A 72089-nucleotide genomic window follows, 5' to 3' on the forward strand; every position below is an offset into this window, starting at 1 on the left:
TGGCCTTCTCACCAGTAAATCCTCCCTTGATGGACTTACTACCAGATGGAAACTTGAACTCAATAAATCCCCATTAGAACATTTAGGGCCAGATTAGTTGGTCGCTAACTGTTTAGCGCAAGCAATATCAGATTTATTGTGGCTGTTTGCGTGTCTTGGAAAGAGTGCTCGTATTACAGCTTGAAAGTAAATGCAAAACGCATGAGCGCAATCGCGATTTATGCTAGAATGATTACTGTGACCTCAGAGCTATGGTTTACATGTTATTCGGGGCAAAAATGTGTCACAAACCACATCAAAAGTACATTGAAAAGTACAGTTACATTCATAATAACACTATCGGATAAAAAATATTGCACAAAGAAGTTACAAGGGCTTAAATAAATGAGGTCTCAGGTATTAGAAAAAAGAGAACTGCAAAGGACTTTAACATAAAAATACATACATATATATATATATATATATATATATATATATATTATATATTACACACAGATATATATATATATATATATATATATATATATATAAAGATGTATATGTATCCGTATGTGTATATGCAGTGTGTATGTGTGTGTGTGTTTATATGTGTGTACATATGAATGTATTTATATGTGTATACATGTATTTACAGACATATATAGACATATAAACAAATAAATACATATATACACATTTATAGACTTATTTAAAAGTGCATTGGAGTCATTTGCAGTCAAGTAGATGAAAACATGTTAAAGCATATTTATGAAATATTCCTAAATGCGATCAGGTTTATTTTTTTTTTTTAAAAAATCCTTACTCCATTGACTTCTATGGGAGAATACGGAAACACTATTGCGATATTCTAACTTCGGCTTTTTGTACACGTTGATTTAGCGCATGTATGAAAACGTTTTACTTTCAACTACCCGATGAGCAAAAAGATTATTTTTAGGGCAGTTAAAGCACGCTCCACTTTTAATCTAGAATAAAATTAAAATTAAAATAACAATAAGAAGGAGATATTCTTAATTTAGGTTATTTTAATATGTCAAAATATTAGTTTAAAAATTCAAAACTTAATTATATGCTACATGCAATTAAAGCACAGATGATAGAACATAAAACATAAAGCATACAAATCTATATCTTCATATAGATTCCATAGGTATATAATACTATGTGACTGGCCAGTCAATATGTATATAAGTATTATACACTCTTATAACTTATAGCAGCTCAATAATTAAAACCTAAGGATATGCTGCCAAATTTTAAAGATCAAAACAAATGCAATAACCACTGAATAACAAATGAATGCAGTAATTCTTTTAAATGAAGTGATCCTTTTTTGGATTATTAAAATATCCACAAATAGAATTAGTAATTGACTATTAGAGTAAAGAAAACCATCAGCATTTTCTGAGTTTCTACAGTCGAGCATCTGGATTACCTTTCCCTAAACAGAACAGCTATCATCTTGGGCATTTTAATTCAACAAAACGAAAAATGGTCAGTTTTTTTGACCAATCACATATGTTGACATGGTACATAAGAAGAATCCAGAGGAGGTAGCACAGATCACTTTGAAAAAGGCTGTGGACACAGCTGAAACGCGTAGCGTATTTTCCAAGAATCAGCAGAGCCATTTTGGGGAAGCAGTTTCCAGCACACATACCAGAACGAATGCTGAAGGGAATTTTCCTGAAGTCAGAGTGAACTTCCGTTAGCGTTCTAAGGGACGCTGTACACACTAGCAGCGGAGGTATTGCAAGGAGACCATTGACAAGGCATTACAATTCACAGTAAGAGTATGTTAAAACAAAGAACTGACATTTACCGGTATTTTCCAACGATTATTATTTATTTTTTATATATCAAATGGAAAGACTCTTTTTATCCTAAAGATGTTATTGTAAACTTTTTATGTACCATATATACACAAACTGACATACTATATGATCATTCTAAGGTGAATACCCAAGACAATTGCATGAAGTTTGTGGTTTCACTAAGCTTGTGGATATTTTAATAATCCAAAAAAGGATCACTTCATTTAAAGAATTACTGCATTCAGTTGTCATTCAGTGATTATTGCATTTGTTTTGATCTTTAATATTAGGCAGAATATCCTTAGGTTTTAAATATTAAGCTGCTATACGTTATTAGAGTGTATAATACATATATACATATATACATATTGACTGGCCAGTCACATAGTATTGTATGCCTATTGCATCTATTTGAAGATATAGATTTTTATGCTATAGATTATTTTTAGGGCAGTTAAAGCACGCTCCACTTTTAATCTAGCCCTTAATTGTTTACCTTTCTGAAGACCATTTACCTTGATTTCACCTTTTTAAAATAGGACTTTTCTTGTTACAACAGAGTTTTCTTCTTACAACCCTGTATATAATAGATTTATTTGACACTTAGAGGTTTCAGTAGACATTAATAGTAACTAAATATCTTGTTTTAAGTTCTCAGACCAAAATCAAGTTATTGAGTTTAAGAACAATATTCTAGTGCTCATCTGCTTTATATCGAAAAGGGGGACAAAGTTAGTGTGGTTGCGCCTAAATTGTTAGCCAAAATAGCTATCAACAAGTCTTAAAATGGACAACACAAAATTCAATTAGATTACTATATGAACATTCTAAAGTGAATACCCAAGACAATTGCTTGAAGTTTGTGGTTTCACTAAGCTTGTGGATATTTTAATAATCCAAAAAGGATCACTTCATTTAAAAGAATTACTGCATTCATTTGTTATTCAGTGGATATTGCATTTGTTTTGATCTTTAAAATTAGGCAGCATATCCTTAGGTTTTAATTATTGAGCTGCTATAAGTTATTAGAGTGTATAATACTTATATACATATATACATATTAACTGGCCAGTCACATAGTATTATATGCCTATTGAATCTATTTGAAGATATAGATTTTTATGCTTTATGTTTTATGTTCTATCATCTGTGCTTTAATTGCATGTAGCATATAATTAAGTTTTGAATTTTTAAACTAATTTTTTGACATATTAAAATAACGTAAATTAAGAATATCTCATTTTTATTGTTATTTTTATTTTAATTTTATTCTAACTGGATTATGTGTTGTCCATTTTAAAACTTATTGATAGCTATTTTGGCTAACAATTTAGGCACAACCACACTAACTTTGTCTCCCAATTCTCACCCCAATTTTGCCAATTTTATTTAGGTTTTATTGGTACAGTATGGTTGTCTAGTGGATATACTCAAAAGGAAGAGTGCGCTTGAAAACCAAACTACACTTATGATAAGGACAATATCATTAGGCTTATTTTGATAAATACTAATTGATACTGATATATATGAATTAGTATATATTGGATAGAGGATATACTTCAATGTTCAAAAATCCACAGACCTTAAAACGAAACAAATATTTATTAACTAAATAATATTTTAATTATATTAAAACTTTCATAGTTCGTTCATAGTTCAAGTACATTGTGGTTGTATTTGATCTTTTGCTCGCTATTTTTTCTATAGTTTTCAGTATATAGATTGTGTATTCCTGTATATTTCGTATAGGTCACATAGTGTGTATTTTATATGAACATTACACAACTTGCTTTTTTATACATCCATAAATTCACTTATCCATCTACATATTAGAGGTTATAGCAAACCTGCTTTCTTATACATTTATAGACTAATTTATATATTAGAGTTTTAGATTCTTATTCATTAATTCTTCAAGATAAATTTTTGAACTTATTTATAATATAATCCCTATTCATTACTTACCCTGATCTATCATATTATAATATTATATATCTAGATATAATATCTCTCCAATTTTTTAAGACACTTGTCATTTGAATATAGACTGCCCCTAGCTTATCAGTGCCAGCACTCCCTACACCTTTCCTTACGAGGTTGCCAATAAATATGTTTGTTATTTTCATTCATTTTCAGTTAAGGTCCAGAGATCTTCAAGCAAAATTCTTACATAATCTAGCAGTTCAGTGATCTTTTCATCTAGTTTATATGTTTCCTCCAATTGTACTTCTTCCGAGAGTAAAGGATAGGATAAAACAGGAATGAATTTCTGCAATCTTCATAGCTCCTGCTTGGCCTCTGGTTCAGAGGTCAAGTTCTCCTCCATGAAGTCTCCCTCAACTCCCTGATCTATTATCTCAAGGTCCATTCTTTTACCAAACTCTTCAATCTCTCAATTTGACTATTTGGAGATTGAAATTTAGTTCTTTCCCAAAGACTTCTGGAATGGTTTATACGAGAGTCTGTCGGCCAACATTATAAAAGGTCGCAAATCTGTTCTTTCAATTTTATTGCATAGTAGGCTTGCTCATCATTCAGGCATTCAAGCATTTAAAGGGACATTAAACACTAAATAAATGCTAGAGATAATGATGCATTCAAAGAAAATATTAGGCTGAGAATAACATGTAGGTGCATTTTTTTTTTAAAGTTTCATTAGCTGTTTAAATATTGACAAATTAAGTGTAAAGTTTTAGTGTCTATATAACAATGGGAGCTGCCATTTTGTAACTTAGGCTACCTTCTCTGCTATGGCCAATTAGAGACAGTTATAACTAGGTCACTAGAGTGTGCAGCCAATGACTGTGTTGAATATAACCGTGTCCTGCACTTCTTTTTCTAACAGAAACTGAAAAGTTTACAATTTCAGAATGGAATTACAGGAAATGCGGACAAAATAAATAATGAAAGTATATTGCAGACTTTATATATAAATATATATATATATATATATATATATATATATATATATATATATATAGTTTATCATTTTATATTGCCATCTCAAAGTGTTTAATGTCCCTTTAAGCATTTGTTCAGTTTTTGATTAGAATCAAATTGGTTCTCAATGCCATTTCTCCTCCATGGAATTTAAATTTGGTCCTAAGGGTTTTGCAATATTCTCCCTTTGAACCTATGCATAAAATAGGCCAATTTGTTATCCTGGAAGGTTTTGTTATTTTAGCAATTTCATCAGCTAGGATAGTCTCTGCTCTTCTTTGTAAACCTCTGTATCTGGTGTTTTATCTGCAAACTTCGTACAATTTCTTACCTATATAGTGGTTCCTTCAGAGAATGTTAACCAGGAAATTGAAGTTCCTTCCTTAGGTCCCATTCAGAAATCTTAGAAAGAGATTATTACAAAATAAGGATGTTTTTAGGGTCTTGAAATTGTATCTACAAGCTACTAAAGACTTTTAGAAAACTTCTAGTTTATTTATTTTGTTCTCAGGAAAACACAAGGATCAGAAGGCAACTTCTGTTACTTTAGCTTCATGGTTGAAGAGTCTAACTTCAAGAGCCTACTTGGAGGTGGTACAGTCACTGCCTTTACATATTACAGCTCATTCAACTCTTCTGTGTCTACTTCTTGGGCGTTCAAGAATCAGGCATTAGTGGAACAACTTTGCAAGGCTGCAACATGGGCGTCTTTACATACTTTCACCAACTTTTATCATTTTTAAGTTTTGCCTCAGCTGAGGCATCTTTTGGTAGGGAGATTCTACAGGCTGTATGGCGTTGTAAATAGGTGTCTGCTTTTTCTTGTGGTGTCAGTCCTAGTTTGCACCTCTTTACCCTATTATATTTCTTACTTCTTCCTCCAATTATTGGCTATACATAATACTGGGAGGGTCAGGGATGTAGGAGGGATATTAAAGCTCAAACCACCAAGAAAAAAATAATTTACCAGGTAAGAATAAATTATGATTTTTAAAGTACTACTAATTACAGAAGAATTACATAATTTGCAATTTCATAATAAAAAGACAATGCAAATGCACTTACCTTGAATTTCAGAGATAGTAGATTTTTTTCTCATAGATTTAAACATTAATTCTATTTTCCCATGCCTAGTATTATGTGTCAACCATAAGCCAACCAAAAAACCTATATACTTATATACTGCACACTCGGTAGGTGTCATGCTCAGTAGGTGCTGGTGCCTCAGAAAGTATGCATATAAAAAGATTGGAAAGTTTTTAGTTTGTTATTTTAACCCCTTGAGTGCTAACGTCGGTTTGGAGCCGTCGTAAATTTTCCCAGTCAGGTGCTGATGACGGCTCAGAGCCGTCGCTATCACTCACCCACCTTGAGGGCAATCTGGGGGCTCCCATCGACTCCCACCTGGCGATCTGGCCTGTATAGTGACAGGCATTACCGGGGCTTCCCGTTTTGCATGGTGACATCACGCGCAATGACGCGATGACGTCACACGCAACTTTATTTAAAATTTACAATGCACAATATAGGGAAAGGGGGCATGCTGCTTAGAAGCCTGTATCTCAGGCATCTAAGAAGCTACAGACCCCCAAGACCCACCGTTGGAAAAGCAATCACCTAACCTTTCCAACGGTATAAGCCTTGGGGATCTGAAAAAAAAAAAGTTAAAAATATATATATTTATAAATAGTAAAAAAAAAAGCTTAATTCCAGCTTAGCACCCAGGTGGGAAATGGCTTAGCACTCACAGGGTTAAATTGCATGCTGTATCTGAATCATGAAAGCTTAGTTTTGACTTTAGTGTCCATTTAAAGAGACAAAAAGAGGCAAAAAGGCTTGCACATTTAAACCCTATTTAAAGTACAGTGTAGCTTTTAGCTCAAAATTTGAGCATAAAACTTCATTGAAAGAAGCAAAACTGTTTTCCCAGGAATTTTACAGTAAAAGCAAGCAAAATAAATAATTACCGTATATTGTAAATGTATTATATTTTTTATTAATTAAAGGGGTATGAAGTTACAAAAGGAACTTCTAGTATGTTAGACCATTTTATTATTGCACAATTGCATATAACTATGTGCTTAAAGCCTGCAAAACAACAATGCACTGGGACGCACCTTGTGAGCCAATGACAAGATGAATATGTACATATTCACCAATCACAATCTAGCATTGTTTCCATAGTATTAAGTCTAAACATAACTTAAATCCTTCTTTTTAAAATAGGATTTTCCATGTGTTTTGTTATACAGTGTTTCCCATTGTGCTCAAGTGCAACACTTAAATCACCACTAATAATAATATGAGAGTAATGAGTGCGCCAACAGCTCTTCCTGTGCTATACAAAAGTACAGGTGCTAAAGAATTATGGGCGCATTAAGATGATTTGGATAACATTTGAACTATATTCTAGTAATAGAAAGAGAAGAAAGAAAAATTGATAATAAGAGTAAATTAGAAAGTCGCTTAATATTGCATGCGCTATCTGAATCATTAAAGAAAACATTTGAGTTTCATAACCCTTTAAGCAAAGGAAGACTTTGTGTAAATAATAAGACAGATATTCTCTCCCTATAAGATCAGCCCACTGTGGGCTAGATTACAAGTGAAGGGCTGTTACGCGCAAGAAAAAAGAGTTTTTTTGCGGGTGCTTACGCTCATCGGGTTTTTCGCTCATATTAAAAGTTGAAAGTAAACCCAATAGCTTGAGTCCAATTGAAGTTAACGTGAGCCGGGTAAGCATGACCTCAGAGTTCTGGTTAACTTTTTCGGAAAACAAAAGGTATCGCAAAAATATCAAAAGTACAGTTACACTCATAATAACACCATCTAATACAAAATATATAAAAAAAAATATTGCACAAAAAAGTTATAAGGGCTCAAATATATGATGTCTCATGTGTTAGAATATATATATATATATATATATATATATATATATGTATATATGTATTTATATGTGTGTATATATATATATATATATATATATGTATTTACAAAGATATATGCGCATATAAACACATAAATACACATGTATACATATATAGATATATAAGCACATTGCAGTTAAGTAGATGAAAACATGAAACAGCATATTTATGCAATATTAATTATTAATAAAGTGTTAAACTGTGTATTTACTGCAAATATTTAACATTCCAATGTTCTGCACATAGCAGAATATGTTCTATGTATTTTTTAAATAGGTATTCCTATATATATCTGTATCTTTACATATATATAAAAATATGTATTTAGAAATAAATAAAACATTTTCTTCTATGTGAAGAACATTGAAATATGAAACATTCATAACGCACTTGAGAATGTGGGACCTGTTTGCGTGCAACTAGGGTCTTTTTTTGCTCCATTTAATTCTATGGGGAAATAGTTTATCATGCTTGCGATATTCTAATTTGGTCTTTTAACGCTCGCCGGGTTAGTGCACGAGTAAAAACTGTTTACTTTCAACTTGTAATACGAGTGCTACCCAATGCACACAAAAAAGCTTTCTTCTAGCGCAGTTAACGCTGAGAGGGAGCATTAAATAACACTCCACTTGTAATCGGGCCCCTGTATTGGGTTGTGGTTTCAGTTAGCAGAAACAGTTATTTCATATTCAAAATTATACTTAAAGAAAGATTTTTCCATACATTTTAATCTCTGCATCTGGTATAAAAAGTAATTGAAAACTATTTTACAATTAACTGTCCCTTTAAGCAAGCTGCAAGCTATTTTGCAACATTACCAATTGTTTGTATTTTTCGAAAGCAATTTATTTACATCTTAAATCCCTGGGGTCTATGGCATCAACTGTATGAGCGCTAACTTAATTTAAACATTATAATATCCTATCTAATGTATTTAATTAACCAGGGATAAATCTAAGCTGGTACTTAATGCGTGTGAATGAAGAGAAGATGATTAGCAATGAGTAGCTACTTGGTAAATATTGTGGTGTTTAACCACTAAGGACAATACACAAAATAAGTGTTTAAATGCAGTAAAAACAACGTAAAAGCTTGGCTATTTTGCCCTCATCTCGAGCGCTTATTACAGTCATTGTAACATTAACTGTGTGCTATGCTGGAAGGATGGACAGGGTCCAAAGCTACAGCTGTGCACTTGCACATAATGGTCAATTTTAATCGTATGAAATCTGTGGGATACAGCTTTTTCCAATTACAGTTGTTTTTCATTTGTGTAATAAATACTTTCAGCAGGCTCTGCATGTGATTCCCTGTTCGCAATATTTACAAGATTGTTTATGCTGCAAAATGAATGTCTTTACTTCTAAATGACTCTTCTGATGGATTCGAGTATTACTGCAAAAAGGCAGCAACGGTGTGCGCGCAGGAGTTTAAAAACGAAATACGTCTGAAAACTGCATCCACAAACAGACTTTTAAAATTATATTTACATAATATTTAAATTTCTAATTATTAAAAGTACAATTGCTATTCTTATATTGACACATTATGTTACATTTAATACTTACATTTAAAACAGTGTCTAAGGGATATTAAACTCAAAGTGTACATTAGCAATTAAGCCACGACTTGGAATTTAAAATTAATATTAAAATATTTTGAACATTACAATTTTTAATATTAATTTTGACAATTTTATCAACTCAATTTACAAGGTTTTGCATGAACTTTTTAAAAACCCTGGTGAAATGCATGTTCCTGGTCTCATTAGCGGTGGCCACAAATATACTAATGTAAATAAGTTTGTGTCCTGAGCAGTGTTCCCTCTAAGGCTAGTTTTGTGAGTGGCCCAGCAGCAACATTTTAAACCTATTTTTCCTATTGGTTTACTCATGAAATGTAATTTTCTTTTATGTGTCAAGGCCCAGGGAAATAGGTATTTGAATTTGATGGGTCCTAAAAGAATATTTGAATTTGATGGGTGCTAAAAGGAACTAATTTGGAGGTTAAGACCTAAAAATATCTTAATCTTCTTTTTTTTATTATTATTATTGGTTATTTGTAAAGCGCCAACAGATTCCGCAGATTTTTTTAACTTAAAAGAAACTCCCTATATGTTTCTAGTGGTCAGTGTTCCCTCTAAGGCCAGTTTTGTGTGTGGCCCAGCAGCAAAACAGTTAATTAGAGCAATTATCAAACACAACACAATGCAGACTGCAAGGTGTGGTTCCCTTATTATCTCAGGGCTGACAGAGGGGTGGTATATAAGAAGACCGTATTCTGGCTAATAGCGTTTTTAAAACAGTTTCACTGGGTTAATCAGCTAGATATCAGCTATTTGTCAAATAGTGTAAAGTTTATTCTAAAGAGGTTATAACAACATACATGATAAAATGTGCCACATCCACTGCACTCGCTATAACAATTACAAGACAATCTGTTATTCATACACGCATCCTTTCTAGTGTATAATATAGAATATCTAATGAAGTGCTAAGCAATTTGCTAGTGTGAAACGCGTAAGCTTGTTGATCATGCACTCATAGTGCTCAGCAATACTTTTAAATGGATTTATTAAAACTAATGTTTTATATTCAATAAAGAAAGATAGATTTTTTTTAACCTGCTTGGAGCTTCACATTTTTTTTTCTTTTTGTATATAATTCCATTTACAAATAGCTTCCTTTCCTAAGGTATGGTGAGTCCACGGGATCATCAATTACTGTTGGGAACATCACTCCTGGCCAGCAGGAGGAGGCAAAGAGCACCACAGCAAAGCTGTCAAGTATCACTCCCCCTCCCACAATCCCCATTCATGCTCTTTGCCTTCAGTGCAAGGAGGAGGTGAAGTTAGGTGTCTGTAAAAGATTTTTCTTCTATCAAGATTTTATTATTTTGATAGCCAGAGTGGGTTTGCTCTGATCTTTCCTATCAAGTTTTGGGTCTAGCTGTAATCCACGTTAGTCTCTTCAGTAGAGCAGTGGTAGCTTTCAGGCAGTTAGGAACTTGTGAGGTGGGCCTCACTGCATTTTCCTAACAGGTTGCTGCCCTTGTATACAAAGCCAGAGTAGGTTTACTCTGTTCTCTCTTGTTTTCACAGGTCTCTGTGAGGAGTGGCTTCCTCTCATGCCAGGTGAGCTGTCATCCTGCCGGGCAGCAAGAGGTGCAGGTAAATGCCATTTTCTGTTTTTTATGGGATAGAACACTGTCACTCATTGAACTAATTGCACTTTATTTGGAATTAGTTCCTGTATTAAGGATCAGGATAACGGCAGGGAACAGGCACTGTGTGGGAAAGAGGAGGTGATTCAGTACGAACAGTGTTTGGGTTGAATAAGTAGGGGTATGTTTTTTCTGGGGCCCTGCTTAGAGAAGCAATCTAAGAGGCAAACGGATGGGTACATTTCTTTCCCCTTGTGTAATCTCAGTCACTTTTTATCCGCCGTGATGCATACTTTGGTTAATGGCCACAGGGACCGCCTCTGACATACTTTAGGAGGCGGGTCCTTTTACTGAGGCGGTATTGCTGGCTAAGCGCACACTTTTGATCAGATTACAGTGCAGCTTTCAGTGCATCATCATTTTCCCTGCTGTGTTTTCTGGAGCTGCTGTGTGCAGAAAAGAGCCGTTTGATAGGCCGGAGTGCAGAGGGGGCAGGTAAGCACCTCAGTATTACGCTGAGGTGTAGAGGTGACAGTAGAGGTTTAACTTTAAGTAAAATCTGGGCACTTAATTTTATTTAATAGATTTGCTGACAAATGTTAAAGTCAGAGAAGTTTCTAAGAGTGTTATTTTGTTACGGAGGTCCTTAAAGAGTCAGTGTTAAAAATAAAGAATACATTTTTTTTATTTTTTGCATATATGGATCAAGAGACGGTGCCTTCTGCTGAATGCAGGCTTTGTTTAGATACCCAAGTAGAACCTCCTTTGCCCTTTTGTTCTTCATGTATTGAAGGAACGTTAATGTATAAAGACTTGTTGCTGAGCCACTACACTCTCAGGTTGATGCTGGACAGATGATGCCACAGCTTTCTCCTCAAATGTCCCAAGCTCTATCAATGTCACATGCAGTGCCCTGTGGTTCCTCACAATCTCCTGGAGGAGTATATTTGCATGCAGAAATTGCTGCCCAGGTATCCTCTGCTGTATCTGAGGTGCTAGCTGCCATCCCCATGCTTCAGGGGAGATGCAAGAGGAAAATGAGAGAATCAGATAGTAAGGTTTCTGATCCAGTACAGGCTAACCAAGTTGCTCTTTCACATAAGTCGGAAGAGGAGGATACTCCGTTAGGAGGATACTTCTTCTGATGCTGAAGTGGTTTCCTTCAGATTCAAGCTTGAACACCTTTGTGTTTTACTAAAGGAGGTTTTGGCTACTTTGGACAACTCTGATACTCCTGTTGTTGTCAACCCTAAAAAATCTAGCAAATTAAATAGATACTTTGATGTACCCTTCCCTGGGGAGGTGTTTCCAGTGCCAGACCGTGTTACAGAGATGGGAGAGACCTGGGATTCCTTTTTCTCCCTCTCCAGTCTTTTGGAAGATGTTCCTGGTGGCCGACTCCATTAAGGAGTCTTTGCAGACGGTCCCCAAGGTGGAAGGGGTGATCTCTACACTGGCCAAGAGGACTACTATTTCTATTGAGGATAGTTGCTTTTTCAAGGACCCTATGGACAAGAAACTGGAGGCTTTCTTAACCCCTTAACGACACGAGTCGTACAGGGTACGTCGCACACAACCTGGTCTTTAAAGACCAGCGACGTACCCTGTACGACTTTGGGGATTAAAGCGGCTGGAGGCGATCCTGATCGCTTCCAGCCGCTTTACAGTTATTATTACAATAAATATACCAAATATCACAAAGAAAAAAAAAAGTGAAATAAATGTGATAACAAAAATCATAAAAGGAAAACCAAATAAAGTTCTGAATAAAGGATATGTCTGTGTCCTCTGGATGAGTTTTTCAGCTTGTTAGCATTCCTCAGTGAGATCCCATAAAAAAGGAAACAGAAAATTGCAACATAGTGTGAATCTGTAATGGCACTTTGAGGAAGTAGTTGTTTTGTAACAAATGACTACTCACATTTGTTGGAGCTTTCCACTAAGCTCAAGGATATGCGCACTCCCACTTTATACTGATGGGAAAACAGTACACTAGGCAAAACTTGGATACAAATTTATTTTAAAATATATAAAAGCGTCACATAAGCCTTGATAACACCACAATGCAAGGGTACAAAAGCAGATATGCTGTAATAAATGCTTCAAATCGCCAAACTTGCAAAGAGGTAAATGGATCAGCAGGAGTGTGACCGCCGAAACCAAAACCTCTTTAGTAGCAAGACAGTAGCGCTAAGCCCCCAGGTGTCCTGGCTAGTGTAGAGACGTGATAAAACTCAATATAGAACAGTTCAGTTCCAACGTACGTTTCGCAGGTATGCTTTGTCAAGGAATCCTTGACAAAGCATACCTGCGAAACGTACGTCGGAACTGAACTGTTCTATATTGAGTTTTATCACGTCTCTACACTAGCCAGGACACCTGGGGGCTTAGCGCTACTGTCTTGCTACTAAAGAGGTTTTGGTTTCGGCGGTCACACTCCTGCTGATCCATTTACCTCTTTGCAAGTTTGGCGATTTGAAGCATTTATTACAGCATATCTGCTTTTGTACCCTTGCATTGTGGTGTTATCAAGGCTTATGTGACGCTTTTATATATTTTAAAATAAATTTGTATCCAAGTTTTGCCTAGTGTACTGTTTTCCCATCAGTATAAAGTGGGAGTGCGCATATCCTTGAGCTTAGTGGAAAGCTCCAACAAATGTGAGTAGTCATTTGTTACAAAACAACTACTTCCTCAAAGTGCCATTACAGATTCACACTATGTTGCAATTTTCTGTTTCCTTTTTTATGGGATCTCACTGAGGAATGCTAACAAGCTGAAAAACTCATCCAGAGGACACAGACATATCCTTTATTCAGAACTTTATTTGGTTTTCCTTTTATGATTTTTGTTATCGCTTTACAGTTATTGCAGTGATGCCTCGATGTCGAGGCATCCTGCAATAACATTTTTCCCCCATCCGATGCAGAGAGCCACTCTGTGGCCCTCTCTGCACCGGCATCGATGGCCGCAATCATTGGTGGGTGGGAGCTGACGTGGGAGGCGGTTGGGTGGCCATCGATGGAGCATTGAAGAGAGAGGGGGGCAGGATCGGGGGCGGGGATGTCGGGAGTGTGCACGGAGCGGCGGGCGGGCGTGTGCATGGGGAGGAACCGCTATACTACAGAAAAAGGTGATAAGTGGGAGACAGGGGGGATCAGCAGAAAAAAATTATTGTAAGGGATCTGGGAGGGGGTGGTGGTTTGTCTATGGGGGGTCAAGCTACACTACAGAAAAAAATAAAAATATAAAAAAAAAGGCATTTTTTTTCTAAACTGGGTACTGGCAGACAGCTGCCAGTACCCAAGATGGCTCCCAGTAAGGTAGAGGGGAAGGGTTAGAGAGCTGTTTGGGGGAGATCAGGGAGGTTGGGGGCTAAGGGGGGAATCCTACACAGCAGCATATGTAAATATGCTATACATTTTTTTTTTTAAATATACCTTTTATTTTAGTACTGGCAGACTTTCTGCCAGTACTTAAGATGGCGGGGACAATTGTGGGATGGGGGAGGGAAGAGAGCTGTTTGGGAGGGATCCTGGGGTGTGATGTGTCAGGTGGGAGGCTGATTTCTATGCTAAAGCTAAAATTAACCTTGCAAGCTCCCTACAAGCTACCTAATTAACCCCTGCACTGCTGGGCATAATACATGTGTGGTGCGCAGCAGCATTTAGCGGCCTTATAATTACCAAAAAGCAACGCCAAAGCCATATATGTCTGCTATTTCTAAACAAATGGGATCCCAGAGAAGCATTTACAACCATTTATGCCATAATTGCACAAGTTATTTGTAAATAATTTCAGTGAGAAACCTAAAATTGTGAAATATTTTACGTTTTTTTTTAATTTGATCGCATTTATCGGTGAAATGGTAGCATGAAATATACCAAGATGGGCCTAGATCAATACTTGCAGTTGTCTACTACACTACACTAAAGCTAAAATTAACCCTTGACGCTACCTACATCCTCCCTAATTAACCCCTTCACTGCTGGGCATAATACACGTGTGATGCGCAGTGGCATTTAGCAGCCTTCTAATTATCAAAAAGCAATGCCAAAGCCATATAAGTCTGCTATTTCTGAACAAAGGGGATCCCAGAGAAGCATTTACAACCATTTATGCAATAATTGCACAAGTTGTTTGTAAATAATTTCTGTGAGAAAAAAAGGTTTGTGAAAAAAATTGTGAAAAAGTGAACATTTTTTTTTTATTTGATCGCATTTGGCGGTGAAATGGTGGCATGAAATATACCAAAATGGGCCTAGATCAATACTTTGGGATGTCTTCTAAAAAAAATATATATATATATACATGTCAAGGGATATTCAGGTATTCCTGACAGATATCAGGGTTCCAATGTAACTAGCGCTCATTTTGAAAAAAAGTGGTTTTGAAATAGCAAAGTGCTACTTGTATTTATTGCCCTATAACTTGCAAAAAAAGCAAAGAACATGTAAACATTGGGTATTTCTAAACTCAGGACAAAATTTAGAAACTATTAAGCATGGTTGTTTTTTGGTGGTTGTAGATGTGTAACAGATTTTGGGGGTCAAAGTTAGAAAAAGTGTGTTTTTTTCCATTTTTTCCTCATATTTTATAATATTTTTAATAGTAAATTATAAGATATGATGAAAATAAATATATCTTTAGAAAGTCCATTTAGTGGCGAGAAAAACGGTATATAATATGTGGGGGTACAGTAAATGAGTAAGAGGAAAATTACAGCTAAACACAAATACCGCAGAAATGTAAAAATAGCCCTGGTCCTTAAGTGAAAGAAATTGAAAAATGGCCTTGGTCCTTAAGGGGTTAAACAAGATGTATATTCATCAGGGTTTACAGTGGCAACCAGTGTGTATTGCTACAGTGACAAGTGCAGCAGCATATTGGTTTGACGCTTTGTTTGAGTCCCTCCAAGCAGAGATTCATTTGGAAGAGATACAGGATAGGATAAAGGCTCTTAAGTTAGCCAATTCCTTTATCACTGACGCTTTCATGCAGGTCATTAAGTTAAGGGCCAAAATATCTGGTTTCACAATTTTGGCGTGTAGTGCGCTATGGCTGAAGCAATCTAAGAAGCGTGCAGCTGAATCCAAGTCAGCATGGAGGGTTTGCCCCTGATCCAGGATCGGATCAAGTGGGGGGCAGACTCTCTCAGTTTTCTCAAGCATGTATACAAGATGTTCCAGACCCGTGGGCCATGGACATAGTATCCCAGGGTTACAAGTTAGAATTCAAGACCTTTCCCCCCATGGGCAGATTCCACCTCTCAGGATTATCTGTAGACCAGATAAAAAGAGAGGCATTCTTAAAATGTGTACAGGATCTTTCCCTCCTGGGAGTGATAGTTCCAGTCCCAATACAGGAACAGGGTCTAGGGTTCCATTCCAACCTGTTTGTGATTCCCCCAAAAAAGGGAACTTTCAGGCCTATTCTAGATCTGAAGTTCCTCAACAAATTTCTCAGTGCGCCGTCCTTCAAAATGGAGACTATCCGTTCCATTCTTCCTCTAGTGCAAGAAGGTCAGTTCATGACGACCATAGACCTGAAGGATGTGTACCTGCACGTTCCCATTCAAAGGGATCATTCCAAATTTCTGAGGTTTGCCTATCTAGACAAACACTTTCAGTTTGTGACCCTTCCATTTGGCCTCGCCAATGTAATGCTCGTGGGATATTCCTCTATCAGACCGAACTCTGCCAGTAGTTTTGTTATCCTGGCGTTGAGCCGGAAAGATAGGGAATATCCCAGAGCAGAGAAAGTTAGTAAGATGAGGAAGGTGGCACTCACCACAGGCAGGGCAGTCCCCAGCGACAACAACATAGCGGTCCAAGGGCACACCACTAGACTGGTCAGAGAGGCAAGGTTTGACAACAAAAAGGTAATCCAGAATAACAGGGGTTAATAAGCAGAGCAGTCAGACAGGCAGGGTTCAGCAACAGTATATCAATCCAGGAGTTAGGGGTTAAGAGGCAGAGTAGTCAGGCAGACAGAGTTCAGCAGCAATTATCAATCCAGCAATTAAGGGGGTTAAGAGGCAGAGTATTCAGACAGGCAGAGTTTCAGCAGCAATAATCAATCCAGTAAATATAGTACGATCTATCACACCCAGGAGCACACAAAGTAACACCTATACTTGGGCAGTGATAGATCACACTAAAGACATTTAAATAGGTGCAGGATTGGCGCCACAGCATGAGACCGGCATCAGAGAGGGAGAGGAGCGTGCGGCGATGATGTCCACGCCGCACGCATCCAGACCCGACACAGCCATAGGCAACAAGCAAAGAAGGAGATGCCGCGCCCCTAGCAACGGCTAGAGCGGTGCGGCGTGACAGCAAAAGCTCCCAGAATTTTCTCAAAGGTTCTTGGAGCTCTGCTGGAAGTAATTTGGTCTTGGGGAATTGCAGTGGCACCTTATCTGGATGATATTCTGGTTTAGTCACCATCTTCTGAACTAGCAAAATCTCACACAGAGATCTTGCTGTATTTTCTTCGTTCCCATGGATGGAAGGTGAATTTGGAAAAAAGTTCCTCTTTTCCGACTACAAAGGTGGTCTTTTTAGGAACCATTATAGATTCCTTATCAATGAAAATATTTGACGGAAGTCAGAAGAGCCAAGATTCTTTCCTCTTGCCTATCTCTTCAGTCTGCTGTACGGCCATCAGTGGCCCAATATGGAGGTAATTGGTCTGATGGTGGCTTCCATGGACATAGTTCCCTTTGCTCGATTCCATTTGAGAGCTCTACAGTTATGCATGCTCAGCCAATGAAACAGGGATTATGCAGACCTATCTCAGATGATAGTTCTAGATAAAGCGACAAAAGACTATCTTCCGTGGTGGCTGTCTAAAGAATATCTGTCTCAGAAGACATGCTTTTAGAGACTCTCATGTGTGATTGTAACCACGGAAGCCAGCCTGATGGGCTGGGGAGCATTTTGGGACTCTTTGAAGGCACAGGGACTGTGGTCTCTGAAGGAATCTACTCTCCCCATAAATAGTGATCATCAATGCCTTGATGGCTTGGCCTCAGCTGGCCTTAGTCCAGTTTATCAGATTCCAGTCAGACAACATAACCTCAGTGGTTTACATCAACCACCAGGGGGGAACTCGGAGTTCCTTAGCCATGAAGGAGGTGGCTCGAACCATTCAGTGGGTGGAAGCTCACAATTGCTGTCTATCTGCCATCCACAATCCAGGAGTGGACAATTGGGAAGCGGATTTCCTAAGCAGACAGACTTTCCATCCCTGGGAGTGGGAACTCCATCCTGAAGTGTTCTCCAGGTTAGCCACCAAATGGGGGTTACCGGAATTGGATCTGATGGCAAGGTCGAAGGATCCTGAGGCCTTCCTGATAGAAGCTCTGGAAGTTCCTTGGAACTTCAGGTTGGCAAACCTTTTTCCTCTGTTTGCTCTACTTCCATGAGTCATTGCTCGGATCAAGCAGGAGAGAGCTTCGGTGATTCTAATAGCTCCTGCAAGGCCTCGCAGGATCTGGTATGCCAACCTAGTGGAAATGTCATCTCTACCACCATGGAGACTCCCTCTGAGGAAGGACCTTCTACATCAGGGTCCTTTTCTTCATCCAAACCTCATTTCTCTGAGGCTGAAATCTTTGAGATTGAACGCTTAATTTTATTTAAGAGTGGATTTTCCAAGTCGGTCATTGAGAACATGATTAAGGCTCATAAGCCTGTTACTAGAAAGATTTACTATAAGATATGGAGTAAATATCTTCATTGGTGTGAATCCAAAGGATACTCTTGGAGTAGAGTCAGGGTTCCAAGAATTTCATCCTTTCTCCAGGAAGGTCTGGAGAAGGGTTTGTCTGTCTGTACTCTGAAAGGTCAGATATCTACCCTATCTATTTTGCTGCACAAGCGTCTGGCGGACGTGCCAGATGAGCAATCTTTTTGTCAGGCCTTGGTCAGAATCAGGCCTGTGTTTAAATCTGTTGCTCCACCTTGGAGCCTTAACCTTATTCTAAAAGTTTAGCAACAGGCTCCATTTGAGCCAATGCATTCCATAGATATTAAGTTGTTATCTTGAAAGGTTTTGTTTATTACTGCTATCTCTTCTGTTCCGAGAGTTTCTGAACTCTCAGCTTTGCAGTGCGATTCACGTTATCTCATATTTAATGCAGATAAGGCAGTTCTTCGTACCAAGTTTGGTTTTCTTCCAAAGGTTGTTTCGGATAGAAATATTAATCAGGAAATTGTTGTTCCTTCTCTCTGTCCTAATCCTTCTTCTCATAAGGAACATTTGTTGCACAACCTAGATGTTGTGCAGGCTCTTAAATTCTATTTACAGGCGACTATGGACTTTCCCGGATATGGTGAGTCCACGGCCCCACCCTTTATTTCAAGTCAGTTATTTTTTACTAAACCTCAGGCACCTCTACACCTTGTGTTATTCCTTTTCTTCATTTTCCTTCGGTCGAATGACTGGGGATTGTGGGAGGGGGGAGTGATACTTGACAGCTTTGCTTTGGTGCTCTTTGCCTCCTCTTGCAGGCCAGGAGTGATGTTCCCAACAGTAATTGATGATCCCGTGGACTCACCATATCTGGAAAGAAAGACATTTATCAGTTAAGCATAAATTTAGTTTTCAAGCCACAATCTTTTAACTCCCAAATTTTCTTACATTTTCCCCTGAAGCTATTTCACAATAATGTTGATAATTTTATATTATTGCCTTCTAGATTTCAGATGCTTCTAGGCAGGGCCGGATTTACATCTCAGGTGGCTGTAGGCACAAAAACCTGAAGCGCCCCCCCCCCCCCCCCCCCAGAAAAAAGTGGAAAAAATGAGGACTTTTTTTTATTATTATTTAGGACAACTAAAAATAAATATTAGATGTAAAATTACATTTTCCCTTTTATGGAGATACACAAATACATACACCAATTGCAATATTTGTTGTAATGGAAGCTACACCAAAAATCAATATTTACTTGACTCAAATGGCCATACCATTTCTATTATGTATAACAAAAACAAATCATGTTAAACTTTTAATGCAAAATATTCTAAAGAAAACCCTATTTAAAGGGACATAAAATGTGACAGTTTGCTGGGCATTTTATTATTGCACTAGTGCTTGCACAGAAGTGTGTTAGCCTCTTGCAAAAGAGTTAAACACATAGTCAATGTTAGTTCTGAGACAGCAATACACATCTGTGCAGACCCAGATGGGCTCATAGGACATGTTTATTGACAAGCCATTTAGTGTATTGCTTTTCTGGAGATGACTTTTGACTATGTGCTTAACATTTTGTTGGCGTTAAACACAGTTTTGTGTAAACAATAGCAATATTAAAACTAGCAGCATGCAAGCTCATCACCATCAACAACCTGTGCAGCCAGTGGAAGAAAATATAAAATGTAGGTATTTTTTTTTACTACATGAAAAAAATCTTGTAAACTCTGATATTTTTGGTACAAATACACACAGATGTTACATTTATTTTGTTCTGAAATATAAGTATAATATGATGTTGCTCTCAATGGAAAACCTGGAATGTTGTAGATTATATGTAATCCAGGGGTCAACAAATGTGTTTAAAATTAGAATTTAGAAATTCAATTTACCACAATACAAAAATACCACACTTACTTGATAAAAGAACAGATTAACAATTTTTAATGTGATGTGTATATATATATATATATATATATATATATATATATATATATATATATACACACACACACATCACATATATATATATATATATGTATATATATATATATATATATAAGTGATGTGTGTGTGTGTGTGTATATATATATATATATATATATATACACATACATATACATACATACAAACAAATATGCCATGTGAGTGGTTTACACACATACACATTTTACAGCCTTACAGTCTACAAACTTTGTTGTCAAAGTGCCCTAAAGGCTGTAAATCACAATTGGCATCTTGTAATAAAGAGCAGAGCAGCTAGTCCCACATAACCTCCACACCTCCAATGCCTTTATAGAACAAAAACATTCATCCTGAAGCAGAATTTAAACTCCTGGCTATAAAAAAGGAATACAGCACATAACAAGTGAATACACTGCAACCCTCTCTGGTAGCCAAGTGCTCTGCTTGTTATGTTTTCATTCTAGGCAGCATTAGAAGCCTTGTACAGTCCTAACCTGTTCTGAAGCTTTCATTCCTCAACAAGAAGTTTCTGCACCACATCAGCATGGAGCTTGGCTGTGTGAGGCAACAGAAGTACATAAAATAAAAGTGAAACTAAACATGCCTGGTGAAAATGGGAGGAGTTTAGTTTTAATCTTTGCCCCTCTCTCCTTTATGGCCTCCCTCAACTGCTGTAACATATTCCCAATGAAACACTCGACTTTGTAGGCACCTGGCAGTACAATTCTTACTAAAATCAATGCCCTCAATGCAAGGCGCCTGTAGGCACATGCCTACTGTGCCTAATGGGAAATCCGGCCCTGCTTCTAGGTGAACTTTGATGTTTCCCCCTAACACCTAATGATTTTATTCATAGCTATTACTGGGGAAGAATAATATTTTTTATTTGCAAGTACTGAAATAATTTATTTTTTGACAGTTATATAACTTTATTTACAAAATGCTTAATTGTATTAACTCCTCCAGTTCACAGATCAGACGTCTGTAATTATATACAAAAACATTAAGTAATAAAAGATGCAACCCCTTGTGTAAGAGTGTATATATTTTTTAGACCTTCAAGATTATGAGTTCTTGTTCTGTGATTACGTGGCTGACTTCTGTGTGGGATATAGATTAAGAATGTGTACAAATTGAAAAACAAACAAATAAATTAAAAAAACATGATATGTATGGGAGCGAAGCCTTGTCTATTTTTTTTTCTTTTTAATATAAAATATTACTTTTCATTCACCTGGGATTTACATTGTTTCATATCAACTTCTATAATTACTTTAAGAGTTTCCCATAAACAATTTAACAGATTATCTACTATCTGTTTCTTATTATTAGATTATTAGATTTGTAAGGTTTGAACCTATTTTGTTCTGATTGATTTACTCATTTAATTTCAATTTTTTTTTATGTGTCAAGGCCCAGGCAAATAGATATTTTAATTTAATGGATCCTAAAAGGAACTAATTTGGAGGTTAAGGCCTCAATTAATCAATCTTGTTTTTTTTAACCTAATCTGCGCTATATGTTTCTATTGGTCAGTGTTCCTTCTAAGGACAGTTATGTGAGTGGCCCAGCAGCAAAACAGTTAATTAGAGACGGCAAAGTATAGTTCCTTTAATAACTGCTGGGCCGCTCACAAAACTGGCCTTAGAGGGAACACTGCTAGTGGTGCATATAGCGTGTGAAAGCACTGTCTTCTATGTGCTTAAATAAGTGAAGGGTGGAATGTGGTTGTAGCTTATATGCAGTGATCCTGCTTGCATGTCAAGATTAATGGATATCTGTACCTGGATACCAGTTTTGCGTCATGTCATAGAAGAAAACCTTCACTGTCTTCAGCCACAGTCAGCTCTCACTGGATACAGCCAGCAGAGTCTGCTCTCACTTTATACAGCCACAGTCAGCAATCACTGGATACAGCCACAGCTAGCTCTGACTAGATACAGCCACAGCTAGCTCTCATTAGATACAGCCACAGCTAGCTCTCACTGGATACAGCCACGGTCAGCTCTGACTTTATACAGCCACAGTCAGCAATCACTAGATACAGCCACAGCTAGCTCTCACTAGATACAGCCACAGCTAGCTCTCACTGGATACAGCCACAGTCTGCTCTCACTTGATACAGCCACAGTCAGCCCTCACTTGATACAGCCACAGTCAGCTCTGACTTGATACAGCCACAGTCAGTAATCACTAGATACAGCCACAGCTAGCTCTCACTGGACACAGCCAGAGTCCGCTCTCACTTGATACAGGAACAGTCAGCCCTCACTGGATACAGCCACAGTCAGCAATCACTAGATACAGCCACAGCTAGCTCTCACTAGATACAGCAACAGCTAGCTCTCACTGGATACAGCCACAGTCAGCAATCACTGGATACAGCCACAGCTAGCTCTCACTAGATACAGCCACAGCTAACTATCACTGGATACAGCCACAGTCAGCAATCACTGGATACAGCCACAGTTAGCTCCAACTGGATACAGCCACAGTCAGCTCTTACTGGATGCAGCCACAGCTAGCTCTCACTGGATATAGCCACAGCTATCTCTCACTGGATACAGCCACGGTCAGCAATCACTGGATACAGCCACAGCTAGCTCTCACTGGATACAGCCACAGTCAGCAATCACTGGATACAGCCACAGCTAGCTCTCACTGGATACAGCCACAGTCAGCAATCACTAGATACAGCCACAGCTAGCTCTCACTGGATACAGCCACAGTCAGCTCCAACTGGATACAGCCACAGTCAGCTCTCACTGGATACAGCCACAGCTAGGAGAAAAAAACAAAGCTACAAGGATAGTAGCAAAATATGAAGCAAAATGTCACATGACCAGAACCCCCCAATCAGATTCAATGAACTGTTATCATATTTACCCACTATACACCAACTTTATTAATTGTTATTGATCTATTTTATTGTAACATATTACTTTGGCAACACATGTAATAATGTCATGCTAATAAAGTATTCTTGACTTGACTCAGTGATTGCTGACTGTGGCTGTATCAAGTGAGAGCTGACTGTTCCTGTATCTAGTGAGAGCTAGCTGTGGCTATATCCAGTGAGAGCTAGCTGTGGCTATATCCAGTGAGAGCTTGCTGTGGCTGTATAAAGTGAGTGCTAGCTGTGGCTGTATCCAGTAAGAGCTGACTGTGGCTGTTTCCAGTTGGAGCTGACTGTGGCTGTATCCAAGGAGAGCTGACTGTGGCTGTATCCAGTGAGAGCTAGCTGTGGCTGTATCCAGTGAGAGCTAGCTGTGGCTGTATTTAGTGAGAGCTAACTGTGGCTGTATCCAGTGATTGCTGACTGTGGCTGTATCCAGTGAGAGCTGACTGTGGCTGTATCTAGTGAGAGCTAGCTGTGGCTGTATCCAGTGAGAGCAAGCTGTAGCTGTATCAAGTCAGAGCTAGCTGTGGCTGTATCAAGTGAGAGCAGACTCTGGCTGTATCCAGTGATAGGATTGAGCTTTCATCCTATTGGCTGATCCAATCAGCCAATAGGATTGAGCTCGCATTCTATTGGCTATTCCAATCAGCCAATAGAATGCAAGCTCAATCCTATTGGCTGATTGGATCAGCCAATAGAATGAAAGCTCAATCCTATGGGCTGATTGCAATAGGATTTTTCCCCTTTAATTCCTATTGGCTGATAGAATTCTATCAGCCAAACAGAATGTAAGGGACGCCATATTGGATGACGTACCTTAAAAGGAAACTTCTTTTTACAGCGACCATCGGAAAAAGAGGATGCTTTGCGCCGGATGTCTTGAAGATGGACCCGCTCCTCGCCGGATGGATGAAGATAGAAGATGCCGTTTGAACACTTCTGCCGGCTTCGATGAGGACTTCTGCCGCTTGGATGAGGATGGATGTCCGGTCTTCGAAAACGGTAAGTGGATCGTCAGGGGTTAGTGTTAGGTTTATTTAAGGGTTTTTTGGGTGTGTTTTATTTTTAGAGTAGGGTCTGGGCAGTAAAAGAGCTAAATACCCTTTTAAGGACAATGCCCATACAAATGCCCTTTTCAGGGCAATGGGGAGCTTAGGTTTTTTAGATAGGATTTTTATTTTTTGGGGGGTTGGTTGTGTGGGTGGTGGGTTTTACTGTTGGGGGTGTTTATATTTTTTTTCAGGTAAAAGAGCTGATTTCTTTGGGGCAATGCCCCGCAAAAGGCCCTTTTACGGGCCATTGGTAGTTTATTGTAGGCTATGATTTTTTTTTTTACTTTGGGGGGCTATTAGATTAGGTGTAATTGTTTTTTATTTTTGATACAGTGTTTTTTTTTGTAACTTAGTGTTTTTTATTTTTTGTAACTTAGTAATTTTTATTTGTAGATTTCAATAATTTGAGTAGGGTTAGATTTTTAAATATGTAATATAGTTAATTTAATTGGTAGTTTATTGTAATTTTAGTATAATAGTTAGGGTAGGTTAATTAATAGTTTAATATAGTTTATTTTAATTCTAAAGGTAAGTTTTAATTTATTATAAGATAGGGATGTTATAATTTGAATGTAAAGTTAGCGGGTTGTTAGGTTTAGGGGTTAATAGCTTAGTTTATGGCGATGTGGGGGGCTGGCGGTTTAGGGGTTAATAGGTTTAGTTAATGGTAGTGATGTGGGAGGCCAGGGGTTTAGGGGTTAATAATTTTATTACAGTTGTGGCTGGGTCTGGGAGCGGCGGGATAGGGATTAATAACTTTTATTTAGGTGGCGGCAATGTCGGGGCAGCAGATTAGGGGTGTTTAGATTCGGGGCTTATGTTAGGGTGTTAGGTGTAAACGTAATTTGTTTTCTACCATAGAAATCAATGGGATATCTGGCAGCATCGAACATAAGCTTTCGTTGCTTTCAGACTCCTATTGATTCCTATGGCATCCGTGGCCTCCAGGGTGGCGTATTGAAAACCAGGTACGCTGGGCCGGAATAGTGGCGAGCGTACTTGTTAGAAATTTGATAAATGGCAAAAGGTGTCAGATAGTGCCGAATTTCTGTTTGGAAAATCTGTAATGACGTAAGCATCGATCTGTGTCGGATTGAAACCGGCGGATCGTATGTTACGTCACAAATTTCAACTTTTGCCGGTCTGTAGGCTTTGATAAATAGGTTGAATCAAGCTTGCCACTATTACGCTGCAGAATTCCATTAAGAGTTTGTGTCTTGTACAGTACAAGAGGAAGTATGCTTCAGTCTCTATGTCCCCACTGTCAAACTGCGCACATTGTCTGGCTGCCCTGGGTCTCCATTTTGTCTGATATCTGCCAGTCTCTATTTCAAGCTGGTGGTCAGAGATTCTGTATTTAGTGAGTATCTGTCTATGGATTTGTGACACTTGGGAGATACTCAGCTAGTTTGTACTCTCTTTGTAGAGACCTGTAACACTCCAGCTTGTTCTGTTGCACTATCTATTCCTCACAGTGCCCAGTGTACCTCTCCTTCAGAGCTGTTTGTAAGGTGTTTGGTGACACTCTCTCATGGGCTGTGCTTTTGCTGATGTAGTTTTGCAGGTCTGATATATATTCTCTAAATGCTTTTGATGCTGGGTCACAGAGTGCTTGGTGGTAAAGTGTACTTGTGTCACTATTTGTAAAGTGACACCAGAATTTGTACACCCTTTTTTGCATTGGTAGCAGCAATGGGAATCTTCCCAGCTCTGCTCTGCATCCATTGTTAGGGGCACTCCTGTGTACCCACATTGTATATTTACAGAATTGGAGATGTGCAATTTCTGTGAGAGTTTTGTCCCATTCTCTGTAGTTCTGGGTCAGTGTTGGGCCCCAGACCTCACAGCCATACAGCAGGATTGGTACAATGGTGCTTTCAAATACCTTAAGTAACAGTTCTGTAGGAGGGTTTAAACTGGCTAGCGGCTTCTTGATTGCATGGAAGGCTCTAAGGGCTTTTTCTTGCAGTGTTTTGATGGCCACAGTCAGCTCTGACTTGATATAGCCACAGTCAGCAATCACTGGATACAGCCACAGCTAGCTCTGACTAGATATAGCCACAGTTAGCTCTCACTGGATACAGCCACAGCTAGCTCTCACTGTATACAGCCACAGTTAGCTCTCCTTGGATGCAGCCACAGACAGCTCCAACTGGATACAGCCACAGTCAGCTCTTACTGGATACAGCCACAGCTATCTCTCACTGGATACAGCCACAGCTATCTCTCACTGGATACAGACACAGTCAGTTCTAACTAGATACAGTCACAGCTTGGTGTCACTGGATTCAGCCTCAATTAGCTCTCAATAGATAGACTCAGTCAGCTCTCACTGGATATAGCCACAGTCAGCTCTCACTGGATACAGCGACAGTCAGCTCTTACTGGATACAGCCACAGTCAGCTCTTACTGGATATAACCACAGATAGCTCTCACTGGATACAGCCACAGCTAGCTCTCACTGGATACAGCCACAGCTAGCTCTCACTGGATACAGACACAGTCAGTTCTAACTAAATACAGTCACAGCTAGCTGTCACTGGATTCAGCCTCAATTAGCTCTCAATACATAGACTCAGTCAGCTCTCACTGGATACAGCCACAGTCAGCTCTCACTGGATACAGTGACAGTCAGATCTCACTGGATACAGCCATATTCAACTCCCTCTGGAAACAGTCACAGTCAGCTCTCACTGGAAACAGCCACAGTCAGCTCTCACTAGATACATCCACAGTCAGCTTTCCCTAGATACAGCCAGAGTCAGCTCTCACTGGATACTGCCTCAGTCAGCTCACACAAGATGCATCCACAGCTAGCTCTCGCTGGATACAGCCAAAGTCAGCTCTCACTGGGTACAACCACAGTAAGCTCTTACTGGGTACAGCCACATTCAGCTCTCACTAGATGCAGTCACAGTCAGCTCTCACTAGATACAGCCACAGTCAGCTCTCACTGGATACTGTCTCAGTCAGCTCACACAAGATGGAGCCACAGCTAGCTCTCACTGGATACAGCCGCAGTGAACTCTCACTGGGTACAGCCACAGTCAGCTCTCACTGGGTACAGCCACAGTCAGCTCTCACTGGATACAGTCACAGTCAGCTCTCAGTAGATACAGCCGCAGTCAGCTCTAACTGGGTACATGAACATTTGGCAATTAGTTTGAAAGTTTTATTTAGTCACAGAGCTAAAATATTTTCCCACCTGACAGACAGATATTTTTTTTTCAGCCAATAGGATTCCAGAAGCTCTCATCCTATTGGCTGATTTGAACAGCCAATAGTATTTCAGAAGCCCTCATCCTATTGGCTGATTTGAATTTGAAGAATCAAATCAGCCAAAAGGAATGCAAGGTACGCCATTTTGAAATGGGTACCTTGCATTCAATTTCAGTGTGCGGCGGTGATCTTATGGAGAGGACGCTTCACGCAGGATGTCATCACCGTCCAGGAAAGCTCAGCTCTGTGCCTCCGGGATAAAGATAGAAGACATCCCCAAGATGGATGAAGGTGTCGCCGCCTGGATGAAGACTTCTCGCTGCCTGGATGAGGATGGATGACCGGACTTCAGGAACAGTGAGTAGATTTTATGGGGTTAGTGATAAATTTAATGATATTCAGCCTATAACCTTATTTTATCTTTTCCACTAACTCCTTGCACAAATCTTGCAAATACAACATACTTAAATAAACCTGTTAATCTTTTTCATTTACCAGAACGTGACCGAATGTCACTCAATCATCCACACATTCACAAATCCCTTAATTAGTTCACTTGCAAAAACAATATATTGATATGCTGCAACAGATGGACAGTTTTTTTATTTGCATACAACAAATATTATTTAAAACTAAAAACTGCTATTAATAACACACATACTTAAGAACATGCTGATGTACAAAATACCCCATTACAACGTCTGATTTCTTAGCTAAGAAACTAGCCTAAATAATTACCATACAGAATAAAAAATGCACCAAGGTCATTTTTACAGCGATACACACACACACAAGCTCATATCATCTCGCATACCAGATATTCACTCCCTACATTTATTCTTACGCCATTTCAACATACATCAAACTTTTAGTGACACAGAAAACACATTAACAGTCTCTTTCTTTCTCAGGAAAACATATATTTCATAACATACTAAAGACATGTAAAAATACAATAAATACACCAAATTTAAAATGTATTTGAAAGTGTCCAAATCTGCAAAGAATGGCCATTTTCCAAGCAGAATGAGACAGTCAAATTTCAAACAAAATAACACATTCTCAGATCTTCTGGTTTAAAGTAAATCTTTTACACGTCATACAATACACAGTGAGAACAGACAGACCAACACATGTTACACATAAGATACACAAAATCTCCTTTATATTACTGCAAACACGCATATAACAAAAGAAAGAGTTTTGCAAACAGAGCTTCTGTAACAGTTTTTTTTCATTCTCTGGATATGTGCTCTAGTGTGTGCGCTCGGTGGCCCCCCTCTATGCCCACAACATTCTTTAACACAGAGCATGTTTTCTCCTGAGATTTTATAATCCCCCTCCCTTTCTGAAATGCTTCTGTTAACCCCTTTGTAGATCTCCTTTTCACTATGCATTATTATCCATATTTTTCTATGAGCAGACCCCATTTTTTTACAACACAATAAGAGCAGTAATGCTAAAATGCACAGTCACTTAATATTTTCTAAGCACAGCACAGCACAGCCCAATCATATAGCGATAAAAGCAAGCAAGCAAACAAAAAGCATCAAATAATAATTCAGATCCAGTGATAGATAACAAAAACTACTATAGGAATGTTATAAGGACAACTTCAACCCAGGAGACACTCAAAACTCACCACAACACAGCGATGCCAACTTGCTCGGGGGACTTAAACCTCCCATCAAATGCATGCCAACTTTTATCTCTTTGCGCGCTTCACCAGACAGGACTGCAACACCTGTCTAACTAGCACAGGACTTTAACCTGTCTAGAGGGATTTATCACCAGTGCCGGCAGGTCAAAAACCTCCGCACAACCCTGCACTTAATTGCAGGAACCCCTTTAACCCTTTATCATATATAACCAACACCTATTACAAAAATAAAACCAACTAAATTTAGGTTCAGATTCACAGAGGGAAAGTAGAGAAAAAAACACTCATCTACTTACCAAGTGCGAATCCCACTTCGGACACCAGAATTGTTAGATGTTGTTTTCAGAGGGGGACCGTGTCAGTCAGGGCTTGGCCTGGAGTACACCTTATCAGCTGTAAATGAATGTATTTGATTAGGATATCCACAAGAATAGAATTCAGACCACGCAGCAATAAGTCTAAAAATGATTCTCCTTTATTGAAAGACAAACAACATGTCTTATAGGTAACAATTACAGCATACAGGGTTAACTTGATGACACGTTATGACCGCGTCATATCATACCATATTTCATGAACAAAAGAAGCTTATTGAAATAATTGAGTGAAAGTGGAGTATGTAGGAGTATTTTTTATAACAGTAGCAAAGATACATCTGTGCTCATAGCTCAGTCCAAAGCAAGGCCGTTTGGCCATTTTACCTAGATAACGGACTTCCAGGCGTGTTGCCAGGAACATTTGCAAGGTCACCTAGCTCTGACAAAATAATAACAAACTAATAACAACATGTCTTTCCCACTACAGAATAAACCACTATAATAAATGTTAGGCAGGACAAGATGGATGCCAAAGACAAAATGGCAGCCAAGAACAAGATGGCGCTAGTCATGCTAACAATACTTCCTAACAACAGCATACGCAATTCTTTCAGTTACATTTGAAAAATCCTTTGATTTGTGTATTTAGCCATGTCTTTTATTTTGAAGGTTTGTCTTTTTTAAGTTTTGTAGGTGCCAGAATGTTCTTAAAGTTAATATTTTTCTTATATGTAATTTTGGGTTATTTGGGTATATTTTCCCTTAAGAAAGGGTCTTTTTTTAGGATGTGCCAATGTTTATTGAGCACTTGTTCTATATTCCTTGTCGCATTGTTAAAGGTAGTTATGAATCTTGGCATCTGGTATTCTGAGGATCCATTAATGAGACTGTATTTCTTTTGTTGTTGTTTCTGTTTATTTCTTTTACTTTTTCATATGCTCTGTCCACTGTCCTTTTATCATAATTTCAACTGTAGAACTTTTCTTTTGAGTATTCCTTCCGCTTGTTCAAAGTCTTCAGTTTTAGTGCAGTTCCGTTTAATGCATTGGAATTGCCCGTATGGGATATTCTTAATCCAGTTCTTATAGTGGCTGCTTTTTGCGTGCAGGTACCCGTTGGTATCTGTGTCCTCCGTGTGGATTTTGGTTTCAATCTTCATGTCTTCTATGAAGATGGTGATGTCCAAGAAATTTATTTATTTTTTTGTTCCATAATTTTTTAATTTTTAAATTTAGGTAGTTTTTGTTTAGAGTATTTGTGAATTCATCGAAGCTTTTTTTTGCTTCCGTTCCAAATTATATATGTCATCTATAAATCTTTTCCACATGACAATATTCTGTATATAGTTGTTGTTTGTCCAGATATATTGTTGTTCAAAGGTTCCCATGTAGATGTTCGAGAAACTCGGAGCGATTGTTTTGCCCATTGCTGTGCCGCACTTTTGTAAGAACATGGTGCCTTCAAATTCGAAATAGTTCTTGGTAAGAATGAAGTTGATAGATTCTTCAATAAAGGTGATCTGGTTGCTTATAATATTGGTTTCTGCAATCAGAAATTCCTTCACAGCAAGTATTCCCTTTGTATGTGGTATTGATGTGTATAATGCTGTGACATCCAAAGTGGCTAAAGAATAACTATCTTCCCAATCTATATTCTTTAATAATGATAGAAGATGTGGAGTATCTTGGATATACGATCTTATAGAGGGGACGATTGGTTGGAGGAAGTGATCTACATATTCTGACAGATTGCTCGTTAGGCTATTTATGCCTGAAATTATTGGTCTTCCTGGTGGGATTGCTTTATCTTTATGTATTTTCAGCACATAGTAGAAAGTGACCACCTTAGGAGTATCTAGACATAGATATTTATATTCATCCTCATTTAAAAGGGAACTCCTTTTTGCTTTAGTAATTAACTTGTTATATTCCCCAGAGAAATTTTTCGTTTGGTCTTTCTTTAGTATTTTATATGTCTAAATCTGATAGTATTCTAGTTGCTTCCTTGATGTAGTTACTTTTGTTTTGTACAACAATTGAACCGCCTTTATCTGCCTCCCTGAATACTAAATTGTGGTTTTTGCTTAGGTCTGATAATATTTTTTCCTCCTTATTTGTAATGTTTTTGTCATTTAGTTTGAAATTTTTGCACATAGATTCTAGATCACTCAGTACTAGATCTTCAAAGATAGAGATACAGTGGGGAAAAAAGTATTTAGTCAGCCACCAATTGTGCAAGTTCTCCTACTTAAGAAGATGAGAGAGGCCTGTAATTTTCATCATAGGTATACCTCAACTATGAGAGACAAAATGTGGAAACAAATCCAGACAATCACATTGTCTGATTTGTAAAGAATTTATTTGTAAATTATGGTGGAAAATAAGTATTTGGTCAATATCAAAAGTTTATCTCAATACTTTGTTATATATCCTTTGTTGGCAATGACAGAGGTCAAACATTTTCTGTAAGTCTTCACAAGATTGTCACACACTGTTGCTGGTATGTTGGTCCATTCCCGCATGCATATCTCCTCTAGAGCAGTGATGTTTTGGGGCTGTCGCTGGGCAACATGGACTTTCAACTCCCTCCAAAGGTTTTCTATGGGGTTGAGATCTGGAGACTGGCTAGGCCACTCCAGGACCTTGAAATGCTTCTTACGAAGCCACTCCTTCGTTGCCCGGGTGGTGTGTTTGGGATCATTGTCATGCTGAAAGACCCAGCCACGTTTCATCTTCAATGCCCTTGCTGATGGAAGGAGGTTTGCACTCAAAATCTCACAATACATGGCCCCATTCATTCTTTCATGTACATGGATCAGTTGTCCTGTTCCCTTTGCAGAGAAACAGCCCCAAAGCATGATGTTGCCACCCCCATGCTTCACAGTAGGTATGGTGTTCTTTGGTTGCAACTCAGCATTCTTTCTCCTCCAAACACGACGAGTTGTGTTTCTACCAAACAGTTCTACTTTGGTTTCATCTGACCATATGACATTCTCCCAATCCACTTCTGGATCATCCAAATGTTCTCTAGCATACTTCAGACGGGCCCAGACATGTACTGGCTTAAGCAGGGGGACACGTCTGGCACTGCAGGATCTGAGTCCCTGGCGTCGTCGTGTGTTACTGATGGTAGCCTTTGTTACGTTGGTCCCAGCTCTCTGCAGGTCATTCACTAGGCCCCCCCTTGTGGTTCTGGGATGTTTGCTCACCGTTCTTGTGATCATTTTGACCCCAAGGGGTGAGATCTTGCGTGGAGCCCCAGATCGAGGGAGATTATCAGTGGTCTTGTATATCTTCAATTTTCTAATTATTGCTCCCAAAGTTGATTTCTTCACACCAAGCTGCTTGCCTATTGCAGATTCAGTCTTTCCAGCCTGGTGCAGGTCTATAATTTTGTTTCTGGTGTCCTTCGACAGCTTATTTAGAGATAAAGGGTTGGGGGGAGTAGATTTGTGAAAATTTTGCCAGATTTTACCTGAATTGACGTTTTACATATAATATTCAGATATTGAGATTATTGATTCTGCAAAGAAGCAAAACCTGGAGTGGATTACTCACTAGGAAACCTAACAACAACTAGACAAACTAGTTGTAACTGAGAGTACAACAAAGTTATAAAGAGAGAGTAAATCCACTAGTGTCTAATAACACTATCACATCTACTAATATCATAAGGTTTTCCAAAGAAAATAGTGTTGAAAAATTGGTTCCCATTCATTCATACATTATAGTTTATTAGGCTAAGGAACTCACACTCATACAAGTAGCTAAAGCTGTGAATTAAAACCACTTGAACTCTGTGATTAGCATAATAGCCTTAAAGTTAATATGTCACTATTAGATATCCTCAATCCAAAAGATTTAAAGTTAACTAAGCCCTTACAATCCGAGGGCTGTTTTACTTTTACATATGCAATAAACGATATGAGGATATAGTATTAACTATTTGGTACTTAATATATCACAAGAGTAAGCAAAGTTAAAAACGGACGATAGGAGAGACAAAGCTGCCCCTATCGGACCCCTGACGCGCGTTTCACGAACGCTTCCTCAGAGGGGGTGCGGGCCGCTGCTACTCGGCGTCCTATATTCAATCTTAATGCCCACCACTTAGACCGGATTGGATACCGGATGGGGAGTTGTCTCCTTACGCTTGGTTGATTCTCCTGTCAATCTTGGTAGGTATTTTACGTAGGAGACATGCGAAAAAAAGGGGATGTGTGCTTGATGGGTTACCAAGGCAACACCAATCAGCAAATACGCTTGTCTTGCCTACAGTGGGTGTGCTGATTCGAATAACTGTGATTGGATGATCAACTAAAAAAGCGTTATTGTAAACATCACAGTGGCTAGATTATAACTTTGTTGGTATACAATTCTTATCGCCAAAAATTGGCAATTGTGAAGTATATACCTGGGATTGCTCTTCTGATTACACACTCGTAGATCAATTTATACTTTGCGGGATTTATACAATACGTTTTTTGATTATATTCACGATAGTCAAATCTTTTTTGTTTTCTGCTTTTTTACTGTTCTTGTTAGAATTCAATTGCGCAATAAGTAATACTATCTTCTTATTTCTTGCATAACAATTTTAGGATTCGTACTTCAAGCAAGGAATAAATATTCTGTGTTAATACTAACTACTTATTTTTACTGGTCACCGTCCTCACAGTTAATATCGGTGTGTGCTGTAAAACTATACGCTTACTTATAAGCTATTACTATTCACTTATATTTAATGCGAGGTTGAAGTAGTTATTCTGATGTTCCTAGGATGCTAAGTTGAAATAATTATATTAATTCCACTGTTATCCCAGATGATCCTGTGGCCAGATTCTTTATGCATGATGGAACAAGCATGTTATGTACTAATAATATTTAAGATTGTACAGAATCCATATCTTCAGGAATATTAAGAATGTAAAGATATTTTACTGACACCTAGGACCAAGCTGCAAACAGCTCAATTATAATATGTGAGGGAATGTATAGATCTGAATAGATATATACTGAGGTTCATTGTGCTACCGTTACTAAAGCTATTCCAGTGTAAGTGAGTGTGCCCACTTAGAGAAAATATATATCTATGTGCTCAAATCCTTGCGTGCAATTAATTCTTGAAACTAATACATAACAACACTTAAATAAGATTGTGGTGAATGTGTGTAAATTATAAAAAGTGACATTATAAAAGTAAATGTGTTAAGGGATATCAAATCATATTATTATGTTTCAGTGATTGGAGGTGGCTTGAATAAGATTGTGATGAACGTGTACTAATGACATTATAAAGGTAGTGTATAAGTGAATGAATGTTTTAGGGGATATCAAACTTTATTATTATTATATTCCAGTGATTGGAGGTACGTGTGTGAAGTGAATGGTAGGTATAGTAAGGTGAAAGTTGAATTTTTTGCTACATTACGACCTTTAGATCTGTGTGTTTCATAACTAATAATCTCTTAATCCCATGTTGGACATGATCCACATTGGACTGGATATAATTCACTTGGGACTGGACTGGTTATATTAGCTGTAACGTCTGACAGTAACTTATTGCAAAATATTTTACAGATAGACAAAATAATTATTGTAGTCATTCATCCCACTTGGTTTGACAGTGTTCAATAAGTAAATCCACCTGCATTCCATTTTTAACAGCACTTTTTCTATGTTACCACCTCTAATGCCAAGTGATGCTTTTTGAATTACTGTGAATTTCAGATCTTTAGGAGAGCTCTCATGGTGTAGTAAGAAATGTTTGGCAACTGAGGTTATTTTTTTGCCCTTGCTCAGATCTCGTTTTGCTGTTTTGATGTTATAGCAGTGTTCCAAAATTCTTGTTTTTACCTCCCTAGTGGTCATGCCAACATAGAACATCTGGCATGAACAATGTAGTGCATAGACTACTCCAATTGTAGTGCATGAAAAATGGTAGGGTATTTTATGAATCCTACCAGTTTTATCAGTCAAAGTTTTGACTTTCCACACATATTGACATGCAGAGCATGTTCCACAAGGGTACATGCCTGGGTCCTTATGTTGTTTTTTTGTAGATCTCACAAAATGGCTAGATACCAATTTATCCCTTAAATTCTTTGGTCTCTTATATCCAAGTGATACTCTTTCTCCAATGAGAGGTTTGAGGGTCTCATCATTCTGTAGTATTTGCCAATGGTCATTTATGATTTTTGTCACATGTCTCATCTGTGGGTTATACGTAGTTATTAGCCTTGGGCAGGATTCAGCTTTTGTTCTTTCCTTGGGAACCAATAGTTCATCTCTGCAAACTTTTAGTGCCTTATACTTGGCTCTCTTTACAGACTTTTTGCTGTACCCTCGTGATATTAGCCTCTGCGATAGTGCCTCACTCTCTGTTATGTAGATATCTTTACTTGTACAGTTTCGGCGGAGCCTTAAAAATTCCCCATATGGGATCGCTTTAAGGGTGCTTGGTGAGTGAGCACTCGAGTAATGTAGGAGAGTATTCGTTGCTGTTTCCTTTCTATAGATTGTGGTGTTGATAATACCATCTATGTTTTTAAACAATTTTAAGTCTAAGAAGCATATCTCCTGCTGGCTCGCAGAATATGTCAATTTTATGTTTAATTCGTTCTCATTGAGTTTAGACATAAAGAGTTGCAAATCATCAAATGTACCCTCCCAGATGAACAGGACATCATCAATGAATCTTACCCACAGGGGTATATGTTCAGTATACATTTGCAATACGTCTGAAAATACACAGAAGCGTTCCCAGAAACCAAGGAATAAATTTGCGTATGTAGGTGCACAGGCAGTACCCATTGCGGTACCCTGTGTTTGAAGATAGTACCTATCATTGAATGTAAAGAAATTGTGTGTTAGAATAAAATGTAACAACTGAATTATGAAAGCATTATGTGTTTCATTCTCTAGACTGTTTGAGGCTAGGTAGTATTTAATGGCTTCTATTCCATCCCTATGCCTGATGTTGGTGTATAGGGACTCTACATCTGCTGTGACTAACCACATGTTGTCTGTTAGTTCAATATCTTTTACCATTTGCAAGACCTCCATAGTGTCACGAACGTATGATGGTAATGTTGTTAAATATTCCCTCAATCTTAAGTCTATGAATTTGCTAGCATTCTCAGTTAAATTATCATTTCCAGACATGATAGGTCTACCAGGTGGTTCTAGTGGGTTTTTGTGAACTTTCGGTAGAAAGTACAGTGTGGCAATTTTAGGATTGTCTTTTGTCAAAAACTTTTTTTCTGAATTGGAGAGTATGTTATTCTCCCATGCTTCTTTAATCATTCGATTATATTGTATGAGGTAAGAATTCTGGGGATTGAATATCAATAATTTGTAGCAGGAATTGTTAGACAGTTGTTTTGTAGCTTCATCTAGGTACATTTGTTGTGGCCATAGGACCACATTCCCACCCTTGTCTGATGGCTTAATCAGTATGTCCTGCCATGATTCAATCTCCTTTAAAGCTCGTATTTCAGAACTGCTAAGATTGTTATTCACATTGTATATAGGTATCTGTTCGATTTTTTGGCAAACCATTTTGCAAAACACTTGTATCTCAGGTGATACGGATAAGGATGGAACGTATGTTGACTTAGGTTTCACATTTGACTTCCAGACTTGATGTGTCGGTGTCAAGTTAATATTATCAGTATCATTACTACTTTCTGACAATTCACATAATATATCAGCTGTGGCTAAATCTTCTGCATTAAGGATATTTGGATTATATGCATACATTTTCTTGAGTAACATTTTTCTAGAAAATAAGTGTATATCCTTAATCAATTCAAATTTATTAAGAGAATTAACAGGGCAGAAAGATAGTCCTTTAGAAAGTACTGATTTATGTGTTTCACTTAGTATATGGTCTGATAAATTAATCACTCTCATTTGTTCATCCTTATTTTGCTGAATGGACTCAATTCCCTTCTCCTTGTTGATTGCCTTACAGGGCCTGAAAACTTTCTTTTGTTGCCTCTGTTCTGTGTGTTGGTTGGATTGGACTGTGTAACTGGTTGAGTCGTGTTCTGTGGTGTGGTGGACAAAAAAGAAACAGAGGAGGAAGTGGAGGAGGTTCGAGATTGTGCAGAGCTATAACTTCTAGGTCTGATACTAGATGTACTCGGTGTTGTGTCATTGGGTTCATCCCCACTTATGTGGTCTGAGTCTATATCAGAATTGTCAGTCTCACTTTCAGCACTGCTTTCAGATTGCTGTACTAAGTATCTACTGGTTCTCCGTCTAAATGTGGTGTTGGTGTTATTACGCCATCTATAGACTCTATGGTTTGAGAAATCCTCTATATCCCTTTGAAGTTTCTGTTTTTTAGTAGCTATTATTTCTAGCTCTAGTTTGTCTAATTCTTTTTGATATCTGTCATATTGTGTTTTGTAATCAATTTTATCATTGAATTGAGACAACTGAGCATTGTATTCTTCAATCTCTGTATCCAATTTGGTTAGTTCCAACTTATCATGTTTGATTAATATTTGGATTAATTTCAGAGAGCATTCTGATAAAGCTGTTTCCCACTCTTTAACTAAGACTTCATTGTTTAAATTAAAGGCAGGGAATACCTTCATTCTCAGACCTCTAGGTATGATGTTTTTCTCTGCATACTTCTCAAAGAAGTGCCAGTTCCACCACCTTTTGGACTGTTTATGTAATGTTTGGTGTAATTTACATAGTACATTGTTTAGTTCCTCCTCATTAATCACTATGTTGTCCTTAGATGAGACATTAAAAATAGAATTTAATTCTTGTAGTCTCTTTTGGTGGCGGTTCGCCATATCATTTTGGATATTCATTATCAAAGTAATATTTTTTCCCCCTAAGAAAAGGGCTAAACTCAGTACAGGTGTCTGAGTATATTCTCCCAAAGTGCAAACTTATTTAGAGATAAAGGGTTGGGGGGAGTAGATTTGTGAAAATTTTGCCAGATTTTACCTGAATTGACGTTTTACATATAATATTCAGATATTGAGATTATTGATTCTGCAAAGAAGCAAAACCTGGAGTGGATTACTCACTAGGAAACCTAACAACAACTAGACAAACTAGTTGTAACTGAGAGTACAACAAAGTTATAAAGAGAGAGTAAATCCACTAGTGTCTAATAACACTATCACATCTACTAATATCATAAGGTTTTCCAAAGAAAATAGTGTTGAAAAATTGGTTCCCATTCATTCATACATTATAGTTTATTAGGCTAAGGAACTCACACTCATACAAGTAGCTAAAGCTGTGAATTAAAACCACTTGAACTCTGTGATTAGCATAATAGCCTTAAAGTTAATATGTCACTATTAGATATCCTCAATCCAAAAGATTTAAAGTTAACTAAGCCCTTACAATCCGAGGGCTGTTTTACTTTTACATATGCAATAAACGATATGAGGATATAGTATTAACTATTTGGTACTTAATATATCACAAGAGTAAGCAAAGTTAAAAACGGACGATAGGAGAGACAAAGCTGCCCCTATCGGACCCCTGACGCGCGTTTCACGAACGCTTCCTCAGAGGGGGTGCGGGCCGCTGCTACTCGGCGTCCTATATTCAATCTTAATGCCCACCACTTAGACCGGATTGGATACCGGATGGGGAGTTGTCTCCTTACGCTTGGTTGATTCTCCTGTCAATCTTGGTAGGTATTTTACGTAGGAGACATGCGAAAAAAAGGGGATGTGTGCTTGATGGGTTACCAAGGCAACACCAATCAGCAAATACGCTTGTCTTGCCTACAGTGGGTGTGCTGATTCGAATAACTGTGATTGGATGATCAACTAAAAAAGCGTTATTGTAAACATCACAGTGGCTAGATTATAACTTTGTTGGTATACAATTCTTATCGCCAAAAATTGGCAATTGTGAAGTATATACCTGGGATTGCTCTTCTGATTACACACTCGTAGATCAATTTATACTTTGCGGGATTTATACAATACGTTTTTTGATTATATTCACGATAGTCAAATCTTTTTTGTTTTCTGCTTTTTTACTGTTCTTGTTAGAATTCAATTGCGCAATAAGTAATACTATCTTCTTATTTCTTGCATAACAATTTTAGGATTCGTACTTCAAGCAAGGAATAAATATTCTGTGTTAATACTAACTACTTATTTTTACTGGTCACCGTCCTCACAGTTAATATCGGTGTGTGCTGTAAAACTATACGCTTACTTATAAGCTATTACTATTCACTTATATTTAATGCGAGGTTGAAGTAGTTATTCTGATGTTCCTAGGATGCTAAGTTGAAATAATTATATTAATTCCACTGTTATCCCAGATGATCCTGTGGCCAGATTCTTTATGCATGATGGAACAAGCATGTTATGTACTAATAATATTTAAGATTGTACAGAATCCATATCTTCAGGAATATTAAGAATGTAAAGATATTTTACTGACACCTAGGACCAAGCTGCAAACAGCTCAATTATAATATGTGAGGGAATGTATAGATCTGAATAGATATATACTGAGGTTCATTGTGCTACCGTTACTAAAGCTATTCCAGTGTAAGTGAGTGTGCCCACTTAGAGAAAATATATATCTATGTGCTCAAATCCTTGCGTGCAATTAATTCTTGAAACTAATACATAACAACACTTAAATAAGATTGTGGTGAATGTGTGTAAATTATAGAAAGTGACATTATAAAAGTAAATGTGTTAAGGGATATCAAATCATATTATTATGTTTCAGTGATTGGAGGTGGCTTGAATAAGATTGTGATGAACGTGTACTAATGACATTATAAAGGTAGTGTATAAGTGAATGAATGTTTTAGGGGATATCAAACTTTATTATTATTATATTCCAGTGATTGGAGGTACGTGTGTGAAGTGAATGGTAGGTATAGTAAGGTGAAAGTTGAATTTTTTGCTACATTACGACCTTTAGATCTGTGTGTTTCATAACTAATAATCTCTTAATCCCATGTTGGACATGATCCACATTGGACTGGATATAATTCACTTGGGACTGGACTGGTTATATTAGCTGTAACGTCTGACAGTAACTTATTGCAAAATATTTTACAGATAGACAAAATAATTATTGTAGTCATTCATCCCACTTGGTTTGACAGTGTTCAATAAGTAAATCCACCTGCATTCCATTTTTAACAGCACTTTTTCTATGTTACCACCTCTAATGCCAAGTGATGCTTTTTGAATTACTGTGAATTTCAGATCTTTAGGAGAGCTCTCATGGTGTAGTAAGAAATGTTTGGCAACTGAGGTTATTTTTTTGCCCTTGCTCAGATCTCGTTTTGCTGTTTTGATGTTATAGCAGTGTTCCAAAATTCTTGTTTTTACCTCCCTAGTGGTCATGCCAACATAGAACATCTGGCATGAACAATGTAGTGCATAGACTACTCCAATTGTAGTGCATGAAAAATGGTAGGGTATTTTATGAATCCCATATGGGGAATTTTTAAGGCTCCGCCGAAACTGTACAAGTAAAGATATCTACATAACAGAGAGTGAGGCACTATCGCAGAGGCTAATATCACGAGGGTACAGCAAAAAGTCTGTAAAGAGAGCCAAGTATAAGGCACTAAAAGTTTGCAGAGATGAACTATTGGTTCCCAAGGAAAGAACAAAAGCTGAATCCTGCCCAAGGCTAATAACTACGTATAACCCACAGATGAGACATGTGACAAAAATCATAAATGACCATTGGCAAATACTACAGAATGATGAGACCCTCAAACCTCTCATTGGAGAAAGAGTATCACTTGGATATAAGAGACCAAAGAATTTAAGGGATAAATTGGTATCTAGCCATTTTGTGAGATCTACAAAAAAACAACATAAGGACCCAGGCATGTACCCTTGTGGAACATGCTCTGCATGTCAATATGTGTGGAAAGTCAAAACTTTGACTGATAAAACTGGTAGGATTCATAAAATACCCTACCATTTTTCATGCACTACAATTGGAGTAGTCTATGCACTACATTGTTCATGCCAGATGTTCTATGTTGGCATGACCACTAGGGAGGTAAAAACAAGAATTTTGGAACACTGCTATAACATCAAAACAGCAAAACGAGATCTGAGCAAGGGCAAAAAAATAACCTCAGTTGCCAAACATTTCTTACTACACCATGAGAGCTCTCCTAAAGATCTGAAATTCACAGTAATTCAAAAAGCATCACTTGGCATTAGAGGTGGTAACATAGAAAAAGTGCTGTTAAAAATGGAATGCAGGTGGATTTACTTATTGAACACTGTCAAACCAAGTGGGATGAATGACTACAATAATTATTTTGTCTATCTGTAAAATATTTTGCAATAAGTTACTGTCAGACGTTACAGCTAATATAACCAGTCCAGTCCCAAGTGAATTATATCCAGTCCAATGTGGATCATGTCCAACATGGGATTAAGAGATTATTAGTTATGAAACACACAGATCTAAAGGTCGTAATGTAGCAAAAAATTCAACTTTCACCTTACTATACCTACCATTCACTTCACACACGTACCTCCAATCACTGGAATATAATAATAATAAAGTTTGATATCCCCTAAAACATTCATTCACTTATACACTACCTTTATAATGTCATTAGTACACGTTCATCACAATCTTATTCAAGCCACCTCCAATCACTGAAACATAATAATATGATTTGATATCCCTTAACACATTTACTTTTATAATGTCACTTTTTATAATTTACACACATTCACCACAATCTTATTTAAGTGTTGTTATGTATTAGTTTCAAGAATTAATTGCACGCAAGGATTTGAGCACATAGATATATATTTTCTCTAAGTGGGCACACTCACTTACACTGGAATAGCTTTAGTAACGGTAGCACAATGAACCTCAGTATATATCTATTCAGATCTATACATTCCCTCACATATTATAATTGAGCTGTTTGCAGCTTGGTCCTAGGTGTCAGTAAAATATCTTTACATTCTTAATATTCCTGAAGATATGGATTCTGTACAATCTTAAATATTATTAGTACATAACATGCTTGTTCCATCATGCATAAAGAATCTGGCCACAGGATCATCTGGGATAACAGTGGAATTAATATAATTATTTCAACTTAGCATCCTAGGAACATCAGAATAACTACTTCAACCTCGCATTAAATATAAGTGAATAGTAATAGCTTATAAGTAAGCGTATAGTTTTACAGCACACACCGATATTAACTGTGAGGACGGTGACCAGTAAAAATAAGTAGTTAGTATTAACACAGAATATTTATTCCTTGCTTGAAGTACGAATCCTAAAATTGTTATGCAAGAAATAAGAAGATAGTATTACTTATTGCGCAATTGAATTCTAACAAGAACAGTAAAAAAGCAGAAAACAAAAAAGATTTGACTATCGTGAATATAATCAAAAAACGTATTGTATAAATCCCGCAAAGTATAAATTGATCTACGAGTGTGTAATCAGAAGAGCAATCCCAGGTATATACTTCACAATTGCCAATTTTTGGCGATAAGAATTGTATACCAACAAAGTTATAATCTAGCCACTGTGATGTTTACAATAACGCTTTTTTAGTTGATCATCCAATCACAGTTATTCGAATCAGCACACCCACTGTAGGCAAGACAAGCGTATTTGCTGATTGGTGTTGCCTTGGTAACCCATCAAGCACACATCCCCTTTTTTTCGCATGTCTCCTACGTAAAATACCTACCAAGATTGACAGGAGAATCAACCAAGCGTAAGGAGACAACTCCCCATCCGGTATCCAATCCGGTCTAAGTGGTGGGCATTAAGATTGAATATAGGACGCCGAGTAGCAGCGGCCCGCACCCCCTCTGAGGAAGCGTTCGTGAAACGCGCATCAGGGGTCCGATAGGGGCAGCTTTGTCTCTCCTATCGTCCGTTTTTAACTTTGCTTACTCTTGTGATATATTAAGTACCAAATAGTTAATACTATATCCTCATATCGTTTATTGCATATGTAAAAGTAAAACAGCCCTCGGATTGTAAGGGCTTAGTTAACTTTAAATCTTTTGGATTGAGGATATCTAATAGTGACATATTAACTTTAAGGCTATTATGCTAATCACAGAGTTCAAGTGGTTTTAATTCACAGCTTTAGCTACTTGTATGAGTGTGAGTTCCTTAGCCTAATAAACTATAATGTATGAATGAATGGGAACCAATTTTTCAACACTATTTTCTTTGGAAAACCTTATGATATTAGTAGATGTGATAGTGTTATTAGACACTAGTGGATTTACTCTCTCTTTATAACTTTGTTGTACTCTCAGTTACAACTAGTTTGTCTAGTTGTTGTTAGGTTTCCTAGTGAGTAATCCACTCCAGGTTTTGCTTCTTTGCAGAATCAATAATCTCAATATCTGAATATTATATGTAAAACGTCAATTCAGGTAAAATCTGGCAAAATTTTCACAAATCTACTCCCCCCAACCCTTTATCTCTAAATAAGTTTGCACTTTGGGAGAATATACTCAGACACCTGTACTGAGTTTAGCCCTTTTCTTAGGGGGAAAAAATATTACTTTGATAATGAATATCCAAAATGATATGGCGAACCGCCACCAAAAGAGACTACAAGAATTAAATTCTATTTTTAATGTCTCATCTAAGGACAACATAGTGATTAATGAGGAGGAACTAAACAATGTACTATGTAAATTACACCAAACATTACATAAACAGTCCAAAAGGTGGTGGAACTGGCACTTCTTTGAGAAGTATGCAGAGAAAAACATCATACCTAGAGGTCTGAGAATGAAGGTATTCCCTGCCTTTAATTTAAACAATGAAGTCTTAGTTAAAGAGTGGGAAACAGCTTTATCAGAATGCTCTCTGAAATTAATCCAAATATTAATCAAACATGATAAGTTGGAACTAACCAAATTGGATACAGAGATTGAAGAATACAATGCTCAGTTGTCTCAATTCAATGATAAAATTGATTACAAAACACAATATGACAGATATCAAAAAGAATTAGACAAACTAGAGCTAGAAATAATAGCTACTAAAAAACAGAAACTTCAAAGGGATATAGAGGATTTCTCAAACCATAGAGTCTATAGATGGCGTAATAACACCAACACCACATTTAGACGGAGAACCAGTAGATACTTAGTACAGCAATCTGAAAGCAGTGCTGAAAGTGAGACTGACAATTCTGATATAGACTCAGACCACATAAGTGGGGATGAACCCAATGACACAACACCGAGTACATCTAGTATCAGACCTAGAAGTTATAGCTCTGCACAATCTCGAACCTCCTCCACTTCCTCCTCTGTTTCTTTTTTGTCCACCACACCACAGAACACGACTCAACCAGTTACACAGTCCAATCCAACCAACACACAGAACAGAGGCAACAAAAGAAAGTTTTCAGGCCCTGTAAGGCAATCAACAAGGAGAAGGGAATTGAGTCCATTCAGCAAAATAAGGATGAACAAATGAGAGTGATTAATTTATCAGACCATATACTAAGTGAAACACATAAATCAGTACTTTCTAAAGGACTATCTTTCTGCCCTGTTAATTCTCTTAATAAATTTGAATTGATTAAGGATATACACTTATTTTCTAGAAAAATGTTACTCAAGAAAATGTATGCATATAATCCAAATATCCTTAATGCAGAAGATTTAGCCACAGCTGATATATTATGTGAATTGTCAGAAAGTAGTAATGATACTGATAATATTAACTTGACACCGACACATCAAGTCTGGAAGTCAAATGTGAAACCTAAGTCAACATACGTTCCATCCTTATCCGTATCACCTGAGATACAAGTGTTTTGCAAAATGGTTTGCCAAAAAATCGAACAGATACCTATATACAATGTGAATAACAATCTTAGCAGTTCTGAAATACGAGCTTTAAAGGAGATTGAATCATGGCAGGACATACTGATTAAGCCATCAGACAAGGGTGGGAATGTGGTCCTATGGCCACAACAAATGTACCTAGATGAAGCTACAAAACAACTGTCTAACAATTCCTGCTACAAATTATTGATATTCAATCCCCAGAATTCTTACCTCATACAATATAATCGAATGATTAAAGAAGCATGGGAGAATAACATACTCTCCAATTCAGAAAAAAAGTTTTTGACAAAAGACAATCCTAAAATTGCCACACTGTACTTTCTACCGAAAGTTCACAAAAACCCACTAGAACCACCTGGTAGACCTATCATGTCTGGAAATGATAATTTAACTGAGAATGCTAGCAAATTCATAGACTTAAGATTGAGGGAATATTTAACAACATTACCATCATACGTTCGTGACACTATGGAGGTCTTGCAAATGGTAAAAGATATTGAACTAACAGACAACATGTGGTTAGTCACAGCAGATGTAGAGTCCCTATACACCAACATCAGGCATAGGGATGGAATAGAAGCCATTAAATACTACCTAGCCTCAAACAGTCTAGAGAATGAAACACATAATGCTTTCATAATTCAGTTGTTACATTTTATTCTAACACACAATTTCTTTACATTCAATGATAGGTACTATCTTCAAACACAGGGTACCGCAATGGGTACTGCCTGTGCACCTACATACGCAAATTTATTCCTTGGTTTCTGGGAACGCTTCTGTGTATTTTCAGACGTATTGCAAATGTATACTGAACATATACCCCTGTGGGTAAGATTCATTGATGATGTCCTGTTCATCTGGGAGGGTACATTTGATGATTTGCAACTCTTTATGTCTAAACTCAATGAGAACGAATTAAACATAAAATTGACATATTCTGCGAGCCAGCAGGAGATATGCTTCTTAGACTTAAAATTGTTTAAAAACATAGATGGTATTATCAACACCACAATCTATAGAAAGGAAACAGCAACGAATACTCTCCTACATTACTCGAGTGCTCACTCACCAAGCACCCTTAAAGCGATCCCATATGGGGAATTTTTAAGGCTCCGCCGAAACTGTACAAGTAAAGATATCTACATAACAGAGAGTGAGGCACTATCGCAGAGGCTAATATCACGAGGGTACAGCAAAAAGTCTGTAAAGAGAGCCAAGTATAAGGCACTAAAAGTTTGCAGAGATGAACTATTGGTTCCCAAGGAAAGAACAAAAGCTGAATCCTGCCCAAGGCTAATAACTACGTATAACCCACAGATGAGACATGTGACAAAAATCATAAATGACCATTGGCAAATACTACAGAATGATGAGACCCTCAAACCTCTCATTGGAGAAAGAGTATCACTTGGATATAAGAGACCAAAGAATTTAAGGGATAAATTGGTATCTAGCCATTTTGTGAGATCTACAAAAAAACAACATAAGGACCCAGGCATGTACCCTTGTGGAACATGCTCTGCATGTCAATATGTGTGGAAAGTCAAAACTTTGACTGATAAAACTGGTAGGATTCATAAAATACCCTACCATTTTTCATGCACTACAATTGGAGTAGTCTATGCACTACATTGTTCATGCCAGATGTTCTATGTTGGCATGACCACTAGGGAGGTAAAAACAAGAATTTTGGAACACTGCTATAACATCAAAACAGCAAAACGAGATCTGAGCAAGGGCAAAAAATAACCTCAGTTGCCAAACATTTCTTACTACACCATGAGAGCTCTCCTAAAGATCTGAAATTCACAGTAATTCAAAAAGCATCACTTGGCATTAGAGGTGGTAACATAGAAAAAGTGCTGTTAAAAATGGAATGCAGGTGGATTTACTTATTGAACACTGTCAAACCAAGTGGGATGAATGACTACAATAATTATTTTGTCTATCTGTAAAATATTTTGCAATAAGTTACTGTCAGACGTTACAGCTAATATAACCAGTCCAGTCCCAAGTGAATTATATCCAGTCCAATGTGGATCATGTCCAACATGGGATTAAGAGATTATTAGTTATGAAACACACAGATCTAAAGGTCGTAATGTAGCAAAAAATTCAACTTTCACCTTACTATACCTACCATTCACTTCACACACGTACCTCCAATCACTGGAATATAATAATAATAAAGTTTGATATCCCCTAAAACATTCATTCACTTATACACTACCTTTATAATGTCATTAGTACACGTTCATCACAATCTTATTCAAGCCACCTCCAATCACTGAAACATAATAATATGATTTGATATCCCTTAACACATTTACTTTTATAATGTCACTTTTTATAATTTACACACATTCACCACAATCTTATTTAAGTGTTGTTATGTATTAGTTTCAAGAATTAATTGCACGCAAGGATTTGAGCACATAGATATATATTTTCTCTAAGTGGGCACACTCACTTACACTGGAATAGCTTTAGTAACGGTAGCACAATGAACCTCAGTATATATCTATTCAGATCTATACATTCCCTCACATATTATAATTGAGCTGTTTGCAGCTTGGTCCTAGGTGTCAGTAAAATATCTTTACATTCTTAATATTCCTGAAGATATGGATTCTGTACAATCTTAAATATTATTAGTACATAACATGCTTGTTCCATCATGCATAAAGAATCTGGCCACAGGATCATCTGGGATAACAGTGGAATTAATATAATTATTTCAACTTAGCATCCTAGGAACATCAGAATAACTACTTCAACCTCGCATTAAATATAAGTGAATAGTAATAGCTTATAAGTAAGCGTATAGTTTTACAGCACACACCGATATTAACTGTGAGGACGGTGACCAGTAAAAATAAGTAGTTAGTATTAACACAGAATATTTATTCCTTGCTTGAAGTACGAATCCTAAAATTGTTATGCAAGAAATAAGAAGATAGTATTACTTATTGCGCAATTGAATTCTAACAAGAACAGTAAAAAAGCAGAAAACAAAAAAGATTTGACTATCGTGAATATAATCAAAAAACGTATTGTATAAATCCCGCAAAGTATAAATTGATCTACGAGTGTGTAATCAGAAGAGCAATCCCAGGTATATACTTCACAATTGCCAATTTTTGGCGATAAGAATTGTATACCAACAAAGTTATAATCTAGCCACTGTGATGTTTACAATAACGCTTTTTTAGTTGATCATCCAATCACAGTTATTCGAATCAGCACACCCACTGTAGGCAAGACAAGCGTATTTGCTGATTGGTGTTGCCTTGGTAACCCATCAAGCACACATCCCCTTTTTTTCGCATGTCTCCTACGTAAAATACCTACCAAGATTGACAGGAGAATCAACCAAGCGTAAGGAGACAACTCCCCATCCGGTATCCAATCCGGTCTAAGTGGTGGGCATTAAGATTGAATATAGGACGCCGAGTAGCAGCGGCCCGCACCCCCTCTGAGGAAGCGTTCGTGAAACGCGCGTCAGGGGTCCGATAGGGGCAGCTTTGTCTCTCCTATCGTCCGTTTTTAACTTTGCTTACTCTTGTGATATATTAAGTACCAAATAGTTAATACTATATCCTCATATCGTTTATTGCATATGTAAAAGTAAAACAGCCCTCGGATTGTAAGGGCTTAGTTAACTTTAAATCTTTTGGATTGAGGATATCTAATAGTGACATATTAACTTTAAGGCTATTATGCTAATCACAGAGTTCAAGTGGTTTTAATTCACAGCTTTAGCTACTTGTATGAGTGTGAGTTCCTTAGCCTAATAAACTATAATGTATGAATGAATGGGAACCAATTTTTCAACACTATTTTCTTTGGAAAACCTTATGATATTAGTAGATGTGATAGTGTTATTAGACACTAGTGGATTTACTCTCTCTTTATAACTTTGTTGTACTCTCAGTTACAACTAGTTTGTCTAGTTGTCCTTCGACAGCTCTTTGGTCTTCACCATAGTGGAGTTTGGAGTGTGACTGTTTGAGGTTGTGGACAGGTGTCTTTTATACTGATAACAAGTTTAAACAGGTGCCATTAATACAGGCAATGAGTGGAGGATAGAGGAGCCTCTTAAAGAAGATCAGGTCTGTGAGAGTCAGAAATCTTGCTTGTTTGTAGGTGACCAAATACTTATTTTCCGCCATAATATGCAAATAAATTCATTCCAAATCAGACAATGTGATTGTCTGGATTTGTTTCCACATTTTGTCTCTCATAATTGAGGTATACATATGATGAAAATTACAGGCCTCTCTCATCTTCTTAAGTGGGAGAACTTGCACAATTGGTGGCTGACTAAATACTTTTTTGCCCCACTGTATACTGCCCTTTTGAGTATATGGGATAGAAGGTAGATGTCGGTTTGAAGTGGCTATTTTTTAGGATTCTTTCGTCATTCGTTTTAGTCGAATTTTCTATCTCTAAACATTCTAGGGTTTCTAATGTCTGTTGATCCCCTTGAGTTAGAATGATACTGCTTGTTAATTCCTTATTTAAATGTTTATTTCCTTCAGATCTTTGTTCTTTATTTTTGTTGTAAATAAAAAAACATTTTTAAAGTGGCGTTGTAGTGTTAGTTTTCTTATATATTTGTTACAATCTACAAATAGGGAAAAGGAATCAGTTTTTTTTGCTAGGAGCAAAGGAACAACCTTTTCTCAGAAGGTCTTCTTCTCTATCTGTAAGTGTTCTACTTGATAGATTAAAGATTTTTACTTTACCAATTTTCTCTTCTTTGCTTGTTTCTGTTTCCCTGCCCTGCATCCCCTTCTTCACTTTCTTTTCGCCTTGTTGTTGATTTCTGTTGTATTTGAATATTGTGTGATAGTGACTCTGCTCTTTCTATCCTTAGTCTTGGTGGGATATAGGGTTTCCATATTGATTCTTTTCTTTCTCTTAGCCCTAAAATATGTGTCTGGTTTCCATTATTATAGGTAAACTTGTTTTGTTTATATGGTCACCTTTCTTTATATGTTTCTCTAATTTTATTTAAATTACCAAATCTTGTATCAGAGTTTATTTCTCCTTTATGGTTCGACCATCTATATGTGTGATTTGTATGATTTTTATACGTGTAATTATAGTTATAATTGCAATGATTCCTTTTCTCATTTTGCTGCCTGGGATATTGTATATTCACCATTAAGAAAACTACTCTAAAAATCTTTTTCTCTTATAAATTAATTTAAAAAAAAAAAATCTTCACAGGACACTATATATATATATATATATATATATATATATATATATATATATATATATATATTAAAAATCAGAATAATAAAAATAAATACTTTTCTATTTTGTATACCTTTTTAACTAAGTTTTATAATAGTCAATTTTCAATTTTACACATAAGTAACAAATCTTTAATTAACAACTATTACTAGGTATAAAACAAGCCACATAAATATTTTTATATATTTTTTTATTAGTTGATGAATACATAGACATTTTATAAATAATATAATACAAATTAACAACTCGTTTTTTTCTCCAGTATTACTCTCAATATACCACCAGATAACAAAGTAACAATTAAACAATTAAGAAAATTATCTTCCTATTGGCAGACTATTTAGGCCTGCACAGGATGGTCCCAGATTATCCTCTGACGAAGTGAGCATAGACATTTACGAAACGCATAAGGTCACGTGACGCTCATTCGTGACGTCACTTCCGGGTCATCCCAATCATCCGCACAGCACAAAACGGCACAAAACTCAGCAGCGGGACCAGTAATGATACTACAATACGACTGGTTCTAATAACCTATACTTTTTTATTCAACAGTCATTTATTTATTTTTAAGCTAATTTAATAAAGTAATTGTTTTAATTATATCCATCGACCCTGCTCTAGATAAACTTTGACAACCCCTTAGAACAACGCTCACTGCAAAATATACACTGAGCTTTTAAGGGTTTCATACAAATCTCCGAGCCTTACTAAGAAGATAGAGACTACAGTCGGGTTTAATATCATTCGAATCAGAAGGATTATCCTTTGGAGGTTTACTACTGGAGTCAACAAATTGGATCATCTTATTCAAACACCTCAGGTTAGCGGATAATAACGTTTACCTTTGTCAAATTGAATACAATTCTAATATAAGAAATATACATTTCTTTTCTTCCACTTTTCCCATTTTTTCCACACATGTATGCTGATCACTTTGTCTGGAAGCGCTGGTAAAAACAAACACTCTAGCCATCGCCAGAAAACTGTCTCACTGTGGTTAAAGTGAGATCCCTTTCGCAGCAGCAGTCAGAGCTAGTCTAATCTGCATAAATTAGTTTAGACCATTTTTAGGCGTTATTTCTAAATCCACTTTGTTACTCTCCATATATATATATATATATATATATATATATATATATATATATATATATATAAATATTTATTTACAGTTTCTCACAAAAGTGAGTACACCCCTCACATTTTTGTAAATAATTTATTGTATATTTTCATGTGACAACACTGAAGAAATGACACTTTGCTACAATGTAAAGAAGTTAGTGTACAGCCTGTATAACAGTGTAAATTTGCTGTCCCCTCAAAATAACTCAACACATGGTCATTAATGTCTAAACCTTTGGCAACAAAAGTGAGTACACCCCTAAGTGGAAATGTTCAAATTGGTCCCAATTAGCCATGTTCCCTCCCCGGTGTCATGTGACTCGTTAGTGTACAAGGTCTCAGGTGTGAATGGTGAGCAGGTGTGTTAAATTTGGTGTTATCGCTCTCACACTCTCTCATACTGGTCACTGGAAGTTCAACATGGCACCTCATGGCAAATAACTCTCTGAGGATCTGAAAAAAAGAATTGTTGCTCTACATAAAGAAGGCCTAGGCTATAAGAAGATTGCCAAGACCCTGAAACTGAGCTACAGCATGGTGGGCAAGAGCATACAGCAGTTTCACAGGACAGTTCCACTCAGAACAGGCCTTGCATTGGTCGACCAAAAAAGTTGAGTGCACATGCTCAGCATCATATCCAGAGGTTATCTTTGGGAAATAGACGTATGAGTGATGCCAGCATTGCTGCAGAGGTTGAAGGGGTGGGGGGTCAGCCTGTCAGTGCTCAAACCATACACTGCACACTGCATCAAATTGGTCTGCATGGCTGTCGTCCCAGAAGGAAGCCTCTTCTAAAGATGATGCTCATGAGAGCCTACAAACAGTTTGCTGAAGACAAGCAGACTAAGGACATGGATTACTGGAATCATGTCCTGTGGTCTGATGAGACCAAGATAAACTTATTTGGTCCAGATGGTGTCAAGCGTGTGGCGGCAACCAGGTGAGGAGTACTAAGACAAGTGTGTCTTGCCTACAGTTAGGCATGGTGGTTGGAGTGTCATGGTCTGGGCCTTCATTAGTGCTGTCGGCACTGGGGAGCTACAGTTCATTGAGATAACCATGAATGCCAATATGTACTGTGACATACTGAAGTAGAGCATGATCATCCCCCTTCAAAGACTGGGCCGCGGGGCAGTATTCCAACATGATAACGACCCCAAACACACCTCCAAGATGACCACTGCCTTGCTAGAGAAGCTGAGGGTAAAGGTGATGGACTGGTCAAGCATGTCTCCAGACCTAAACCCTATCGAGCATGTGTGGGGCATACTCAAACGGAAGGTGGGGGAGCACAAGGTCTCTAACATCCACCAGCTCCGTAATGTCGTCATGGAGGAGTGGAAGAGGACGTGTGAAGCTCTGGTGAACTCCATGCCCAAGAGGGTTAAGGCAGTGCTGGAAAATAATGGTAGCCACACAAAATATTGACACTTTGGGTCCAATTTGGACATTTCCACTTAGGGGTGTGCTCATTTTTGTTGCCAATGGTATAGACATTAATGGCTGTTTGTTGAGTTATATTGAGGGGACAGCAAATTTACACTGTTATACAGGCTGTACACTCACTACTTTACATTGTAGCAAAGTGTAATCTCTTCAGTGTTGTCACATAAAAAGATATAATAAAATATTTACAAAAAATGTGAGGGGTCTACTCACTTTTGTGAGATACTGTTAAGTCTGAGGACGGGCGTAAGCCCGAAAACGTTCACTGTTTAACTTGTTAATGTGATTAAAATCAGTTTGAAATGCCAGCGAGTGCCTGCTTCTTGGAGGACTGTATATATATATATATATATATATATATATATATATACACATATTTAGACATGTTTGTGTAGGTATGTATACAGCCCTTTTTATTTCCTTATACCATCTATCTTTGAACTTATAGATTATTTTATATAATTTTTTTAAAACTAATTTTTATCAGAGACTGTTTATATGAGTGCAACTGTAATGTTACATGTTTTTATGTTCACCTAGTTTACAAGTTGTGCAGTACGGCTATACCGCTGAAGAATTGGCCTTTGCGAGCGGAATATTCAGCTCACCCGCATTACAAGTCGTGGTGGTACAGCTATACCGCTAATGTTTTAGCCTTTACCACAACTCTCCATTCCACACTCAAAATATGGCTTTTGAGTGTGAAATTTTTAGGCCACTTGTATTACAGGTTGTGTGGCCCGGCTATTACGCTAGCGTTATAGCATATACCACCGCAATCCATTCCGCTAAAAAAGACCAGTAGTTATGGATTTTTTGAAACAAAAATGTTTCACAAAACTCAGAACAAAAATGTTACAAAGTACACTAACACCCATAAACTACCTATTAACCCATAAAACATCATCCCCCCACATAACAAATACTTTAATAAACCTATTAACCCCTAATCCGCCGCCAACCAACATCGCCAACACTAAATAAACCTATTGACCCCTAATCTGCCGACCCCCACATTGCTAATACTAAAATAAGCCTATTAACCCTAAACCACCGGCCCCCCACATCGCAACACACTAAATGAAACTATTAACCCCTAAACCTAACACCTGCTAACTTTAAATTAAAGTTACAATCTAACTACATTAAAATAAATAAAAACTTACCTATGAAATAAATAAAACCTAAGCTTAAACTATAAATAAATCTAACATTACTATTTTTAAAAAACTAAAATAAACTAAAAATAAAAAAAAACTAAATTACAAAATTAAAAATCCTAACACTACGAAAAAAAAAAACCTAAAAAGGAAACCCCCCGTCTAAAATGACGAAGAATACAAAAAAATAAGATTACGAAAAATAATAAACAAAATGATCCAAAATAATAAAAATTAAACCTAATCTAATACCCCTATAAAAACAAAAAAGCCCAAAATGAAAAAAAACCCCTAATCTAACAATAAACTACCAATAGCCCTTAAAAGGGCCTTTTGTAGGGTATTGCAACCCCAAAAAATTTACTCACCATTACTGAAATCTGGACATTCATCTTCTTTAACGTGGAGTAAAGTCTTCATCCAGGTGGTGACATCTTCATCCAGCACGGGGACATCTTCTTTCTTCATCCCGGTGGCGTGGAGCAGGTTCGGTTCACCTGTGGTGTGGACGTCCAACATGGAGCCTCCTCTTCATGCGATCTCCACTGCACACTGAAGATTGAATGCATAGTACCCCTTATATATTGGGGTACCTTGCATTGCTATTGGCCGAAATTTTCAAATCCGCCAATAGGATGAGAGCTGCTTTAATCCTATTGGCTGTTTAAATCAACCACCCAGATGAAGAAAGAAGATGTCCCCGGGCTGGATGAAGGTGTCGCTACCTGAATGAAGTCTCTACTCCATCTTGAAGAAGATGGATGCCCGGACTTCAGGAACAGTGAGCACATTTTTTGGGGTTAGTGTTAGGTTTTTTGAGTGTTTTTTTTTTAGATTAGGCCTTTTTTTTATTTTGTAATGGGCCCTAAAGAGCTGATTGCCCTTTAAAAGGCAATGCCCATACAAATGCCCCTTTAGGGGCAATCAGTATCTTAGGTTTCTTTAGGGGTATTAGATTAGGTTTAATTTTTATTATTTTGGATAATTTCCTTTATTATTTTTGTTATCTTAGATATTTTATATTTTTGTAATTTTAGACTTTGTAAAATAAACACATTATCCAAAAAAAAAAAGATTAAACCTAATCCCTATGAAAATAAAAAAGCCCCCCAAAATAATAAACACCTCTTAATCTAATGCTAAACTACCAATAGCCCTTAAAATGGGGCATTGCCCTAAGTTAAACAGCTCTTTTACATTAGGAGGCCTATTTATCAAAGCTTCAACTGAAAATGCGGTAGAATTCCGCGTCGTAGATGTCGTGAGATTGATGCGCTGTAGTTATCAAAGCCTTATAGGGACACTGTACCCACATTTTTTCTTTTGTGATTCAGATAGAGCATGCAATTTTAAGCAACTTTGTAATTTACTCCTATTATAAATTTTTCTTCGTTCTCTTGCTATCTTTATTTAAAAAGAAGGCATCTAAGCTTTTTTTTTTGTTTCGGAACTCTGGAAAGCAGATTTTTATTGGTGGATGAATGTATCCACCAATCAGCAAGAACAACCCAGGTTGTTCACAAAAAATGGGCCGGCATCTAAACTTACATTCTTGCATTTCAAATAACGATACCAAGAGAATGATGAAAATTTGATAATATTCATTAGAGTTCATTAGAAAGTTGCCTAAAATTGCATACTCTATCTGAATTATGAAAGAAAAAATTTGGTTTCAGTGTCCCTTTAAGATCGCAAGAGTTTGAAATTTGTGATGTAACATACGATCCGACGGTCTTAATTCGATGCAGATCGATGCGAATAGAAATCACACGTTATTCAAGCGTAATTCTGTGTATTCGCCCTCCTATTCTACACAATTTGAAGCTTTCAAGAAGTTATCAAAAAATGAACAATTATGCTCGAGTCTTAACCGACGCAGTGTACCTAGTTTTCAATCCACCGCCTTAGAGGTTGCGGATGCTATAGAAGTCAATGGGAATCGAAAAACACTAACAACTTATGTTCGATGCTGCGAGAGTGAAGCATATCACCTAATAAAACTCAATGTAAAACATTAAATATGTATATAATTCACAGTTCATACAAAATATTTAACTAAGGATATCAAGAGAATGAAAATAGTGCACATCTATGACAAAGATTTTTAAAAGAAAAACAAATTCACACAAAGATAGCAAGAGAATGAAAACAGTGCACAGCAATGACAAAGAGTTTTAAAAGAAAAACAAATTCACACAAAGATAGCAAGAGAATGAAAACAATGCACAGCAATGACAAAGATTTTTAAAAGAAAAAAACACACACAAAGGATAGCAAGAGAATGAAAACAGTGCACAGCAATTATGTTATCAATTAATTATTCACAACGTATTTATATAGGCATGACATATGAACTCTGATTTTCTGTTTGTATGGGAGCGTCATAGAGACTTAAAAGGTCAGTCCTCATATTATTTTTAAAATAAACAATGTCACTGTTTTCATTCTGTTGCTATGCTTTTTTGGAAGTAGAATGCCATTTTTTTTAAATTTTAAAAGATAGCAATAGAACAAACATAAATTGATAATAGGAGTATATTAGAAATTTGCTTAAAATTGCATGCTCTATCTGAATCAAGAAAAAAAAAAAGGGTAATACATCTATATTTAATTTAAATTATTGTGTTGCGGTATTCATTTAAATATTAATTTCAAGTGACATGAAAAAAAATATATATTGAAATATGTATAAATAGCAATCAATGTGGTAAATTATATAATTATTATACATTTTGTTTCTCAACTTCTTTTAAATACAATTTAAAGAAGAGAATATGCAGATAAACTATATAGCTACTGATTGATGAATGCACATAGATACATCATATGATTGTCTTGCACATGTGCATTGCTATTTCTATTAGAAAAGGTTATCTGAGGATTAAAGTGAAAATGAACATCAATTTTATTGTTCGTGCTTCAGATAGAGCGTACAGTTTTAATAAACTTGGGAAGATAGTCACATTCTCAAATTGTCATCATTCTATTTGTATCTGTATTTTAAATAAAAGATTTCAATTTAATAATCAGGACCATTTTTAATAAAAACACGAGTTGACATTGCTGATTGAACAGCGCCAATAAAATAGTGCTTCCCGTGGTGTTTCAATTGAATTTATCTTGCTCCTCAGCCTAGATGCCTTCTTTTTAAAATAAAGATAACAAAAGAACTTATTAAAATTGCTAATAGGAGTAATTAAGATACTTGGAGGCCCATTTATCATACTCTGAATAGAGCTTGAAGGGCCGTGTTTGTGGCGAGTCTTCAGACTCACCAGAAACAACAGTTATGAAGCAACGGTCTAAAGACTGCTGCTCCATAACCCTGTCTGCCTGCTCTGAAGCAGGCGGACAGATATCGCTGCAATTAAACCCGATCAAGTACGATTGGGTTGATTGACACCTCCCTGCTGGCAGCCCATTGGCCACGAGTCTGCAGGGTGCGGCGTTGCAGCAATGCTGAATACGGAGAGCGTATTGCTCTCTGCATTCAGCGAGGTCTTGCGGACCTGGTTCGCAAGACCTTTAATAAATTGTCCTCTTGATTTCAATTGAATGTTCAATCTGAATTCTGAAAGTACATAAATGTGCTTAGTGTCCCTTTAATAAAAGTTAAACGTTTGTATTGTTGCTTGAGATTATCTTCTATGATATTGTTGTCCCTTTAATTAATTAAAAATATATTTAAAAAAAATAATGAGAATTTAGATATATATATATATATATATATATACATAAATACATCTATCATTATATTTACATTTAGATAGATAAATATGTACATACATACATACATACAGATATAGATATATCAATTAATATATATATATGTTTGATGCTGCAAGACAATGAAGCATATAACCTAATAAGTCAATTACAAAATATTAAATATGTATACCCTTCAAAGAATCCAAATATATTATTGATCTACATTTGGTGCACTAGTAGATATAGGGATAAAAATAGTGCTTTTGATAGATTATGCTCCAACTTTGTCTCTCTTTAAAAATCAGGGACTACATATTTTGTGCACAGTTTTGCACCTAACTTGTAGCAATAATAGATATACAGAGACCACAAAAGAACTAAAGAACAGGCTCAATTAGCAGCTAGCTCCCACTACTGTAACTTAAATATTTTATTTCATATCCCTTTCAAATAGCGATAGATTTCAAATAAATACATATGATACTCTGATTACATGTTATATTCGCAACGTGTGTGTATATACATACTAAAATATGTATATACAATTTTAAAAATAACTCTGATTCACTCTCCAATTTGCTACGAATATGTCGCTACTTGCTATATTTAAAAGTCCTGATTTAAAAAAAAAACCAATGTTTACACTATCTATATACAATAATGTGCTGACGAGAAATGTGCTATGTTCATGGACATTATTGAAATTATATAAATAAAGTTGGGAAAAACCTGCATAGCCGCGACATCGATGACTGTTAGTTAACACCAGTCCGATCCTCTTTGCACCGTACTTGACGCGCGTGTTTTTTGATAACTAAGGAGATTGTATTCAGATCCGCGGCTGCCATGTTTAGCGAAGTTTGGCGAGCGTATTGACGCCCGCGCATGCACCATAGTTGACGCTTTGATAAATAAGTCTCTAAAAATAAACAAAGTCCCCCCTAACAGTAAAACCTCCCACCCACCAAACTCCCCAAAATAAAAATAAAAACTACCACTAATAAACCTAATCTACCCATTGCCCTGAAAATGGCATTTGTATGAGCATTGCCCCTAAAAGGGCATTCAGCTCTTTTTCAAAGTGCCCCCAAAAAAACCTAAGTTAAAAAAAAAATAACACTTAAGTCCCAAATAGATACTCACGGTTTCAGAAGTCCGGCGGAGAAGGTCTTCTTCCAGGCGGGTCCATCATCTTCATCCACAGCGAAGGTGGCGCAGATCGGAGATTCGGACTGGTCTTCCCAGATGTGGCGATCCTTGTCGGCGGTCCTCAGTGGCGGCGGTCCTCGGTAATATGGAGGCTCCTCTGCATCCGATGTCCGTGGTATACTGAATATTGAATGCAAGGTACAGCAATCAATTTGGGGTACCTTGCATTCCTATTGGTTGTTCAAATCAGCCAATAAGATTTCAGTAGCTCTCATTCTATTGGCTGCTGAATTTTTCAAAACAGCCAAGAGAATGAGAGCTACTGACATCCTTTTGGCTGTTCAAATCAGCCAATAAGATCTCAGTAGCTCTCATCCTATTGGCTGATTTTGAAAATTTTGAAAATTTTGAAAATTTTGAAAACTTCAGTCAATAGGAATTCAAGGTACCCCAATAAATATGGGGTAACTTGAATTATTTCAGTGTGCGGCGGAGGATCGCATGAAGAGGAACCTCCATGCCTTCGCAGAGGACTGACTCCTAGGAGCGCCCCCACCGTCGATGACTGCCGCAGAGGATCGCCACTTCTGGGAAGACAACTCCAGACCTCCGCTCCGAGCCACCATCGATGTGGATGAAGATGATGGATCCATTTGGAAGAAGACCTTCCCTGCCGGAATTCTGAAACCGTGAGTACCTATTTGGAGCTTAAAAAAAAGTTTTTATTTTTTTATTTTTTAACTTGTTTTTTTTTTGGGCACTTTGAAAAAGAGCTGAATGCCCTTTTAAGGGTAGTGAAAAAGAGCTGAATGCCCTTTTAAGGGTAGTGAAAAAGAGCTGAATGCTTTTCAGGGCAATGGGTAGATTCGGTTTATTAGTGTTAGTTTTTTTTTATTTTGGGGGGTTTGGTGGGTGGGGGGTTTTACTGTTAGGGGGGACTGTTTATTTTTAATGTAAAAGAGCTGTTTAACTTAGGGAAATGCCCTACAAAAAGCCCTTTTAAGGGCTATTGATAGTTTAGCATTAGATTAGGGGTGTTTTTATTTTGGGGGGGTTATTTTCATAGGGATTAGGTTTAATTTTTTTATTTTGGATAATGTGTTTATTATTTTTTGTAATGTTAGTCTTTTTTATTTTTGTAATTAGATTAATCTATCGTAATTTTTTTTGTATTTTTAATTGTAATGTAGTTTATTTTTATTGTAATTAAGGGGCTTATTTAGGGGGTGTTAGGTTAGGTTAGGGGGCTTAGTCATTAAATTAGTTTTTGCATTGTGGGGGTTGGCGGTGTAGGAGTTAATAGGTTAATTAGGTTTAATGCGTTGTGTGGGGTTCGCGGTTTAGGGGTTAATAGATATATTAGCTAGTTTGCGATGTTGGGGTTTGCAGATTTAGGGTTTAATAATTGTATAAGGTAGTTGGGTTTTATTTCTTAATACTTCGTGTGGGCGGTTAGTTTTATTTTTTCTTAATACTTCGTACGGGTGGTTATTTTTTTTTTCTTTCATGTAATTGGCAAGAGTCCATGAGCTAGTGACGTATGGGATATACAATCCTACCAGGAGGGGCAAATTTTCCCAAACCTCAACATGCCTATAAATACACCCCTTACCACACCTACAATTCAGTTTTACAAACTTTGCCTCCTGTGGAGCTGGTGAAGTAAGTTTGTGGTAACGTTGATATGTGCTTCTCAGCATTTTGAAGCCTGATTCCTCTCAGAGTACAGTGAATGTCAGAGGGATGTGAAGGGAGTATCCCCTATTGAATGCAATGGTTTTCCTCATGGGAGATTTATTTCATAGGTTCTCTGTTATCGGTCGTAGAGATTCATCTCCTACCTCCCTTTTCAGATAGACGATATACTCTTAGATTCCATTACCTCTACTGATAACCGTTTCAGTACTGGTTTGGCTATCTGCTATATGTGGATGGGTGTCTTTTGGTAAGTATGTTTTCATTACTTAAGACACTCTCAGCTATGGTTTGGCACTTTATGTATTTATATGAAGTTCTAAATATATGTATTGTACTTATATTTGCCATGATTCAGGTTTTCAGTATATTTCCTTTTGCAGACTGTCAGTTTCATATCTGGGAAATGCATTTTTTTAGGAAAAATGTATTTCTTACCTGGGGTATAGTCTTTTTTTTCAATTGACTTTCATTTTAAATTCGCAGGCAGAATTAGGCTCGCTAGGGCGCAAAATGCCAAAGTATATTGCGTCAGTTTTGGCGCAAGATTTTTTGGCGCAAAGTTACGTTCAATGACGCAAGTTCGTCACTTCCGGCGTCTTAGTTGATGCCGAGTCCTTTCACAAGGTTGCTTCTTCAATGACACAAGTGTGTAATTTACGGATGTTAGCGCCAACATTTTTTTAGGTTTGTGTTGTGCGTCATACTTGGCGCCAAATATTTTCATTATTTAAAACCCCATTCCTATATGCCTCTTGCCTTTTTTTCTATCAGAGGGCTATGCTGTTTGCATTTTTTTACCATTCCTGAAACTGCCATATAAGGAAATTGATAATTTTGCTTTATATGTTGTTTTTTTCTCTTACATTTGCAAGATGTCTCAATCTGATCCTGTCTCAGAAATCACTGTTGGAACCCTGCTGCCTGATAACAGTTCTACCAAAGCTAAGTGCATTTGTTGTAAACTTGTGGTGGTTATATCTCCAGCTGTGGTTTGTAATAGTTGTCATGATAAACTTTTACATGCAGATAATGTGTGTCCATCAGTGTCCATCAGTAATAGTACATTGCCTGTTGCTGTTCCTTCAACATCTAATGTACAAGATATACCTGTGAATTTAAAAGAATTTATTGCTGATTCTATTCAGAAGACTTTGCCATCCCGCCTTCTAATAAATGTAAAAGGTCTTTTAAAACTTTTCATAAAGTTGATGAAATTTCAAATGACCGACAACATACTGAATTATCCTCCTCTGATGAGGATCTATCTGGTTCAGAAGATCCTGCCTCAGATATTGACACTGACAAATCTACTTATTTATTTAAAATGGAGTATATTCGTTCTTTGTTAAAAGAAGTGTTGATTACATTGGATATGGTGGAAACTAGTCCTCTTGATATTAAAACTAGCAAATGTTTAAATTCTGTTTATAAACCTCCTGTAGTTATTCCAGAGGTTTTTCCAGTTCCTGATACTATTTCTGATATGATTTCTAAGGAATGGAATAGAACTAAATGTCAGTATATGGCTGGGTTATAACACAATATATTTAATAATTATTATTTAAAATATACCCCCAATAAAAATGCATATACCAAGACAATAAAATGTATATAAATTCCTGAATTCTTTGTATTAGTAAATATTTATAAACACATTGAAATATATTTGTAGGAACCAGAATATGAGTCAAACTATACAGTGTTTAAATTATTATAATATTCTATACTCTTTACAAAACAAACCAGATTGTAACTTATAACTAACCTTATTCACAATTTAATTTCATTAAAATATCACACTGAGACCAAGATATAAACCACTAACATTCAGACTGGTACAATTTTAACAGTGCTTAGTTGAACAATAGGAAAATATACACTCTAATTGAAACACCAGAAGTTATATATATATTTTATATGTAAACAGTCAGTTTAAATGCCCATTTCTCTAAGCTGAATTAAATGCTTAGTTACCTACAGTTAAGACAAATTCTATATTATAAATCTATATTTGCAAAGATAAACTACTTAGCATTTATGATTAGTTTTACAATACATAGGCTATGAAATACAAGTTTAAAATACAATTGTTCTTTTAAGTCTGCTAATTACAGCAACAAGGAATGTTGTTTTAAAATTACGTATATTTAGCAATCTCTTAATACTTTACCCAAAATGACCAAAATCGATAATTCAGTTTCCAAACTTGTTTGACCCACCTCATATGAAAATAAGTGTCTTTGCAATGGATAAGGAAGGTATGGCCCAATTTGCTTATAGTTTGACTGTGTCCCACGCAACAGTTTTCAGTCAAACTAGCAAAAATCAACAGCAGCCCCTTTTCCTATCTTGCATACAGCTTATATTGTCTAATCATTGGTGAGGATATGGGAGGCCCTTATGGAAACTGATCATCTCATTGGTCACCTGGGATAGCATGGTTGCTAGGGAAATGCATCTTTGTTAACAACCAAATCTTTTGGCTGTAATTCTCGCATCGCAACACTGGGGGCAGCAGACAGACAAACAGTTTCATTTTATACTGCTAACAGAAGACTACAGACTTTATATTTTTAAAATGTACACTATAATTTGATATTAATAAACTATGTGTTTAATATTCATAGGATCATATAGTGCTATTTCCTCTGATCACTTCAATATCAGACATAAACATATTATAATAATCATTTCACATCAAAGTAATTCCTATATATATTTATTATATTATATTTTTAAGAGATGTATTTAAAGTTTCATAAACATTTAGTGCATAACCATATGACATGACTTAGGTCATCCCATGCAGGCAATCCTGTATTTATCAACTTTTAGCTCCATCTGGAAAATAGAAAAACAATATGTTATATATATTTAAAAAAATGGGATTATTACAATTGTTATTTAATCTATTACAAATCTGAATTATATTTCCAATGTCCATATATACACCCTGTTCCAAATTATTATGCAAATTCTATTTCAGTGTCACAAAGATTAATTTTTTTTTTCAGTTTAACTCATGGATGGCATTGTGTCTCAGGGCTCTTTTGATCACTGAAAACAATCTCGAACACCTATGATAATTAGATTGCCAGATGAGCCCAATTAAAGGAAAAACTACTAAAGGAGGGTGTTCCACATTATTAAGCAGAGCACCATTTTCAAGCAATATGAGAAAGAAAAAGGATCTCTCTGCTGCTGAAAAGAGTGAAATAGTTCAATGCCTTACACGAGGTATGAAAACATTAGATATTTCACGAAAACTTAAGCGTGATCATCGCACTATTAAGATATTTGTGGCTGAATCAGAGCACAGACGGGTTCTTGCAGATAAAGGCACATTGAGGAAGATTTCTGCCAGATCCATGCATCGGATCAAGAGAGCAGCTGCTAAAATACCATTACATAGCAGCAAACAGATATTTAAAGCTGCTGGTGCCTCTGGAGTCCCACGGACATCAAGGTGTAGAGTCCTCCAGAGTCTTGCAACTGTGCATAAACCTTCCATTCGGCCACCACTAACCAATGCTCACAAGCAGAAATGGCTGCATTGGGCAGAAAAATACATGAAGACTAATTTTCAAACAGTCCTGTTCACTGATGAGTGCCGTGCAACCCTGGATGGTCCAGATGGATGAAGTAGTGGATGGTTGTTGGATGGCCACCCTGTTACAACAAGGCTGTGATGTCAGCAAGGCTGTGGTGGAGTCATGTTTTGGGCCGGAATCATGGGAAGAGAGCTGGTCGGCCCCTTTAGGGTCCCCGAAGGTGTAAATATGACCTCTGTAAAGTATGTGGAGTTCCTGACTGACCACTTCCTTTCCTGGTACAGAAGGAAGAACTATGCTTTCCGTAATAAAATCATCTTCATGCATGACGATGCACCATCTATTGAGAACCTTTGGCACTCCTTCAAGCAAAAGATCTATGAGGGTGGGAGGCAGTTTACATCCGAACAGCAGCTCTGGGAGGCTATTCTGACAGCTTGCAAACAAATTCAAGCAGAAACTGTCCAAAAACTCACAAGTTCAATTGATGCAAGACTTGTGAAGCTGCTATCAAATAAGAGGTCCTATGTTAAAATGTAACGTGACCTGTTAAAATGTTTAAAAAGTTAAAATGCTGTTCAAAGTTTGATTGAAATAGCTTTTGATTTCAGTAAATATGCTGCAAACACAACAAATGACAATTTTCAGTTCTTTATAACCTATAAAGTGTTTTGAAACTTACTGTGCGTAATAATTTGGAACAGTGCATTGTACGTTTTTTATTTTGAAAAAAAAATACTGTTATCATTAGGAGGTTTGTTGAATTGTACTCTTAATAGTTGATAACATGAGAATTATGCTGACTGTTGTTTGCATCAATTATTTAGGTAAATGAGAAAGATAGCACTGGCATAATAATTTGGAACAGGGTGTATGTATATTTAATACAGTCTGAGGTATGTTTTACTGAAGTCTAAATGCAAGTTGTATTTTAAACAGTGAAATTTAAATTTATAATGCAAACATGTCTCAGGGACACTGCAGGACACAGCAGGGACACTTCAAACAATTCAGTGAGCCATTGTGTTGTTATTACATGTGTCTGTTAGCATTTTTCTTCTCAAATCAGAAAGATTTGCTGAGAGATTTCAGAGGGCTCCTGAGCATTTTTCCTATCAAAATACAGACTATTGACTCCATTAACCAAAGGGTTTCTGTAAGTAAGGTAATAAGACAGATGTTTCCTCTTTGAACTGACTGATGGCCAAATGTTTTTAGGGCCAGAAGAAGGGTTCGGTCACAATCTGATAGGGACTTCAGTTTCACACCTTAGCAAGAATTTTTTTTTTGAAGTGACCCTTCTAAGATTACTTTGAAAGCAATTTCTTTGTTCTCTCTGAAATAATTGTGCAAGTAATTTCTTTGAGTGAGAGAAAGGGGGCTGGTTTATGATTCATCCTGTGTAGCCAAAATAAGTGGGGCTAAATTACACCCAGTGAATAGTGATGTCGCGAACCTAAAAATTTCGGTTCGCGAACAGCGGACTCGAACTTCCGCAACTGTTTGCGAACCGGTGAACCGGGCGAACCGCCATTGACTTCAATAGGCAGGCGAACTTTAAAACCAACAGGGACTCTTTCTGACCACAATAGTGATGGAAAAGTTGTTTCAAGGGGACTAACACCTGGACTGTGGCATGACGGAGGGGGATCCATGGCAAAACTCCCATGGAAAATTACATAGTTGATGCAGAGTTTGGTTTTAAGCCATAAAGGGCATAAATCACCTAACATTCCTAAATAGTTTGGAATAACGTGCTTTAAAACATCAGGTATGATGTTGTATCGATCATGTAGTGTAAGGGTTACGCCCGCTTCACAGTGACAGACCAAACTCCCTGTTTAAAGGTACAGTCTACACCAGAATTTTTATTGTTTTAAAAGATAGATAATCCTTTTATTACCCATTTCCCAGTTTTGCGTAACTAACACATTTATAATAATATACTTTTAACCTCTGTGATTATCTTGTATCTAAGCCTCTGCAAACTGCCCCTTTTTTCAGTTCTTTTGACAGACTTGCAGTCTAGCCAATCAGTGCCTGCTCCCAGATAACTTCTCGTGCCCGAGCACAGTGTTATCTATTTGAAATACGTGAACTAACACCCTCTAGTGGTGAATAACTGTTAAAATGCAATCTGAAAGAGGTGGGCTTCAAGGTCTAAGAAATTAGCATATGAACCTCCTAGGTTAAGCTTTCAACTAAGAATACCAAGAGAACAAAGCAAAATTGGTGATAAAAGTAAACTGGAAAATTGTTTAAAATTACATGCTCTATCTGAATCATGAAAGTTTATTTTGGCCTAGACTGTCCCTTTAACGCACCGCAAACAACCGCAAACAGTCCATTTGCACAACCGCAAACTCCCCATTTGCACAAGGTTGGATAACAAGCTAGCCATGTCCCGTTCCTTGTCCTCACTGATGTCATTGCAGGTCTCTTCCTCCACCCAGCCACGTACAACACCAAGGGTCCCCGAAAGGTGACAACAAGCCCCCTGGGACGCCTGCTGTGTTTGGTCTTTCACCTCCTCAAAGCCACCTTCCTCCTCTGACTCCTCTTCTTCAGACTCCTCTCTATGCATTGCCTCTCTCTGCATTATTATAAGGTGTGTTAAGTAGTACTATTCCTATCAGTTTAATCCCTGTGGTGTCCCCTATCAGGGTACGTGTATATGGCATGGATTTTAGAAACCGGGAGATGGAAAAAGATTCTTGGTCAGTCCTCCTACTTCAAATTTGGGGCACTGCGCGTGCAATCTACTGTGCCACCAGATATGAGTGGTGTGTTAAGTAGTACTATTCCTATCACTTTAATCCCTGTTACGTGCCTTTTTTTGTTTTGTTTTTTGAAGCCACAGTGCAGCACCAGAGACCAGAAAAATTGGGCATGTACACATGCCTGAAAAATTAGGTATTGTTGCAGCCGCTGCTGTAGCAGCGGCCAGAAAAATTGATGTTTGTTTCCCTGGCAGAAAGTGCCCTAAAACATTGCGGCTTGAACATTCGAGTAGGCCTTTTTTACTCGAATGTATCGCCCAATGTCAGTCACTTCGGGATCCATCCCTCATTCATCTTAATAAAGGTGAGGTAATCTAGACTTTTTTGACCTAGCCGACTTCTCTTCTCAGTGACAATACCTCCTGCAGCACTGAAGGTCCTTTCTGACAGGACACTTGAAGCGGGGCAGGCCAGAAGTTCTATAGCAAATTGGGATAGCTCAGGCCACAGGTCAAGCCTGCACACTCAGTAGTCAAGGGGTTCATCGCTCCTCAGAGTATCAAGATCTGCAGTTAAGGCGAGATAGTCTGCTACCTGTCGGTCGAGTCGTTCTCTGAGGGTGGACCCCGAAGGGCTGTGGCGATGCATAGGAGTTAAAAAGCTCCGCATATCCTCCATCAATAACACGTCTGTTAAGCGTCCTGTCCTTGCCAGCGTGGTCGTGGGAGTCGGAGGATTACTTTCACCTCTTCCCCTGTTAGATTCCCGTTGTGCTGTGACATCACCCTTATACGCTGTGTAAAGCATACTTTTTAATTTATTTTGGAACTGCTGCATCCTTTCCGACTTGTGGGAATTTGGTAACATTTCAGGCACTTTATGCTTATACCGGGGGTCTAGTAGCGTGGACACCCAGTACAGGTCGTTTTCCTTCAGTTTTTTTATACGAGGGTCACTCAACAGGCACAACAGCATGAAAGACCCCATTTGCACAAGTTTGGATGCCGAGCTACTCATGTCCCGTTCCTCGTCCTCAGTGATCTCACTGAAGGTATGTTCTTCCCCCAGCCACGTACAACACCACGGGAACCAAATAGGTGACAACGAGCACCCTGGGAGGCATGTTGTGGTTGGTCTTCCTCCTCCTCAAAGCCACATTCCTCCTCTGACTCCTCTTCCTCACAATCCTCTTCCAGCATTGCCGCTGGTCCAGCAAGCGATGCTGATAAGGCTGTTTCTGGTGGTGATGGTGACCACAACTCTTCTTCTTCCTCTTCACACTCATCTACGGCCTGATCCAGCACTCTTCGCAGGGCACACTCCAGGAAGAAAACAAATGGTATGATATCACTGATGGTGCCTTCGGTGCGACTGACTAGGTTTGTCACCTCCTCAAAAGGATGCATGAGCCTACAGGCATTGCGAATGAGCGTCCAGTAACTTGGCAAAAAAATCCCCAGCAACGCAGAGGCTGTCCTAGCACCCCGGTCATAAAAATACTCGTTAACGGCTTTTTCTTGTTGGAGCAGGAGGTCGAACATTAGGAGTGTTGAATTCCAAAGTGTCAGGCTGTCGCAAATCAAGCGCCTAACTGGGATGTTGTTTAGCCGCTGGATATCTGCAAAATTTGCCATGGCCGTGCAGGAACGCCTGAAATGGCCACACACCATCCTGGCCTGCCTCAGGACGTCCTGTAAGCCTGGGTACTTATGCACAAAGCGTTGTACGATCAGATTACACACATGTGCCATGCACGGCACATGTGTCAACTTGCCCAATTTCAATGCCGCCAACAAATTACTTCTGTTGTCAGAAACCACTTTGCCGATCTCTAGTTGGTGCGGAGTCAGCCACTGATCCACCTGTGCGTTCAGGCCGGACAGGAGTGCTGTTCTGGTGTGACTCTCTGCTTTCAGGCAAGTCAACCCAAAGACGGCTTGACACTGCCATATCCGGGATGTGGAATAGTACCTGCGGAGCTGGGGGGGTGCCGTTGATGTGGAGCAAGACGCAGCAGCAGAAGAGGACTCAGCCGAGGAAGAGATTATGGAAGAGGATGGAGTAGGAGGAGTAGAGGAGGTAGCAGCAGGCCTGCCTGCAAGTTGTGGCGGTGTCCCCAACTCCTCTGCAGAGCCACGCATTCCATGCTTGGCAGCCGTCAGCAGGTTTACCCAATGCGCAGTGTAGGTGATATACCTGCCCTGACCATGCTTTGCAGACCAGCTATCAGTGGTCAGATGGGCACTTGCCACAACACTGTGTGCCAGACATGCCATTACTTCCTTTCCCACAATCGAGTACAGGTTGGGGATTGCCTTTTGTGCAAAGAAATTTCGGCCGGGTACCTTCCACTGCAGTGTCCCAATAGCTACAAATTTTTTGAAACCCTCAGACTCCACCAGCTTGTATGATAAAAGCAAGCGGGCTAAGAGTTCAGACAAGCCAGCTGTCAGACGCCGGGCAAGGGGGTGACTTTGGGACATTGGCTTCTTACGCTCAAACATGTCCTTGACAGACACCTGACTGTGGGCAGATGAGCAGGAACTGCTACGGAAGAGAGACGGAGTGGCGGATGGTTGAGAGGGGGCAAGGAGGACAGCAGTGGTTGATGTGGCTGAAGATGCTGGACCAGGAGGAGGATGGTGGCTTTGAGTTTGTGTGCTGCTTCTACTCATGTGTTCATTCCATCGGCGTTTGTGATGTGAGATTATGTGCCTTCGCAAAGCAGTTGTACCTAGGTGGATGTTGGACTTCCCATGACTCAGTTTCTTTTGGCACAGGTTGCAAATGGCATTGCTGTTGTCAGAGGCAGACACACAAAAAAAATGCCACACTGCTGAGCTCTGCGATGACGGCATTCTGGTGGTGGCAACAGCATGCATTGATTGGCGTGCTGTCTGGCTGACCCCGGGTGCCGATGCATGCTGTCTGACTGTGCCACTAGCTCCTTGCGACGACCTCCCCCTGCTTCCAACTCGTCTCCTCCTCCTCCTCTCTGTCTCCCCATCTGAACTTTCCCCCTCTTCTTCTTTTCTTCTAGCGGGCACCCACGTGACATCCACCAACACATCATCATCAACCGCTTCACTTATATCTGACAAATCAACAAAGGAAGCAGCAGCAGGTACATCATCATCATCATCACACCGTACGTCCATGTCTGTAATGCTGCCTGACTGAGACATATCACTGTTATCTACATCCTGTCAATGATGGTTGCGCATCACTCATTTCTTCAAACTGATGTGTCAATAACTCCTCTGACAGATCAAGTGAAGTGGCTGTGGTGCTAGTGTTGGTGGTGGCAGCAGGCGGGAGAGTGGTCACTTGAGAGGTGCCCGAAGCTAAGCTAGAGGTTGATGGTGCATCAAGGTTCTGAGCGGAAGCTGTAGAAGATTGGGTGTTCTGTGTTAGCCAGTCAACTAGGTCCTCCTCAGAACTTTTTGCGTTCATGGTACGTGGCCTCTGAACACTGGGCATTATTGTAGGGTCAAAGGGAATCACAGCACCACGACCACGACGTCACCTGCGGGGTGGCCTGCCTCTGCCTGTAATTTTTTGTTTTTTAAATGTACACTTACACTACTATTTAACAAAATATGAGTGGTGCCACTGGGCAAGTGGGCACAGTATTTCACAATCCAACATTTTTTTAAATGTACACTTACACTACTATTAAACAAGATATGAGTGGTGGCACTGGGCAAGTGGGCACAGTATACGCTGTGAGCTTGACACAAAAAAGCAGACTGATGTTTCACAGTCAAAAAAAGTTTGTTTTTTAAATACACTACTGTTACAACAGATATGAGTGGTGGCACTAGTTGGCAAGTGGGCCTGGCACACACGCTGGCAGGCAGGCAACTGCAATTAGATTACACTAGCAGACTGATGTTTCACAGTCAAAAAAGTTTTTTTTTAAATATTTACACTACTGCTATAACAAATATGAGTGGTGGCACTAGTTGGCAAGTGGGCCTAGCAGACTGATGTTTCACAGTCAAAAAAGTTTTTTTTAAAATATTTACACTACTGTTACAACAAATATGAGTGGTGTCACAAGTTGGCAAATGGGCCTGGCACACATGCTGGCAGGCAGGCAACTGCAATTAGATTACACTAGCAGACTGATGTTTCACAGTAAAAAAGTTTTTTTTTTTAAATATTTACACTACTGTTACAACAAATATAAGTGGTATCACTAGTTGGCAAGTGGGCCTGGCACACACGCTGGCAGGCAGGCAGGCAACTGCAATTAGATTACACTAGCAGACTGATGACTCACAGTCAAAAAAGTTTTTTTTTTTAAATATTTACACTACTGCTATAACAAATATGAGTGGTGGGACTAGTTGGCAAGTGGGCCTGGCACACACGCTGGCAGACAGGCAACTGCAATTAGATTACACTAGCAGACTGATGTTTCACAGTCAAAAAAGTTTTTTTTTTAAAATATTTACACTACTGTTACAACAAATATAAGTGGTGGCACTAGTTGGCAAATGGGCCTGGCACACACGCTGGCAGGTAGGCAACTGCAATTAGATTACACTAGCAGACTGATGTTTCACAGTCAAAAAAGTTTTTTTTTTTAAATATTTACACTACTGCTATAACAAATATGAGTGGTGGCACTAGTTGGCAAGTGGGCCTGGCACACACGCTGGCAGGCAGGCAACTGCAATTAGATTACACTAGCAGACTGATGTTTCACAGTAAAAAAATTTTTTTAAAAAATATTTACACTACTG

Source organism: Bombina bombina, chromosome 5 (assembly GCF_027579735.1).
Source record: "Bombina bombina isolate aBomBom1 chromosome 5, aBomBom1.pri, whole genome shotgun sequence".
Lineage (NCBI taxonomy): Eukaryota > Metazoa > Chordata > Amphibia > Anura > Bombinatoridae > Bombina > Bombina bombina.